General features: G+C 44.2%; 1 protein-coding gene across 2 annotated transcripts; it reads left to right on the top strand.

Moving 5' to 3' along the window:
* The first annotated feature begins 45,774 nt into the window (after nucleotides 1–45,774).
* On the top strand, nucleotides 45,775–70,932 carry CCNI2 (cyclin I family member 2). Of its 2 annotated transcripts, XM_044280821.1 has the most exons (7): nucleotides 45,775–46,050; nucleotides 54,280–54,442; nucleotides 55,409–55,543; nucleotides 56,031–56,105; nucleotides 62,841–62,981; nucleotides 64,312–64,542; nucleotides 67,954–70,932. In XM_044280821.1, the coding sequence occupies exons 2-7, from the start codon at nucleotides 54,329–54,331 to the stop codon at nucleotides 68,326–68,328; spliced, it is 1,071 nt and encodes a 356-aa protein (XP_044136756.1). In that variant the 5' UTR covers nucleotides 45,775–46,050; nucleotides 54,280–54,328; the 3' UTR covers nucleotides 68,329–70,932. The 2 variants fall into 2 exon arrangements, with proteins under 2 accessions (XP_044136756.1, XP_044136757.1); XM_044280822.1 differs by lacking the exon at nucleotides 55,409–55,543.
* Nucleotides 70,933–72,089: the final 1,157 nt, after the last annotated feature.

Genomic DNA, 72,089 nt, shown 5'->3' with positions numbered 1-72,089 from the left:
GCCATAATACAAATTCTAACAGTCTAATCAGTAGGACTATCAGCTGTGTATTCACCTGACTTCTGCACAACGCAACTGATGGTCCCAACCCCATTTATAAGGCAAGAAATCCCACTTATTAAACCTGACAGGGCACACCTGTGAAGTGAAACCATTTCAGGTGACTACCTCTTAAAGCTCATCAAGAGAATGCCAAGAGTGTGCAAAGCAGTAATCAAAACAAAAGGTGGCTACTTTGAAGAACCTAGAATATGACATATTTTCAGTTGTTTCACACTTTTTGTTATGTATATAATTCCACATGTGTTAATTCATAGTTTTGATGCCTTCAGTGTGAATCTACAATTTTCATAGTCATGAAAATAAAGAAAACTCTTTGAATGAGGTGTGTCCAAACTTTTGGTCTGTACTGTGTGTGTGTGTACATATATATATATATATATATATATATACCACACACACACACACATTTTAGAAGGCTCTGATCCCCACAGTTACGGACTGTGGAGATAAGAACCTTTCAGCCGGCACTAGGATCGTGTGATTGACTAGTCTGTACAGACTAGCCAATCAAGGAGATCGCCGGTAGGCAGACTGGACATGCACTGCTCTTAGGCAGATTAGGAAAAGCAGCGCATGGGCAGTTACAATAAAGGCATTGACTAGCTTTCTCTAAAGCTCCTCCATGTCGCATGCAGCCATGGACGAATTAGCTGCACGCAGAGCGGGGCTCAGGGGGCGTGGCTTACTATAAAAATATTACCAGACAGATTTTTTTAAATAAAGTATATTTGGAATCTCTTTTTTTCCCCTGCCTCCAACAATGTTGCTTAAAGTATTGATATAGTGGCCAACCCCTTTAACCGCTGTATACTGGAATGGTGTTCATCCCCCAGAGCAAAGCTGTCCCTTAGGCCTGTTTACATCATGATGGATAACAAGGAGACCTTGCTAAATCCTCACCCTTTATCTCCTGGGAGTTGGAAATGAACAACTCTTTCTCAGATGTCCAGTGAGCTGCAGCTTTACGAAATGCACTACACATTATGAATCTATAATGAAGACCATGCTACGGTGGTACTATACCCCAGAAAGACTATTCCACATGTTCCCAGGAACTTCACATCAATATTGGAGGAATTGTGGAGGCCAGGGTACATTAATGCACATCCTGTGGTCTTGTCCTAAGCTAGGGGGACTAAGGAGGGAAGTCTTTTTGATGGCTTTTGAACTCGCTGGTCATTTATTAGACCCTTCCCCTTCTTTAGCACTTTTATATCTGGACTTTGATGTCATCCCCAGCAGAAGTAGAGGTGTTATGGCACATTTATTTCTAGCAACAAAACTAGCAATAACCTCAAATTGGAAGAATGAAACTATTCCTTCAATATCTGATATAACACACATGCTTAATTCCACGTACACATATGAGAAAACACTTTCATACCTATGCAAATACCCTGAAGGGTCCTTAAAAATGTGGGGCCTTTGGTCCAAATCTAAATATTGTGCTCCTATCTAAAATACTGTATGTAAGATACGCACAAGCTGATACCTTACCAACATATAGCAGACATGTTACTGTACCTTTTACTATGTTTTCACATGTTTTGTTTATTTTTTGACTACATGAATATATGCCGATACTCAGTTACCGATAATGTACACTTGTTTTATTTGAAAATCCACAATAAAAACTATTGTTGAAAAAAAGTGTAAATAGTACCAACAAAACTGCCACCTTATACCATAATTTCCCAAATGGGGTCTTTTTTGGGGGAGTTTCTACGCTAGGGGTGCATCAGGGGGCTTCAAATGTGACATGGCAACTTATAATTATCCCAGTGATTTCTGCCTTCCAAAAACCATATGGTGTTCCTTTCCTTCTGCTCCCTGCCGTGTGCCCGTGCAGCAGTTTATGACCATATATGGGGTGTTTCTGTAAACTACAGAATCAGGATAATAAGTATTGAGTTTTGTTTGGCTGTTAACCGTTGCTTTGTTACTGGAAGAAAATGGATTAAAATGGAAAATCTTCCAAGTGAAATTCTGAAATTTCATCTACATTTTTCTTTAATTTTTGTGGAACACCTAAAGGGTTAACAAAGTTTGTAAAATCAGTTTTGAATACCTTGAGGGGTGTGGTTTCTAAAATGGGGTAATTTTGGGGTGGTGTCTATTATGTAAACCTCACAAGATGCCTTCAGACCTGAACTGGTCCTTTAAAAGTGGGTTTTGGAAATTTTCTGAAAAATTTCAAGATTTGCATCTAAGTCTTCTAACGTCCCCCAAAAATAAAATGGCATTCACAAAATGTTCCAAACATAAAGTAGACATATGGGAAATGTAAAGTAATAACTTTTATATGAGGTATCACTATCTGTTTTAAAAGCAGAGAAATTATAATTTGGAAAGTTGAGAATTTTTCCAATTTTTTTAAAATATTGATTGAAATTCACCACTATCATGAAGTACAATCTCAAAGGCTTGGATAAGTAAAAGCGTTCCAAAGTTATTACAACATAAATTGACACATGTCAGATTTCCAATAAATTGCCTGGTCCTTAAGGTGAAAAATGGCAGTGTTCTGTCCTCCTTATGTGTGAAGGTACATAGCTTGACAGACAGCTAAACCTTATCCCAGCAATGAATTGACAATGGAGTAACGTCCAACTTTATCTTTATTGTAAGTATGTAAATGTGCTGTAAAACTGGGCAACAGAAAAAACAATGCGCTTACTAATGGGGTCTGACAAATAGTAATGCATATAATACATTTCTGTGCATAGCAATGCACATACAAACACAGATGCATATCTAAACCAGAGCATGTTACCTATCTGCATAACAAGCATGGTCCTTAGCTGCTATTTATAAGCTGCTATAAAGGAGAGGAAAAGGATATGTAAAATACATATTAAAACAGGCTGTAATGTGGCTATGTGACATACCATCGATGCTACTGTGAGCTCAGATGTAGAGGATGACTCAAGAGACTTCCAAGCATGTGCTATCCTCAGGCAGTGATGACTGTGAATGAAGAAAATGGCTGCTATGTGCAGGGATGATGATGTTACTAAGATATGAAGCTGAAATAGACCAAACTTGCTGTGCTATGGGATCGCCAATCTCGCCTATTGTAGCGAACCTGTATATGGAGGAAGTAGAAAGGAAAGCCCTGACCACTTTCAAGGGAAGTCATTGGTTCAGATATGTGGATGACACTTGGGTTAAAATTCATAAACAAGAGTTACAGGCTTTCACCGACCACGTCAACTCAGTGGATCATAACTTCAATTTCACGCGGGAAGATATGCAGAACAACAAGGGAAGGAAGCTGGGAATAGAGGGCTATCGAAAACCAACACACACAGACCAGTACCTGCTATTTGATGCCCACCATCCTCTAGACCACAAACTGGGAGTCATCCAGACTCTACACCACCGGGCAGAGAAAATCCCCACCAGCACAGAGGCCAAGGAACTCAAACACCTCAGGGGGGCACTTAAAACTTGTGGGTATCCAGTTTGGGCCTTTGTCAAAACAGAAGGAAGGAGAAGAAAGAGCACCAAGACTACCAGTGTGGGCGAGAAGCATGACAGACGCAAGAATATGGTTATCCCATATGTAGCTGGGGTGTCTGAGAAACTCAAAAGGATTTTTAAAAAACATCACATTCCTGTTTGCTTTAAACCCAGCAACACACTGAGGCAACAACTGGTTCACCCCAAAGACCCAACGCCTAAATACAAGATGGACAACATTGTGTACGCAGTCCAGTGCAATGAGGAATGCTCAGAACTGTATATTGGCGAAACAAAACAACAACTACATCAGCGTATGGCTCAGCATAGAAGAGCCAAAACCTCTGGTCAAGATTCAGCCATGTACTTACATCTAAAAGGAACAGGTCACACCTTTGAAGACAGTCAAGTACGTGTTTTGGATAAGGAGGCCGATTGGTACAAACGAGGCGTGAAGGAGGCCATCTACGTAAAAATGGAGAAGCCAACCTTGAATAGAGGTGGAGGGGGTTAGACTCCTATTGTCTGCCACATACAATGCTGTCTTGACACCTTTTTCTGGGAAGTCTTTATCACCTACTGACTCCAATTAGGATAATGGAATCAACACCTTTGACCCAATGCTGGGTATAATTACCAGATGTTGATTCAGTTACATATTTATTCCCAGAATCTTTGTACAGTCACTCAGAATTGAGAAAGTTTGTTGGAAGAACGAGTGAAACGTTTTCAAGAAATCTACAGTACGTCCAGTTGACTTGATTTATTCTTTACAGATATACCATGACCTGGATAAATGAGAACCTTCACAGACAAACTTGTAGTGTAAATAACTGCAATTGTATGTAAAACAGCCTTTAGATGGTGCTGTTACACAATAAACAGAGAATGAAACAGAAAACATGTTAACTATGTATAAAAAGTTATGCATAAATTAACAATAAACTTGCTGAAGGCATGACACTCCTGCCTGGTATCTATAGTATACCACATTAATTCACTTCTGGTGATAGCAACTAAATCAGTTCAGTAATGGGTCTGAGGAAGAGTTTAGGCTCATGTTGCCTGCAGACTTTAACTTCCACCTTTCTGACTTTCCTATCTTCACTTGGGAACACCTTGGTTATCAGTCCCAAAGGCCACTCATTTCTTCTCAACTGAGGGTCTTTGACAAGGACAACAATACCAACTTCCATGTTAGGTTTGCTGGTTTGCCATTTATTCCGGGCATGTAGTGTAGAGAGGTATTGTTTCCTCCATTTATTCCAGAAGGCATCTGCTAGGGTTTACACTTGTCTCCATTGACATTTGTACAAGCAAGTCTTTAGACCTAAACTCACCAAGAGGAGCTTGGTGTTGTACCGACCTTTTGGGTGAGAAGAGTGGAAGGGGTGAGCAACAAAGGATCCTCTGCGTCATTGGATATTGAGGTCAAAGGTCTGGCGTTTTATGATCGCCACTACTTTGGCCATGAAGGTTGAGAGGGTCTCATGAGTGAGCTTTGAAGTTCCCAGCTCTAAAAAGACAGAATCAAGGATCCGGCGGACTAAGCCAATCATACACTTCCAAGAGCCTCCCATGTGGGAAGAGTGTGGGAGATTGAATGACCATTTGCAGTCTTGGTCAGCAAGATATCTCTCTACATGATCACTGTCAATGTTTGAGGGGATATACAGTTCTTTGCAGGCTCCAACGAAGTTGGTACCCCTATGAGAGCGGATACGTTTAACTGGGCTTCTAATGGAAATGAAACGTCTGAGAGCATTTATAAAGCTGGATGTATCCAAAGACTCAATAATTTCTATATGCACAGCCCTGATACTTATGCACATAAATATGACCACCCAGCGTTTACTGTTTGCATGGCTTCCTCTAGTGTGTCGTGTGGTGACAGACCAGGGGCCAAACACATCAAGTACATTCATTACTCTCAAGTTTTGCATTTTTAAATGTGTCCTCCTACTCTAAACAGTCCATTAGCATCTATAAAGGGGTCAAGTCTCCTGAGGGAACTGTCTTTAGGAACTCCCTTTTGATTTCGGATGAGTCCAAGTTCTTGAGCATAAACTTTGTGTTCGATAAAACGGATGGTAATGTCTCTTGCCTGTGTGAGCTCGTCCACTGTATGAGCCTTGTGACAGTAATGCCAACCTTTGCAGTGCTTTGATCCTGTAGGTGTGGTTCTGAAATATTTAGCTATGTGGATCAGGCTAGCTATAGCTCTGTTCAGTGATCGCCACTTAGAAAACTTGTTGAATTGTTTGGATCCAAGCTCTCTGTTAGAATCAATTGTGGTGAGTACAGAAACATGAGGACAAATCTCTGCATTAACATTTGGCTCCAGTAGTTCAAATTTGTCTTTCTGAAGAGTGCCAAGCCCAGGTTTGTAGAGGAATGGTGGTCCTGTGAGCCATGTGGTATCTTTAAGGTGGGCTGCAGGAACAGCTCTTGTAGCAATGTCTGCAGGGTTGAGGTCAATTGGTACATAGTGCCAATAGGTAGGCTGCGTAGACATCCTGATTCTTTGGACTCTGTTATGAACATAGACATAAAATCTCCTAGTCTCATTGTAAATGTAGCCCAACACTACTTTGATGTCCGTATAAAATATTGTACTATCAAGATTTACATTTATTTCAGACACAATAAGATCTGCTAGCGCTAGTGCTAGAACAGCAGCACAAAGTTCCAATCTTGGTATGGTAAGCTCAGGACTTGGTGGTAGCTTTGTTTTGCCCATTGTAAAGACAATTTGTACCTGGCCTTTAATGTTTATAGGTTTAAGGTAAACGACTGCAGCGATTGCTTTTACTGAGGCATCACAAAACACGCACCACTGTTTGGACTGAACCTCAGCAGGAGAGAAGTGGGCATAGCACGTTAGATAATGCCTTTAAAGAGTCTTTCCATGTTACCCATAGTGTCTCTTTCTCTGAGGGAAGTGGCAAATCCTAATCACATACAGTTGCAAGAAAAAGTATGTGAACCCTTTGGAATGATATGTATTTCTGCACAAATTGGTCATAAAATGTGATCTGATCTTCAGCTAAGTCACAACAATAGACAATCACAGTCTGCTTAAACTAATAACACACACAGAATTAAATGTTACCATGTTTTTATTGAACACACCATGTAAACATTCAGAATGCAGGTAGCAGTGGCGTACATACCAGGGTCGCAGGCGTCGCAGTTGCGACCGGGCCCAGCACTCTAGGGGGCCCGGCCGCCTGTGGAACCCCCCCCCAGGCCGATGGCAGGGCCCCCGCTGTACTCACATGTAATGGAGCGCTCTGATGGGGCCCGGCATGAAGTACAGTGGCAATTTTGGGCCCCATCAGAGCGCTCCATGTCACCATTACATGTATAATATGGGGGGGGGGGGGGCGGGAGGGTCAAGTAAGAGGAGGGGGGGGAGCGCGCACTCACTCACACCCGGCCAGGCAGTTCCGTTTCTATAGTGAAGCAGGGAAACCTCTCTCCTCCCTGCTTCACTGATCTGATCAGGAGCTCCCCCTGCTGGCCCCAGATCGCGCTGCTGGCTGTGGGATGAGACCTGAAAGCCCGGCAATCTGCCTCCTCTCATCAGGGAAAAAAGTAAGTATGTGTATTTTTTTTTCTAAAGCTGCAGACTGGGGGCAGAGGGGGAGGGGGGGTTTGATGGGAACAACTAGAGTGAGGGGGCACAAAAGTTGGCATCTCTACTGAAGGGAACCTAATCTGCCATAACTAATTTGAGGGGGCGCCTAATGTGGCATAACTACTGTGAGGGGGGCACATATAAAGGCATAACTATGAGGGGGCACATATGAAGGCATAACTACTGTGTCGGGGCTTGTAATCTGGCATAACCAATGTGAGGGGCACATATGTGGGCATATCTAATGTGAGGGGCAGATAATCTGGCATAACCACTCTGAGGGGACACATATCTGGGCATATTTACTTTGAGGGGGCACATTACCGGGCATAAATACTGTGAAGGGGCACATAATCTGGCATTATTACTGTGAGAGGACACATACTCTGGCATAACCACTCTGAGGGGGCACATATGTGGGCATATTTACTTTGAGGGGGCACATAACCGGGCATAAATACTGTGAAGGGGCACATAATCTGGAATTACTACTGTGAGGGGACACATAATCTGGCATATCTACTTTGAGGGGGCACATAACTGGGCATAAATACTGAGAGGGGCACATAATCTGGCATTACTACTGCAAGGGGTATATAATCTGGCGTTACTAGGTGAGGGGCACATAGTCTGGCATTACTACTGTGAGGGGGCACATAATCTGGCATTACTACTGTGAGGTGACACATAATCTGGCATAACCACTTTAAGGGGGCACATATCTGGGCATAACTACTGTAAGGGGACACATATTTGGCATACCTACCATGAGGGGGCACATATCTGGGCATAATTACTGTGACAGGAAGAAAGGTGGGCATAACTACTGTGAGGGTCCACAAGGTGGGCATTAGTACTGTGTGGTTGCACTTCGGGGAAATGTCCTAGATTACCCTGCTATACATTGGCATGGCTCAGTCTTACAGGCCAGCTGGTGATTTCACAGGGGCAGTCACCATCCCTTCCTTATGCGATTATTCTTTTTTCTCACCACAGGGACCTTGTTCTGGATCCAGCGGACATCACGCCGACGCCAGCGACACCCTGGATGAGGTAGGACCAGATTTTATTAGGACTGGGTGAGTGTAACCATGCATTGGGCTTAAGGATCTATCACACGAGCGGATTCTGTGCGTGGATCTGCTGCTTGAAAGAGAGCCAAGCCCCGTTCCGGACAGCAGAGACACGGAGCATTAACATGATTGGTAATGCTCTGTGCCTCTCTGTGATCTCTTTACTACAAAATCACAGAGACATAAAGTTGTCACCGTGATTTTGTAGTAAAAAGATCACAGTCAATCATGACACTGCTCCGTGTTTCTGCTGTCCAGAATGGGGCTTGGCACTCGAAAGCCCCATTCCGCACGGAAAGAGCCCTTAGTAAGAAAATCTGCCGGTTCTTTGTAAAAATGTTTGCACTGTGGCCCATTACACTATAGTTACAACACTAGTTGTAGGGGGCCCCATAGATCAGTTTCGCATCGGGGCCCCATGGATTGTGTGTACGCCACTGGTAAACTGTCACTTTTTTTTTTCACTGGTATTGACCGTTAGGTTTTAGGTATAGTTTAGGCCCCTTGGTTAGGTAGTTAGCGATCAGTTAGCGCCCAGCCCACCGCACTGCAGTCCGTTATTCGCTGATTAGCGTATCGCTAATCAGCATTTGTACTTTTATAGTATCTGGAAGTGATCAAAACTGATCACGGTCAGATCTATTTGTATTAGTGTCACTTTAGTTCGCCCTCCACCCAAAACGCAGTGTTTGCCCGATCAGGCCTGATCGGTCGCCCACACGTGCGTTCACCCACGCCCGCCCCACCGCAGTGACAAAAAAAAATTTTTTTGGGATCACTGCACGATCAGTTTACACGCACTGCGGCGATAAAAAAATCAGTTTTGATATTTTTTATCAACCGCAGCGGCCTCCGGTACTTCGCTAGCCTCCCCTTTGTAAGACAGGCTTGCTTTTTTTTTCTTGGGTAGTCTCAGGGAATACCCCTAAATTGAGTTGCCCAAAATGTCAAACAGGGGGTATTCCTCTGAAGAGGCCTACAGGCTTTTGACCCAGTCGGATGAGGAGTGGGAACCCTCATCTGATGAATCCAGCGGGTCAGAATACGAACCTGTAGAAAGCAGTGGCTCTCTGACCCAAAGTTCGGACGAGGAGGCTGAGGTCCCTGATACCACCAGGCGTACCCGGCCCTGTGTCGCTAGACCACAGGTTGCGCAGGATCCGCTTCAAGAGCAGCAGAGTGGGGCTGGTGCTGTCGGATTACGTGGTGAGGCATACACCAGCAGCCCAGCCCTCCCTGGACCTAGTACCAGCACTGCCGTACAACCTGGAGAAGTAGCGAGCACTAGAAGGGCAGTTGAAGCTGGTACGGTGGCACGTGCAGTAGTGACCCCGTCGCAGCCACCGCAAAGACGTGCCCGTAGAGCCCCTAGAATCCCTGAGGTGCTGGCAAACCCTGATTGGCAGTCCCCAACTTCAGCCGCACCTGTAGTTTTCCCTTTCACTGCCCAGTCTGGAGTTCGGGTTGAGACAGCTCAGATCGGTTCGACCCTGGGATTTTTTGAGCTGTTCTTGACTGCGGAGCTCTTAGACATAGTTGTGGCCGAAACAAACAGGTATGCCACACAATTTATCACCGCTAACCCGGGAAGCTTTTATGCCCAGCCTTTCCGGTGGAAACCAGTCCAAGTTTCCGAAATTAAAACTTTTCTGGGCCTCCTCCTCAACATGGGCCTGACAAAAAAGCATGAATTGCGGTCATATTGGTCCACAAACCCAATTCATCACATGCCCATGTTCTCTGCTGCTATGTCCAGGGCACGTTTTGAGGCCATCCTGCGTTTCCTGCACTTTAGTGACAACACCGCCTCCCGTCCCAGAGGCCATCCTGCTTTTGACCGGCTCCACAAAATTCGGCCCCTCATAGACCATTTCAACCTGAAATTTGCAGATTTGTATACCCCAGAGCAAAACATCTGCGTAGACGAGTCCCTGATACATTTTACCGGGCGCCTTGGCTTCAAACAATACATCCCAAGCAAGCGCGCCCGGTATGGGGTCAAATTGTATAAGCTCTGTGAAAGGGCCACAGGCTATACCCACAAATTTCGGATCTATGAGGGAAAAGATCAGACCCTGGAGCCAGTCGGTTGCCCTGACTACCTGGGGAGCAGTGGGAAGACAGTTTGGGACTTGGTGTCACCCTTATTCGGCAAGGGGTACCATCTTTATGTGGACAATTTTTACACAAGTGTGGCCCTCTTTAGGCATTTGTTTCTAGAACGGATTGGCACCTGTGGTACCGCGCGAACTAGTCGCGCGGGCTTCCCCCAACGGCTCGTTACCACCCGTCTTGCAAGGGGGCAGAGGGCCGCACTGTGTAACGAAGAACTGCTCTCGGTGAAATGGAGAGACAAGCGTGACGTTTACATGCTCTCCTCCATTTACGCAGACACGACAATACAAATTGAGCGAGCAGCCCGTGTCATTGAAAAGCCCCTCTCAGTCCACGACTATAACCTTCACATGGGAGGGGTGGACTTCAATGACCAGATGTTGTCTCCGTATTTAGTTTCCCGCAGAACCAGATGCTGGTATAAGAAGGTGTCTGTATATTTAATTCAATTGGCTCTGTATAATAGTTTTGTTCTCTACAGTAAGGCTGGGAGAACTGGATCCTTCCTCAAATTTCAGGAAGAGATCATCGAGAACCTCCTGTACCCAGGAGGTTCCGTGGCCCCATCCACCAGTGTAGTTAGCCGTCTACACGAGCGACATTTCCCCAATGTCGTTCCTGGTACCTCAACCCAACCGTCACCCCGAAAAAGATGTTGTGTCTGTAGCAGGAGTGGAATAAGGCGTGACACCCGCTATTTCTGTCCTGACTGTCCTGACCACCCTGCCCTATGCTTTGGAGAGTGTTTCCGGAAAGACCACTCACAGGTACACTATTAGCATAGGGATCATCTCACCAGGACAGGCACACAGGGCTATTAGGGCCCATTCACTCACACAGCTGCTGCAAACGTCTCCTTTCACATGGGACAAAGTGCATAACTCACTTCGCCACATCTTTGGGCGATTTGTGCTTTGCACATTGACCCATGGGGAAGGAGAGGTTTGTTCTATAAAAGGTAAAAAAAAAAAAAAAAAACACCAATAAGCAAAAAGGTTAATGTTCAGTTAAAAAAGTTAAAGTTTATATGTTCTGTTGCAAAGTTAATAAAATTATTGCGTTGCGGCCTGTTTTTTTTTTTTTCTTTTTTTACCTTCCAGGTGTAAAAAGCATTGCGCTGCTGTCAGATTACACGCAAGTCAGTGTATGCGGCGCTGCAAGACGAGATTTCTACTCTGCAGTAACAGATACGTTTGCCAAGGCATACGAGCTGAGGAGGAGGCGGCGTTCCTATGCTTTGGCAAACACTTTGTATATATATATATAAAAATAAATAAATAAATCCCGGCAATGATTTATTCATCCACATCGATTGATGTGAATGGAGAAATCTGGTTTCTCCATACAAGCTAAGTGGGTATGGATGTAGGGCGGAGCTCCTATGTCCTGGCAGACGCCTTTCCCCTCCATTTTTTTTTTTGGCAGAGATTTTTTCATCCACATTGATCGATGCGAATGAAGAAATCTGTGCCGTTCATTTTTTTCTTTCAGCCCAGAGGCTGAACGGAAAAAAAAAATCTCATTACCTGTATGCTCAATATAAGGAGAATAGCAGAAACTCCTAATGCTGGCCATACATGTAATGATTGCGGAGACCCTCAAATGCCAGGGCAGTACAAACACCCCACAACTGACCCCATTTTGGAAAGAAGACACCCCAAGGTATTTGCTGAGGGGCATATTGAGTCCATGAAAGATTTAAATTTTTGTCCTAAGTTAGCGGAAAGTGAGACTTTGTGAGAAAAAACAAAAAAAAAATCAATTTCCGCTAACTTATGCGAAAAAAAAAAATTCTATGAACTTGCCAGGCCCCTCATTTGATACCTTGGGGTGTCTTCTTTCCAAAGTGGGGTCACATGTGGGGTATTTATACTGCCCTGGCTTTTTAGGGGCCCTAAAGCGTGAGAAGAAGTCTGGGATCCAAATGTCTAAAAATGCCCTCCTAAAAGGAATTTGGGCACCTTTGCGCATCTAGGCTGCAAAAAAGTGTCACACATCTGGTATCGCCGTACTCAGGAGAAGTTGGGGAATGTGTTTTGGGGTGTCATTTTACATATACCCATGCTGGGTGAGATAAACATCTTGATCAAATGCCAACTTTGTATAAAAAAAATTGGAAAAGTTGTCTTTTGCCAGGATATTTCTCTCACCCAGCATGGGTATATGTAAAATGACACCCCAAAACACATTCCCCAACTTCTCCTGAGTACGGCGATACCAGATGTGTGACACTTTTTTGCAGCCAAGGTGGGCAAAGGGGCACATATTCCAAAGTGCACCTTTCGGATTTCGCAGGCCATTTTTTACACATTTTGATTGCAAAGTACTTCTCACACATTTGGGCCCCTAAATTGCCAGGGCAGTATAACTACGCCACAAGTGACCCCATTTTGGAAAGAAGACACCCCAAGGTATTCCGTGAGGGGCATGGCGAGTTCCTAGAATTTTTTATTTTTTGTCGCAAGTTAGTGGAATATGAGACTTTCTTAGGAAAAAAGAGAAAAAAAAAAATCATCATTTTCCGCTAACTTGTGACAAAAAAAATAAAATTCTAGGAACTCGCTGTGCCCCTCACGGAATACCTTGGGGTGTCTTCTTTCCAAAATGGGGTCACTTGTGGGGTAGTTATACTGCCCTGGCAATTTAGGGGACCATATGTGTGAGAAGTACTTTGCAATCAAAATGTGTAAAAAATGGCCTGCAAAATCCGAAAGGTGCACTTTGGAATATGTGCCCCTTTGCCCACCTTGGCAGCAAAAAAGTGTGACACATCTGGTATCGCCGTACTCAGGAGAAGTTGGGGAATGTGTTTTGGGGTGTCATTTTACATATACCCATGCTGGGTGAAAAAAATATCTTGGTCAAATGCCAACTTTGTATAAAAAAATTTGAAAAGTTGTCTTTTGCCAAGATATTTCTCTCACCCAGCATGGGTATATGTAAAATGACACCCCAAAACACATTCCCCAACTTCTCCTGAGTACGGCGATACCAGATGTGTGACACTTTTTTTATGCCAAGGTGGGCAAAGGGGCACATATTCCAAAGTGCACCTTTTGGATTTCACTGGTCATTTTTTACAGATTTTGATTGCAAAGTACTTCTCACACATATGGGCCCCTAAATTGCCAGGGCAGTATAACTACGCCACAAGTGACCCCATTTTGGAAAGAAGACACCCCAAGGTATTCCGTGAGGGGCATGGCGAGTTCCTAGAATGTTTTATTTTTTGTCGCAAGTTAGTGGAATATGAGACTTTGTAAGGAAAAAAGAGAAAAAAAAAATCATCATTTTCCGCTAACTTGTGACAAAAAAAAAAAAATTCTAGGAACTCGCAGTGCCCCTCACGGAATACCTTGGGGTGTCTTCTTTCCAAAATGGGGTCACTTGTGGCGTAGTTATACTGCCCTGGCAATTTAGGGGCCCAAATGTGCGAGAAGTACCTTGCAATCAAAATGTGTAAAAAATGGCCTGCGAAACCCGAAAGGTGCACTTTGGCATATGTGCCCCTTTGCCCACCTTGGCAGCAAAAAAGTGTGACACATCTGGTATCGCCGTACTCAGGAGAAGTTGGGGAATGTGTTTTGGGGTGTCATTTTACATATGCCCATGCTGGGTGAGAAAAATATCTTGGTCAAATGCCAACTTTGTATAAAAAAATGGGAAAAGTTGTCTTTTGCCAAGATATTTCTCTCACCCAGCATGGGTATATGTAAAATGACACCCCAAAACACATTCCCCAACTTCTCCTGAGTACGGCGATACCAGATGTGTAACACTTTTTTGCTGCCAAGGTGGGCAAAGGGGCACATATTCCAAAGTGCACCTTTCGGATTTCACCGGTCATTTTTTACACATTTTGATTGCAAAGTTCTTCTCACACATTTGGGCCCCTAAATTGCCAGGGCAGTATAACTACGCCACTAGTGACCCCATTTTGGAAAGAAGACACCCCAAGGTATTCTGTGAGGGGCATGGTGAGTTCCTAGAATTTTTTATTTTTTTGTCGCAAGTTAGTGGAATATGAGACTTTGTAAGAAAAAAATAAAAATAAAAATCATCATCATTTTCCGCTAACTTGTGACAAAAAATAAAAAGTTCTATGAACTCACTATGCCCATTAGCGAATACCTTAGGGTGTCTACTTTCCAAAATGGGGTCATTTGTGGGGTTTTTCTACTGTCTGGGCATTGTAGAACCTCAGGAATCATGACAGGTGCTCAGAAAGTCAGAGCTGCTTCAAAAAGCGGAAATTCACATTTTTGTACCATAGTGTGTAAACGCTATAACTTTTACCCAAACCATTTTTTTTTTTGCCCAAACATTTTTTTTTAATCAAAGACATGTAGAACAATAAATTTGGCGAAAAATTTATATATGGATGTCGTTTTTTTTGCAAAATTTTACAGCTGAAAGTGAAAAATGTCATTTTTTTGCAAAAAAATCGTTACATTTTGATTAATAACAAAAAAAGTTAAAATGTCAGCAGCAATAAAATACCACCAAATGAAAGCTCTATTAGTGAGAAGAAAAGGAGGTAAAATTCATTTGGGTGGTAAGTTGCATGACCGAGCGATAAACGGTGAAAGGAGTGTAGTGCCGAAGTGTAAAAAGTGCTCTGGTCATGAAGGGGGTTTCAGCTAGCGGGGCTGAAGTGGTTAAGAAGATGCAGACATATAGGAGGTGGGTATCACAATCCACTACTCCCAAAAGACAAAGCTTGGGACAGCATGGAATTTCCTCTGCAATTAGGGTAGATAAAGTATCCACCACCTTCTTCCAGAATGGTTGTATATAGCGACAGTCCTAGATAAGATGCCAAAAATCTGCGTTAATTTGAGCGCATCTGTGGCATCTCGTGTGGTCTAGTCTACCCATCTTGTCTAACCTGGTGGGTGTCAAATAGCTCCTATGAAGAATGAACAATTGAATAAGCCTGTTGTTAAGGGCAGGCGACACAGTAGATGGCACACTCATGGCTTCAGCCCATTCCACATCAGTAATCTGCGTCACCCTCTCTTTCCACCTAGGATTGGGACTGGACAGCATGTCGTAGCTGCAGAAATCTATAGAAGTGAAGCCGCAGAACTCCAAACTTCTCCTGTAACTGAGAGAAAGAATACAGAACGCCCTTCTCATACAAATCCCTCAGTGTGAGTATTCCATAGTTCATCCAAATAGTTCTCCCTTCACAATGCTGTAGGTGTGGGAACATGGGGTTATTCCATAACACTATCTCTTCAGGAAGGTCTCGGTATTGCTGGAGCTTCGCAGCTCCCCAAACCTGATGAGCTAGCCTATGTATGGGCAGTAGTCGACCCTCTATTATCTGTGGGTTATCCAGAACCGGCCACAAGGTTGACAGACCCAAATGACACTTCAGGTAATATTCAGAGTTTGGCAAAAGGGCCTGTGAAACCCATGTTGTTAAGAATCTGAGCTGTCCTGCCAAAAAATAAAGAAAGAAATCCGGCAAAGCCACGCCTCCTTGTTGCCAACCCCTCTGCAGGGTATCAAGGGCTAGCTTCCTTCTCTGCTTCCCCCACACAAACTTTGCTATAACAGAGTGAAGCCTCATAAAGAAGCTATTCGGAACTGGGATGCATGCATGTCCTAGTAGATATAATGCTTTGGGTAAGAGAATCATTTTGACAAGGTTCACTCTGCCCATTATAGATAAAGGCAACATGGTCCAGGACCTGAATTTGTCTACAGCATAAGACTCAATAGGGACAATGTTAAGTTGGTGTGGCATCGCAGTGTCCTTGGTGATAATAACTCCCAGGTACTTAAAATGCTCCACCACCATAAGATTGTGATATACAGGGGGCCAGCCCGGGGACCATAGGGGCATGAGAGCCGATTTGGACCAATTAATGCATAGGCCAGAAAAATCCCCAAATCTATTGATCAGGTCAATCGCCCGTGGCAAGGACAAATCTACTGAGTCCATAAACAGAATAAGATCGTCTGCATTCAGCCCCAGTCTATCCTCCCTGCCTCCCATTGACACCCCTTTAAAGATGTTATCCTGACGTATTCTAATGGCCAAATGTTCAATAGCTACTGCAAAGAGCAGCGGGGATAGGGGGCATCCCTGCCGGGTACCCCTGTGCAAAGGAAAAGTAGAGGACAGGGAGCCATTGACCATAATATTAGCAGTAGGTCGGTGATAGAGCACCCTTATCCATTTGACAAAGGTGGGTCCAAAGCATTCCAGGACATTCAATAGAAACTCCCACTCAATTGAATCGAATGCCTTGGCCGTGTCAAGAGATGCTAAGGCCCACTGTCTGCCGTCCAAGCATCCCACCTGCGCCACCACCTGGGCACGCCTAATGTTGCTTGATGTGGAACGACCCGGTATAAATCCAGATTGATCCTCATGAACAATTGAGCCAATCACCTTGTTCAATCTATTTGCAAAGATCTTAGTTAAGATTTTGTAATCTAGATTCAACAGTGATATCGGGCGATAAGACCCGCACTCCAAGGGGTTTTTATCTGGCTTTAGGAGGACCACAATAGAAGCGTCATATAACGTGTTTGGTAATTGGCCCCTTCCTAGAGAGGCGACATACATCTTACGCAGTTGAGGCCCCAAGATATCCTCATACTTGGCATATACCTCCAGGGGAATGCCGTCTGGGCCTGGGGACTTTCCCAAGTTTAAGCCTTTAATCGCAGCGGTTACTTCCTCTGGTGTAATCTCTTCGTCAAGAAGCCCCCTATCCAAGGGGGATAATTGAGGATGAGCCACCTCCCCTAGGTATGATCGTAGATCCGACAAAGCATACTGGTGTCTCGATGCATACAGATCACTATAAAATTCCTTAAACCTGGTTAATATTCCCCCAGGATCCTCCGCCACATTTCCATCCTCAGTCTGAATGCGAATGATCGGAGGAGCCATAGTGTTGCGCCTGACCACCTGTGCTAGGAGCTTCCCCGTCTTACTACCCTGCTCAAAAGCTTGTTGCTTAATAAAGAAAAGCCTGCGATCGCTCTTCTCTTGCAAATGCATCATATACTTCCTGCCTTTCTGCATCCATTCTAGTCTATTCGCCTCAGAGGGATCAGAGATGTATGCATTCTCAGCTGCCTTGCATAGCGCACCCAGCTCCTCCTCCTTAAGTCTCCCAGTTTTCTTGATGTATGATATGGATGACTTGATACATCCCCTCAAAAAGGCTTTCAGGGTATCCCACAGTATAAGAGCATCGCTATCTCCCTCTGAGTTAAGATCCAAGAACACCCTCAACTGGTCAGGTATACGGTCAGTTATGCCCATCAGGGACAGCCAAAATGGGTGTATGCGAAGACTGTGGCCGCGGGACCCCCCATCAGATGAGATCAATGTCCCCACAATGGGCGCATGATCAGACGGTCCCTGAGGCACATACCTGACATCTGAAACTGCGAGGCAAGCTTGTGCATCACAAAGCATATAATCTATGCGGGACAGCGCCCCCCTGGATGGCGTAAAACAGGAAAACTCTCTGACAGATGGGTTTCTCTCCCTCCACACATCCAACCATCCCAATTCAGATATAAAGCGTTTAAGTCGTGAGTCGCCCACACGTGCACCTTCTGCATGGGGACTGGTCCGGAACCTATCTAGTGACTCATCACCCACCAAATTAAGATCCCCCATACACAGCACCCCGGCCGATGGGAATTGAGCTGCAAAACCCGCCGCAGCTTGCAAAACAGAGAGACCAGCGGGGGGAGGTATATAAACACCAAGCACAACATAGGGCACACCATTCAAATGCGCAAACACAAAAACATACTGGCCATCAGGATCTATCACTTCCCCCGGTTTACCTCCCACCTAACCGACCGGTGAACCAGCAAGGACACACCCCTAGAGTATGACGTGTCAAATGCACTTCTAGCCCACTGCACCCATGTTTTTTTCAACCTGCCCTCAGTTTCCGCTGTGACATGAGTCTCCTGGAGGCACAGTATATGCGGAGAATATGTACGGACATGTGCAAATACCGCCATACGCTTCCTAGGACCTCCCAGACCACGCACATTCCAGGACATACACGTCACAGATGCCATTTGTTCTGTATAAAGATCATTAAGTAGAATGTACCAGGAATCCCATGATCATATGCAATAAACCCATCACAGCAGTGTATATCGTAGCGATACATAGAGCACCAATTGACATAAAAACAGTTAAACCGAAAACCAAACATTAAATCCCAGCGAACCGGGCAGTAAAGAAATCTAAAGCATGGAACATTTGTGACCATGATAGTGGGGGACCTACACAGTGTAGAGATGGTATATACAAGTGCAGGTGAAACAGCAAGCTCCCAGTATCAATTACAAGCATGGTCATACATTTATCACATTGCAAACTTAACCTGAGACACATGTTAGACATACCCACGAGTCTCTCACCCCCGTCGGCTGTCCTATATAATGCTTATGAGGTAGTCCAGTGGAATCCCCACCGCTCAAAATGGGGGAAAACAGATGGTGATCAAGTCCTGGACGGAATAAAAAAAACAAATACCACCACTCCCAATACAGCATCACCTCATCTTTGGGGCACATTCCGGGGCCTCACTAGGAGCCAGTCCTCGGCCTCCCTAGGGTTGTTAAAGAAGTGTGATCTCCCGCCATCTAGGACCCTCAAACGGGCCGGATAGGCCATGGAATATTGTAAATCCAGGTCCCGCAAATGCTTCTTTATCGATGTAAAGGTAGCCCTTTTCTTTTGTAGCTCTGCTGAGAAATCCGGATACAAGGATATGTTGGCAGATCCAAAGGTGATGGTTTGTTTGATTCTCGCTTTGGAGAGGATAAGATCACGATCCCACCAGTTAAGCATGCGGGCAAGGAGCGGTCTTGCGGGAGCCCCAGGTGGAGGCATCCGAGCAGGAACCCGGTGGGCTCTCTCCACCGCATAGGCCGCCGAGAATGATGCGTCCGGGAATGTCGATTTGATCCATCCTTCTATAAACTTGGCAGGATCGGATCCCTCAGACCGCTCAGGCATTCCCAATATACGTATGTTGTTTCTTCTGGAGCGGTTCTCCAGGTCATCGCATTTCTGGCGCCACAGTTCAACCGCTCCTTCCACAGCAGACATTCTAGCCGCCAAGGGTCTGGTTGTATCTTCCAGCTCAGACACCCTTTCCTCAGTGAGCCGAACCCGCTCTCTCAATTGCTGGACGTCATGGTGCAAGAGGCCTAGGTCCACTCTGACCTCCTCTATCTTGCCCGTAAGTGATGACTGGCAACCCATGATAGCCGCCATCAGCTGACTGTGAGAGGATTGCAGGGTGATTTCTGGTTCCTCCTCCGTCTCCGCCGCTGGGGCTTGTCCAGCTTGCTCCCTGGTTAGCGGTGCACGAGGAGAGGAGGTGGCGGCGGCGCCATGTTGTGACTCCTGGCGGGCAAATTCTTTCAAGCGATCCGCCGCTTGTTGTGCCTTGCTGGGACCCATGGCCAGGTTCTATTGTCTCCGGGGATTCCACAGCTCAGGTTAGACTGAAAATAGCTGTATTACCAGCTCAGGATTGCTCAGGATGGAGTTATGGAGCTGGAGCCGCTCTCAGATCCATCTGGCCATGTCGGCAGTTGGCCACGCCCCCTGTATCTTGAGGATTTTTCACCGCTGTATATTTGGTTTTGTGGAATAAAACATCGTTCAAGCACGAAAAATCGAGGTGCTGGATTTTTTTCCTTTCAAGTACATGTTTCTTATCTGTATAACAAGCATGGTCCCTAGCTGCTAACTATAAGCTGCTATAAAGGAGAGGAAAAGGATATGCAAAATACATATGAAAACAGGCTATAATGTGGCTATGTGACATACCAGTGATGCTACCGTGAGCTTAGATGTAAAGGATGACTCAAGAGACTTCCAAGCATGTGCTATCCTCAGGCAATGATGACTGTGAATGAAGATAATGGCTGCTATGTGCAGGGATGATGATGTCACTAAGATATGGAAGCTGAAGTAGACCAAACTTGTAGTGTAAATAACTGCAATTGTATGTAGAAAATGGCCACTAGATGGTGCTATTACACAATAAACAGAATGATACAGAAAACATATTAACTATGTGTTACGACACCCCAGGCATAAAAGGGGTTAAAACTGTTTAGGCGATCTTTCCCTTCCAGAGCTACAGGCACAGCTACTTACAGAACACCAAACTCCCGAACTGGAAACCATGAATGCTGCATACAGCTGAATAGGAAAAACCATATGAAAGGTTTACACCCCTAGCAGTCGAACTGACAGCACACAATCCCCCCCCCCCCCCCCCCCAAGAACGAGACCAAGCTCTGTGTTGAGGGTAAAGCAGTGGACAGCCAGAGCTGTGTGTTTATTGTTCTTATATACACATTAGTACCACCCACAGGGTTTTGTAAAACAACCAGTAAACATGTGCAATCCCACATTGCACATGTTTAACAATAGCTGTAACAATAGCTATGACAGGCAGGGGCGGATTAAGTGCATGATAGGCCCGAGGCTGTCTAACCAACTTGGGCCCCCCATTTTAGTTTTTTTTTTTTTTTGTATGAAGAGGCTGCGGTGCTTCATGAGCGCAACAGTCTTTTCTTAGGCCATATGACATCTTCAGACAAAAAAAATACCCCAAATTGGGTCCTAAACTGAAAAATGTGGTTGCCAAATTTAAAATACATATAATTATAATAAAAAAGACATGGAGGAGAATACAGCACCACATACCTCTTACATCCAGTGACATCTCCTGTCATGTAGACCTTCTCTTTCCTCTTCTCCTCCGTTTGACCCAGACCACCATGGCAAATTCTTTCAGCCGCATCTCGTCTCTACAGTTTGTAACACAGACTCGTTAGATTTCTAAATTTTTCCATCAATCTCCTCATCCTCCCCACAGTGTCATCCTGCTGCCACTCCCAAAACTGTGCCGTTTTGCTACCCAATGTCCAAGGTACTATACTGCTTAAAAAATAGTCACCCTAATAGACATAATTGGAGTCATTTATCAAACTGGTGTAAAGTAGAACTGGATTTCCAAAAGAGCTGTCAAATATGAATGGTGGAATCAGATTGGTTGCTATGGGCAACTAAGCCAGTTCTACTTTACACCAGTTTGATAAATTACCCCAAATGTTCCTATAGTGTCCACAGCAGTTATAATGTCCCCTAAAATGCCCCGAGTAATAATACCACCCTCTATTGTGCTCCAGGCAATAATCCCTGTATAGTGTCCCCAAAAATAATAGAATTGCCCCTACAGTGCCTCACCAATAGCAACACCCCCATATAGTAATTTCCACCAAACTGCCCCCACATAGTAATCCCCCATAGTAATTTGCCCCACACAGTAATTTCCCCAAAACTGCCCCCACACAGTAATTTCCCCTATATAGTAATTTCCACCACACTGCCCCCACATAGTAATTTCCACCACACTGCCCCCACATAGTAATTTCCCCCACATAGCAATTACCCCACACTGTCCCCACATAGAAATTACCCCACACTGCCGCCACATAGCAATTTCCCCCACATAGTAATTTGCCCCCACACTGTCCCCACATAGTAATTTGCCCCCACACTGCCCCATATAGCAATTACCCCACACTGCCCCCACACAATAGTTTCCCCCACATAGTAATTTGTCCCCACATAGCAATTTCCCACACACAATAGTTTCCCCCACACTGCCCCCACGTAGTAATTTCCACCACACTGTCCCCACATAGCAATTTCCCCACATAGAAATTACCCCACACTGCCCCCACACAATAGTTTCCCCCACATAGTCATTTGTCCCCACATAGCAATTTCCCCACACTGTCTCTACATAGAAATAACCCCACACTGTCCCCAAGTAGCAATTACCCCACACTGCCCCCACACAATAGTTTCCGCCACACTGCCCCATATAGTAATTTGCCCCCACATAGTAGTCCCTCCCATAATAATTTGGCCCTATACAGCCCCATATAGTAATTTGCCCCCACATAGTAGTCCCTCCCATAATAATTTGCCCCCACACTGCCCCAACATAGTAATTTGCCCCCACACTGCCCCATATAGTAATTTGCCCCCACATAGTAGTCCGGGTCCCTTCCATAATAATTTGCCCCCACACAGCCCCCATATAGTAATTTACCCCCACAATGTCACATATAATAATTTGCCCCCACATAAAATTCCCTCTCATAATAATTTGCCCCCCATAGTAATTTGCCCCCACATAGTAGTCCTTCCCAATGCCATAATAATTTAGCCCCACACAGCCCCCACATTCCCCCTCCCATGTACTCGAGGTCTCGACTCTTCCCTAATATGTCCTCCTCTGTGTGTCGTCCCCCACATGTCCCCCAGTAGGCACATGAAATAAAAATAAAAATATGAAAAAAAAATAATGAAAAGCTAAATACTTACCGTCCAGGGCCAGGCACTTGCTCGCAGACGAAGGTTCAAGGCTGGGATTTCACTACCGCATAGGCCTCAGGCCTACTAGGCCTGAAGCCTATGGCGGTGATAGGCGACGGGACAGGGAGCTATGCGCTCCCATGCCTTGCCGCAGTATGTGGGCGTTCGGGTCGGCATTGGGGCCCCCCAGCGGAGCGCCACTGATGACAGGTAACGTGATAAAAGCAGACATGGCGGATTCTCGAGGATGACACTGCTGTTTAGACTGAGGACACCATGATGACAGTATAAATAAGGAGGAATGTAAGTTTTCAGGCGTGTGCTTTAGTCATACGCTCGGCAGAGAATGATTAATAGGTGTGGACAAAGCTAATAACTAATAGGGAATTTCATCACAATGATGTCTGACATGTTATTCACTCCCACAGTACTGCTCTGATGGACTCTGTAGTCCTGAAAAAACTTCATTCCCATGCTGTAAAGAAGCTCTACTGAGCAGACAGGTAAGAGCTTCACTATGAGTCTGGTGCAATGTACACAGATTGTGTGCACTATATGGGCTTGTGTCTAATACATACATACATGGCTCATTAGTGGAACCCAGGGCATATTCAGATCCTAACTCTAGGGCCACAACCAGTCTCCATGCTGAGGGGAGTCAGCTTCTTGTATAATTCAGGATCTCATCTTAGACACTTACAACATATCCACAGCTCTTTCCACCATAAAAGTGAATGAAGAAAGCTGCACTTCTATGGGACTGATGGAAATTGCAAGCACTGCACTCGCCTGTCCCATAGCGGTAAATGGAGCAATGGTCATGCATGTACACGAACGCTCAATAGGTCATAAATGTTTATTGGAAAAAAAGCCTTTAATAGGTCAAAGATGTGTAGATATTTTTATATGAATGGGATTTTCTAAAGATGCATATGACTTTCTGAGGTTTCCGTGGAAAAATCATGGGATTACAGAGATCTTTGCAACTCTAGTCCCTATGGAATAAAGAGTAGAGAAACAGTGAGATTACAGTCTCCCAGTCCTTCGTGGATTTAGATGGAACCCACCCCTAACACAGCACACCAAAAATTACCCTGGTGCATGTTCTACATTTGGATCACAGTAGTCTAGCTGTTTGTTTTATTCAGAAAACAAGCAAATCCAGCTCATTTTTTGTTACGGCAGTTGTAGCATATTGTATAGATTACCACGAGGTGTGTACTGAATTTCTATGTGTATAGAAATATACACTAAGGGCCATATATATGACATACGACTTAATTACTGAATCGAGGTGTTTCTTTCAGCCCCGTTGTCACAGGTGTATAAAATCCAGCCCCTAGCCTGCATTTACTAACATTGGTGAAAGAATGGGCTGTTCACTGAATTCCGGTCTTGTGCTGTATAGGCTGTCATCTTTATAACAAGTCATATAGGCTAGGGCTATATGGCGACACTTAGGCTCCTTTCTCACAAGCGAGTTTTCCGCGCAGGTGCAATGCGTGACGTGAACGCCTTGCACCTGCACTGAATACTGTACATGAGCGTTGTTTTTCACGCATCATGTTCTATATTCAGCATTTTTCATGCAGCCCTGGCCCCATAGAAGTGAATGGGGCTGCGTGAAACACGCATTGCATCCGCAAGCAAGTGCAGATGAGATGCATTGTTCACTGATAGTTGCTAAGGGATTTTGTTTGTAAACATTCAGTTTATCACGCTTGTGAAAAACGCATCATAACGCATTTCACCAACGCGGAAAAAAACAGAACAAACTGAACGTAATTACAGACAAAACTAACTGAACCTGTTTGCGATATGGTGCGAGTTTCACTGAACCCATCCGGAACTAAGGCCCCTTTCACATGAGCAAGAATTCCGTGCGGGTGCAATGTGTGATGCGAACGCATTGCGCCCATTCATTTCTATGGGGCTGTGTACATGTGCATTGGTTTTCACGCATCACTTGTGCATTGCGTGAAAATCGCAGCATGTTCTATATTCAGAGATTTTCACGCAACGCAGGCCCCATAGAAGTGAATGGGGCTGTGTGAAAATCGCATAGCATCTGCAAGCAAGTGCGGATGCCATGCGTTTTTCATGGATGGTTGCTAAGAGATGTTGTTTGTAAACATTCAGTTTTTTTATTACGCACGTGCAAAACGCATTAAATCACATTGCACCCGCGCAATAAAAACTGAACCCAATCGCAAACAAAACTGACTTGTTTGTGAAATCGCACAGTTTTCACTGAACGCATCCGTACCTAATCCGGACATACTCATCTGCAAGGGGCCTTAGGGTACAATTACTCTGCAACATTTGTCGCACAAAATGAATGTTGCACCAATGCCGTGCAACATATTTCATAATGCTAGTCTATGGTGTCGCACTGCAACATGCTGCGACTGCGATACAACAATTGCACAAAAATCCATCTTGGATTGTTTTTTTACAAATGTCGTGTCGCAGTACGACACTGTAGATTAGCATTATAAAATATGTTGCGTGACAAATGTTGTCTTGTAGCTCTAGCCTTAGGGCTCGTTCACACGACCATTGGTGTCCCGTTCCCGTATTGCGGACCGCATTTGGGGATCCGCAATACACGGGCACCATTCCATTGTCATTCCGCATCACGGATGTGGACCCATTCATTTCAATGGGTCCGTAAATCTGGAGATGCGGAATGGAACACTACGGAAGCACTATGGAGTGCTTTCTGGGGTCTGCGATACCCATGCGCCTGCCCCACGGAAGGTGCCCGTGCATTGCGGACCGCAATTTGCAGTCCACGGCACGGGCTTCACACAACGAATGAGCCCGCAGGGTACTGTGGGGATTTGCTCTGGTAGACAGGCTAGCGGACGCAGTATAGAGGCAACCACAAAGTCTTTAACTTAAACAGTTCAGTGTTTTATTCACACATAAGGAAAAACAAAAAGTGACATTTTGCAGTCTAGGTAACATAGTAACTTAGTACATAAGGCCGAAAAAAGACATCTGTCCATCCGGTTCGGCCTGTTATCCTGCAAGTTGATCCAGAGGAAGGCAAAAAAAAAACTGTGAGGTAGAAGCCAAAAAAAAAATTCCTTCCCGACTCCAATCAGGCAATCAGAATAAATCCCTGGATCAACGATCTCTCTCTAGTAGCTATAGCCTGTAATATTATTACGCTCCAGAAATACATCCAGGCCCCTCTTGAATTCCTTTATTGTACTCACCATCACCACCTCCTCAGGCAGAGAGTTCCATAGTCTCACTGCTCTTACCGTAAAGAATCCTCTTCTATGTTTGTGTACAAACCTTCTTTCCTCCAGACGCAGAGGATGTCCCCTCGTCACAGTCACCGTCCTGGGGATAAACAGATGATGGGATAGATCTCTGTACTGACCCCTGATATATTTATACATAGTAATTAGATCTCCCCTCAGTCGTCTTTTTTCTAAAGTGAATAACCCTAATTTTGATAATCTTTCAGGGTACTGTAGTTGCCCCATTCCAGTTATTACTTTAGTTGCCCTCCTCTGGACCCTCTCCAGCTCTGTCTGCCTTGTTCATGGAGCCCAGAACTGTACACAGTACTCCATGTGTGGTCTGACTAGTGATTTGTAAAGTGGTAGGACTATGTTTTCATCACGGGAATCTACGGCCCTACTGATGCAACCCATTATCTTATTGGCCTTGGCAGCAGCTGCCTGACATTGGTTTCTGCAGCTTAGTTTGCTGTTTATTAAAATTCCTAGATCCTTTTCCATGTCAGTGTTACCAAGTGTTTTACCATTTAGTATGTACGGTTGACTTGCATTATTCCTTCCCATGTGCATAACTTTACATTTGTCAGTGTTAAACCTCATCTGCCACTTATCTGCCCAAGCCTCCAATCTATCCAGATCCCTCTGTAGTAGTATACTGTCCTCTTCAGTGTTAATTACTTTACACAGTTTAGTGTCATCAGCGAAAATTGATATTTTACTATGAAAGCCTTCTACAAGATCATTAATAAATATATTGAAGAGAATAGGGCCCAATACTGACCCCTGAGGTACCCCACTAGTGACAGTGACCCAATCTGAGTGTGTACCGTTAATAACCACCCTCTGTTTTCTATCATTGAGCCAGTTACTTACCCAGGTGTTTGCACCTTCAAAAGTCCACAAACCAAAAATCTTCACCTGGTTTGCAGTTTTTTCCCCTGTGGTCCACAGCAGGCTTTAGGTGGCCTGTTTCTCAGCATGCGGCTCCCAGCATTTTGCACATCACAAATTTTGAGATCCCAAAAAACACAGGGACTGCCAGTGCTCAACTGTCAAAGAGGAGTAATCCACACCCAGCTGAGACTGCTGGCTGGGTTTGATATAGGCCAGTAAAGACCCGGCCTGGAGCATGGGGAGCAGCCACCCACCCAGCAATTTGGCTACTCCCAGTAAGAGCCGGCCCGGATCAGCTTACAGCCATACTAAAATAGCAACGTGTCAACCACCACTAGTTGCCGCTGACACTTGAAAATACCGTCTCTTATTTCACCAAGGCCAGGAACCTCAGTGACACATACCTTCCGTCAACGACGGACCCTTGTGCCTTCCTACAGTACCTACACATAAATCTGCTCTATTTATCCCAGTTTTGGTGCAGATTTAGGGAAGATCACAATACATAAAGTGCAAAAATGCACAAATAACGGACATGCTGCAGATTTCTAAATCAGCGTAGCAGGTCAATTTTAACATTTAAGAAAAAAGCAAAGCTTACATGAGAAGAACATACATAAAGAAACGTACAAGGAAAAACTACACGTAATCCACAATGTGTGCAGGTATATCCACCAATTAAGAAAAACACCCACTGTCTCTTGTAAAAAATTTACATTTTATTTAATCCATCCTATTACAAAACACAATTGACACAATAAGTATTAGGGCTCGTTCACACAACCGTGACGTTTTTTTGCGGTCCTCAAATTGCAGATCCGCAAAAAACGGATGCCGTCCGTGTGCCTTCCGCAATTTGCGGAACGGAACAGGAGGCCCATTATAGAAATGCCTATTCTTGTCCGCAAAATGGACAAGACTATGACAGGTCTAATTTTTGCGTGGGCCATGGAACGGAGCAGCTGAACGCATCTTTTGCGGAAACCCGCAACCGTATGCGGAACGCAGAAAACATCCTGTATACAGAACGCTAAATACGTTTGTGTGAACGAGCCCTTAGACAGAGTACAACCACATAATATCTGGTATACCAAGTATGGTCTAATGCGCAAAAAAATTTATTGTAATATGTAATAATAAAATTGTAACAAAAATATATTGTAGGTATATATACCAATTAGGTGGAGTAACACCATAAATATATATAAGAATATAGCAGGATCACAATCATCTAGGTGAATGGCACAGTATTAGGGCTCATGCACAGGACCATATGTATTATCGGTACGCAAAAAACAGATCCGCAAAAAATGCAGATGACGTCTGTGTGCATTCCGTATTTTGCGGAACGGAACAGTTAGCCCCTAATAGAACAGTACTATCCTTGTCCATATAGCGGACAATAATAGGACATGTTCTATTTTTTGTGGAACGGAAAAACAGACATACGGAAACGGAATGCTCACGGAGTACCTTCCGTTTTTTTGCGGACCCATTGAACTGAATGGTTCAGCATACGGTCCGCAAAAAAAAGGAACGGACATGGAAAGAAAATATGTTTGTGTGCATGAGCCCTTAACCTGATAGTGACCAAGCGCCATATATGCTTTATGCCGGAGCACTGTATAACTACTGTTCTCTGATGGGGTGCTCTTAGTAACAGCTTGGCCCCGGCTGTAACCACTGGCATCAGTGAAAACTCTGATGCCGGCGGATTAATCCCACAGATACTGCAGTCAATGCTGACTGCCACATCTGCAGGGTTTACAGAGGATGGGATGTCCTTCTGTAGCCCATCTGACCCAGGCTATCAGAGGCCTCAGAGCCTGCCATGTACGGAAGCCCATGAGGCACAGCCCAGCATGGAAAAAAAATGCTCATGTATGCAGACCCATTAAAGTTAACGGGTCAGGATTCAGTGCGGGTGCTATGCGTTCATGTCACGCATTGCACCCGCACAGAAAACTCGCTTGTGTGAAAGGAGCCTAAAGCCTCTTTCACACGAGTGAGTTTTCCGTGCGGGTGCAATGCGTGACATGAACGCATAGCACCCGCATTGAATCCTGACTCATTAATTTCAATGGGTCTATGTACATCAGCGTTTTTTTTTCACGCATCAGTTCTGCGTTGCGTGAAAAACGCAGCATGTTCTACGCAGCCCTGGTCCCTGAGGAGGTACCATGTGGCAGCACATGCACGAACAATAAGACCTCATGCGTGCACCAATGTCTTATAAAAAAGACTATATTACAATACTTTGTCGTCCCCACTTTAGAAGACACAATTTTATATGTGCAGATGGTGAATATATACCATTAATTATAAAAGGAAGAGGAGAATATGACGAGACGCTTTAAACACAGCACCCAAGTGCACCTATAATGCTGGTGATAGTGATACTATATATTAACTCTAAAAACTCTGAATGCAACTACACCCAGCCACCGCCTGATTCTCACATATCATTAGCATGCTAGATATAGGCTGGCCATACATTTTAAGCACAGGGTGCTACCCTTATTGGGAAAGCACAGTGCTATTAATATCTGGTCATAAATTTATCGTAAACAGTTTTTTTATGTATAATTCTTTTTATGTTATGTTCTCATGGGAGAATTCAGTGACATCACCTGCTGTCAATAAATTGTATTTAGAAATGAATGAGTCGAAGGGATTTGCCCAGGAATAGCAGGCTAGTCAGCATGTAGGAGAAGATACTTATATATCCTAAGGGGTGGAATACCTAATGAATATCCATAAGCAATTATTGTGATCATATACTAGTAAATCACAAGAGTGTCATAATATGATGTTTTATTTACAGGGATATTAGCAATTTTCTGCAGCAATATACAGGTGAAACCCCAGAAATTAGAATATTGTGCAAAAGTTCATTTATTCAATAATGCAACTTAAAAGGTGAAACTAATATATGAGATAGACTCATTACATGCATAGTGAGATAGTTCAAGTCTTTATTTGTTATAATTTGGATGATTATGGCTTACAGCTTATGAAACCCCGAAGTCACAATTTCAGAAAATTAGAATTTTGTGAAAAGGTTCAATATTCTAGGCTCAAAGTGTCACACTCTAGTCAGCTAATTAGTCCATATCCCCTGAGCAAAGGGGACCTGAGCCTTTACCTCTTAAGACCAAGCCAGAGAGGGAAAAAAAAAAGGAGCATTTCAAATAAATAAGATGTCTATCTTTGCGTTGTCAGTAACATTTTGAATTCCTGAAAGTTTTGAAAAGTAATCCAGTGTAGCCATGTATTATGGAATTTGGCATCAGTACCTCTCAAAGAAGCTGTCAGATTCCCCATCCTCTTGATCTCATGTATTTTGTTAATCTACATTGTTATTGTGGGAGTAGATGTTTGCCTCCACATGCATGGGATACATGCTCTCGCAGCATTGATCAAATGTCGTACCACCGACCACTTATACGATACCATAGGTATCTCGCTATGATGGAGCAAGAAAAATGCAAGTGTTTTAGGTAAATCATAAGAGGTGAATTTAGACGTAATACGCCATACCTTACTCCAAAAGCCAGCAAGCACAGGACACTCCCAAAAAACATGCAACAACGACCCCTTAGCTCCTCGACATCGTCAACATAGTGGGGATACTGTGGGATAGATGGAGTGTAGTTTGGAGGGTACTCTGTACCATCTGGAAAAGACTTTGAATCCAGCTCCCTGTATGTAAATGTGTATATATACGTTCTTTCTGTTCTGGTGACAAAGTAAGACCCAGGTCTCTTTCCCAGTTGAGCATGTAGGTACAGTTGGTTAGACGGTGAGATAAGTAGGCCATATAGTCGAGATAATGTGTGTCAGATTACTCTCCTTGCCTTACAGATTTGTTCAGTTAGTTCTGTATCTTTTGTATATAACGGCTGGTGGTAGTGTGGAGAGGTAATGTTGTAATGGTTGGGATTGCCAACTCGTCAGGCCGAATGTATCTGAGGTGTCAGTGAATGACCGAGAAGAAAGCCATGAGTCAGATGCAAGGAAGTGATGTGCTCTAAACTTATTGTCCTTCAATAATCTCCTGAACGGTCATTGCTCTAGCCCCGATGGTAGGCAATAAAATCTGGCAAATCTAGACATCCTCGAAGTTTGGGGCGGAATAGAACTGAACGGGTTATTTGTGGGATTTTACCTGCCCATATGAAATGTGTAAGGGTAGACAATAAAGTATGAAAAAAGAATCTGGGGATGTGTATGGGTAACGTTTGTAAGAAATAAAGTATTCTAGGTAGAAAATCCAGACCTCGTATTCCACATGCGACGATGATTCAGCCTAATAGGATGGGGGGGATGGGGTTGCCGGATATGGCAGAATATTATAGGGCGATTCAAGGGAGGAGATGCTTGGAATGGATTAGAGGCCCGGAAAATAGACTTGACATCCTAGCAGAAGCAGGTGATAGGAAACTCCCTCTGAGATCATTTCTTCTCTTTCCCCCTAGAGATATGCCTCAGCAGATTAGAACACTTAGCCTCACGACAAAGAACACTTTGAACCTGTGGCGCTCCGATCTGTCGGGGGTGCTACTTTCAAGCCACGAGGTGTCGCCGGTGCTTCAGATTAGAGACATCCTATGGAGCTCTGGAGATCTATTTGGCTCTACTTTGCCAGGTGATCTTACGGACTTGTCATTTCAATTGGTTGACCTATTGGATCCGACAGGTCATTTAATAGAGGGTTGGGACAGCCATCCTAAATTACAAAAGTTATCATTTATTCACAAATTATACATTAAACAGTATTTGGGAAAAAAGAAAATTTCCGCGTCAGCCTCTACAACTCAATTTGAGCAAATGGTCCTCGCTAAGGTCCCTCCTTTGAAAAAAGTCTCGCGGCTATATGCTGTGTTGGTCTCCCAGATCAGACCTGACACATATGGTTTCATTAGCAAATGGGAGAAAGATCTAGATATACAGTTCTCAGATAGAGAGGTGAGACAGATATGCTCAATCACACCAAAGGTATCTAGATGTGTCAAATTGCAGGAGAACCTTTACAAGGTGATTACAAGATGGTACTTCACACCCCGTAGATTGCATCTTATATACCCAGAATGTGACTCCAGATGTTGGAGATGTCTTAACGCAGAAGGTTCGCTAGTGCATATATGGTGGACGTGTCCTGATATTGTCAAGTACTGGAAAAGGATATGTACTATATGTTCACAGATTAGTGGGATGCAGTTTTTACCTTCAGCTAAAGGGTGTCTGTTGGGGTTGATGGGTGACTTTAAAGGGAATAGACATATCATCGCTTTGCTGGGTCAACTATTAGCCGCTGCTAGGGTTCTCATAGCCTTTAACTGGAAGAGTAGCAGAGCCCCTTCTATCTCCCAGTGGACTGCGAAATGTGATGCGCTCTACAGATTGGAGCAAATTGCTGGGTGGGAAACCAAGAGATCACATGTGTTTGAAGCCACATGGTCCCCATGGAAAAAATTTAGAGGCTTTTCGTCCTAATAGTGCTTAGGGCTATACAGTAATTATATACAGTATTCGTATCTGGGTCGTAGGTTTTTCTTCCCCCCCCTACCCCTTCCCACTACTTACCTACCGTCTTACTTTTCCTTTCCCTCCCCCCTTCCTCCCCCCATATTGATGGTACTTAACTGTGTTTTCATTTTTGGCTGTATGGCAAGTACCCCAGTGTGGGGTTTATGTATCTTTTGTATTTTCTGCTCATGATTCAGAATAAAAATATTTTGAAACTCAAAAAAAAAAAAAATGAAATAAAGTATTCTAGGTAGGATATTCATTTTAAAAATGGAGATTCAACTGAACCAGATAAATGTGCCCTTATGCCAGTGGTCTAAGGCCTCTTTCACACTTGCGTTGTCCGGATCCGGCGTGTACTCCACTTGCCGGAATTACACGCCGGATCCGGAAAAACGCAAGTGTACTGAAAGCATTTGAAGACGGATCCGTCTTCAAAATGCTTTCAGTGTTACTATGGCAGCCAGGACGCTATTAAAGTCCTGGTTGCCATAGTAGGAGCGGGGAGCGGGGGAGCGGTATACTTACAGTCCGTGCGGCTCCCGGGGCGCTCCAGAATGACGTCAGAGCGCCCCATGCGCATGGATGACGTGCCATGTGATCACGTGATCCATGCGCTTGGGGCGCCCTGACGTCACTCTGAAGCGCCCCGGGAGCCGCACGGACTGTAAGTATACTGCTCCCCCGCTCCCCACTACACTTTACCATGGCTGCCAGGACTTTAGCATCCCGGCAGCCATGGTAACCATTCAGAAAAAGCTAAACGTCGTATCCAGCAATGCGCCGAAACAACGTTTAGCTTAAGGCCGGATCCGGATCAATGCCTTTCAATGGGCATTAATTCCGGATCCGGCCTTGCGGCAAGTCTTCAGGATTTTTGGCCGGAGCAAAAAGCGCAGCATGCTGCGGTATTTTCTCCAGCCAAAAAACGTTCTGTTCCGGAACTGAAGACATCCTGATGCATCCTGAACGGATTTCACTCCATTCAGAATGCATTAGGATAAAACTGATCAGGATTCTTCCGGCATAGAGCCCCGACGACGGAACTCTATGCCGGAAGAAAAGAACGCAAGTGTGAAAGAGTCCTCTTTTATTGCCTGCAGAAGAGGGGGGAAGTATTTATGTGAGGATCTCATCCATTTAAATGGGAAGTAATCCGCCATCTCTGCTGCCAGTTTCGAGGGGAGCGTAATGTTTAATGCTTCCGATTTTTTTAAGTTTATTTTGAAGTCCGATGGTTGTGAGTAATGTTTGAGATTTTTCAAGAGATTTGGTAGTGAACGCTTTGTTGGCGTCGGTTGAGTGGAGAAACATGAGAGTGTTGAACATAATCGCATGGTATATCATATTTATAGCCCCAGTAGTGTTATCTCGGGCCTCCCTCATGGGCATAAATCCAGTCTGATCTAAGTGAATGAGTTGTTGCAGGTGCGGGATGAGGCGAGCAGCCAAGATTTTGGAGAATAATTTTAAAACTACATTGATAAGGAAAATGGGTCAATAGCTTTGACATTGAGATGGGTCTTTTCCTTCCTTGGGAAAGACCATGATATGGGCCATGAGTGTGTCGGGTGGAGAGGTACGAGTTGAAGTGAGCGAGTTGAAAATGGACAGAAACTGTGGGAACAATATGTCAATTAAATTTTTATGGTATGGCAAGGGCAGGCCATCCGGGCACTTTGCATATTTGGGAATCCTTGATGGCCAATGCCAGTTCAGCAGCCGATAGGGGGGACTCTAGGGCGACGATTGCTTCCGTGGATATGCGGCCTAGGCTCGAAGAAGATAGATAGATACGTACAAATCGATTGTATGTTTGCTTCCGAGTTCTGAGCCTTGGGTGATTGTAAGTTATACAAGGATTGATAGTAGAGTGTGTTCTGTCCTTGCGCAATGCCCTTGCTAGGGTCCTTCCAGGTTTATTCTCATATTCATAGTAGTGTCGACGACATTTAACAAAGGTTGCTTTTGCTTTAGACATACACAAAAAATGAACCTGTTCCCTCAGTTGTGCAAGTTCAACTCCTGTTTGTATGTCCACTGTGGACTTATGTTGTCGTTCTAGATTGTGTATTCTGGATCTGAGATTAGTTAATACCACTGTTCTTTCTTTTTTGATTTGGGTCCCTAACTTGATAATCGGAACAGTTTTTATTTATTTATTTTAACAATGTTGACCTGAGGGGTTAGGTCATGTGACATTTTTATAGAGCAGATCATTACGGACGTGGCAATACCTAATATGTATACTTTTTCTTATTTATTTAAGTTTTACACAATAATAGAATTTTTTAAGCCCCAAAAAAATGTTTTAGTGTCTCCATAGTCTGAGAGCCATAGCTTTTTTATTTTTTAACTGATTGTCTTAGGTAGGGTCTCATTTTTTGTGGAATGAGGTGACGGCTTGATTGGTACTATTTTGGGGGGCATATGCCTCTTTGATCGCTTGGTGTTGCACTTTATGTGATGTTAGGTGACAAAAAATAGCTTTTTTGGCACTTTTTTTTTACAGTTTTTACAGTGTTCATCTGAGGGGTTAGGTCATGTGATATTTTTATAGAGTTGGTTGTTACAGACGTGGCGATACCTAATATGGATGCTTTTTCAAATTGATTTCACTTTAACACAATAATAGCATATTTGAAACAAAAAAATGATGTTTTAGTGTCTCCATATTCTGAGAGCTAAAGTTTTTGAGCGATTTTCTTATGTAGGGCCAAATTTTTTTGCAGGATGAGGTGTCGGTTTTATTGGTACCATTTTGTGGGACATACGCCTTTTTCATCGCTTGGTGTTGAACTTTTTGTGATGTAAGGTGACAAAAATGTCTTTTTTTGACAGTTTTATTTTTTATGGTGTTTATCGGACAGGGTGGATCATGTGATATATTTATAGAGTCGGTTGTTACGGACGCGGTGATACCTAATATGTGTAGTTTATTTATTCTTTTCATTTTTTTATCTCTTATAAATGAGTGGATATAGGAAAAAGCTATTTATTTTATTTTTTATGTACATTTTTATTTATTTATTTATTTTTTACTTTTGTTATATATTTTTTTTATCAAGTCCAACTTGGATCTTGAAGATCCAGTGGGGCTGATGGCTGTACTATACTTTCAAATGCTCTAGCGCAAGTATAGTACTATCAGTTTCCTGATAGATGGCAACACTGGACATCTTTGCAAAGCGTTCCATTGACATGGCAACCATCGGGCCGCTGCCATCGCAGCCCCCTCCCTCTATTAACCCCATGGATGGCGCTTCTGCGCCATCTAAGGGGTTATAGCAGAGTGCCAGCATACAGCTGACACTCGCTGCTGATGGCGGCGGCTCTAGAACTGAGTATTTGTTGTCAATGGGGACAAAATTGAACTGAACAGAACTGAATGCTCCAAAATGCATTCCATTTTGTTAAGGCTGAGTTCACACGAGCGTGACAGATTAGGTCCGGATGCGTTCAGGGTGCGTTCAGTTAAACTCGCACCATTTTGCAAGCAAGTTCAGTCAGTTTTGGCTGCAATTGCGTTTAGTTGTTCAGTTTTTTCCGCGCGGGTGCAATGCGTTTTGATGCTTTTTTCACGCGCGTGATAAAAAACTGAAGGTTTACAAACAACATCTCCTAGCAACCATCAGTGAAAATCGCATTGCATCCGCACTTGCTTGCAGATGCAATGCGTTATTAACGCAGCCCCATTCACTTCTATGGGGCCAGGGCTGCGTGAAAAACGCAGAATATAGAACATGCTGCGATTTTAAAGCATTGCAGAAGTGATGCATGAAAAAAAACGCTCATGTGCACAGCCCCATTGAAATGAATGGGTCAGGATTCAGTGCAGGTGCAATGCGTTCACCTACTGCATTGCACCCACGCGGAAATCTCGCCCGTGTGAACTCAGCCTAAGGCTACTTTCACACTCGCGTTTGGTGCGGATCCGTCATGTTTCTGCACAGACTGATCCGTTCAGATAATACATCCGTTTGATCCGTCTTGAACACAATTGAAAGTCAATGGAGGACGGATCCGTTTTCTGTTGTGCCAGATTGTGTCATAGAAAACGGATCCGTCCCCATTGACTTACATTGTGTGTCAGAACAGATCCGTTTGGCTCAGCAGCGTTTTGGTGTCCGCCTCCAAAGCGTAATAGAGACGAAATGGAGGGAAACTGGTGCATTCTGAGTGGATCCTTTTCCATTCAGAATGCATTAGAGCAAAACTGATCCATTTTGGACCGCTTGTGAGAGCCCTGAATGGATCTCACAAACGGAAAGTCAAAATGCCAGTGTGAAAGTAGCCTTAGTTGCGTTCCCAGACCGGAGAGCAAACAGCAGCATGCTGCGTTTTTCTTTCCGTCCTGGGATGCGAAGCAAGACAGATCTGGCATGACCCCCAATGCAAGTCAATGGGGACTGATCTGTTTTCTCTGACATAATCTGACACAATAGAAGACAGATCCATTCCCCATTGACTTTCATAGCTAGGTCTACACTATGACATTTGTCGCGCGACAGATAGGGCACAACTACACTGCAACATTTGTTGTACCACATTTTGTTGCACTAATGTTGCGTGACAATTTTTATAATAGCAGTCTATGGTGTCGCACTACAACATGCGACATGCTGTGACTGCGATGCAACAGTCACAGAAAAATCCATCTCGAATGGATTTTCTGCGACTTGCGTCGCAGCATGTTGCAGTGTGAAACCATAGACTGCCATCATAAAAATTGTCACGCGACATTGGTGTAACAAAATGTCGCTCGACTAATGTCGTCGTGTAGACCTAGCCTTAATGACGGATCTGTCCTTTCTATGTTAAAGGTATGTTAAAGATAATACAACCGGATCCGTTCATAACGGATGCAGACGGTTGTATTATCAGTAACGGAAGCGTTTTTGCTGAACCCTGCCGGATCCAGTAAAGATGCTATTGTGAAAGTGGTCTTGATCCTTTCCAGAAAGAAAAGAAAAAAGATTAGGCAGTTAAAAAAAATAGCAGTGCCAGCTGTTTTCTTAAAACTCAAAAATTGAATGTATAAACTGAAACAATTTTTGAGATTTCACATTACTTCGAATTACTGAACTAATATTTAATGGCATAACCACTTTTTATGAAAACTGCTTGATATCTGTGTTGCATTGAGTCAACCAACTTCTGGCACCTCTGAACAGATCAGAGCATTTGGACTACATTCCACAGTCCTTCTGTATTTTTGGGGTTTACCTCATAAACCAAATGTCACCCCACAAGTTCTTTATGAGATTGAGGTCAGGAGTAGGGATCGACCAATTATCGGTTTTACCGATATTATCGGCCGATATTCAGGATTTTGAACGTTATCGGTATTGGCATCTATCAGAGCGATCCGTGTTCCCTCAGCAGCACAGGGGAGAAGCAGTGTCTCCCTCCCGCCCTGTGCTGCTGCCGCCAATGAGAGAAGAGAGGAAAAGAGGAGGGGAGGGGCTGTGGCCACTGCGCCACCAATGAAGATAACTCATTAATTCACATACAGGAGGCGGGAGCTGGCTGCAGAATCACATAGCCGGCTCCCGACCTCCATGACAAGTAGCTGTGATCTGCCGTAGTTAACCCCTCAGGTGCCACACCTGAGGTGTTAACTGCCGTGGATCGCAGCTACCACTCATAGAGGTCGGGAGCCGGCTATGTGATTCTGCAGCCAGCTCCCGCCTCCTGTATGTGAATTAATGAGTTATCTTCATTGGTGGCGCAGTGTGCCCCCCCAAACCCCAGTATTAATAATTGGTGGCGCAGTGCGCCCCCCACCCCCCAAACCCCCCAGTATTAATCATTGGTGGCAGTGGCCACAGGGTCCCCCTCCCCCAACCCAAGTAAGGGACAGTGTGAGGTCCTATTCACCCTGATAGATCTCTATCAGCGTGAATAGGACAAGGGTTCTAGTCCCTAAGGGGGCTAATAGATAGTTAAAAAAAATATATAAGTATAAATGAAAAAGAAAGATTTACAAAAAAATAATACACATTAACAATAAACATATTCATTTTCAGCAGATTTGTGTAGGAATTTTTTTATTTTTTTTCAAAAATGAAAATTCACTGAATATCGGTATAAATTATCGACTATCGGCCTGAAAGTTCACAGATTATCGGTATCGGCTCTAAAAAATCCATATCGGTCGATCCCTAGTCAGGAGATTAGGCTGGCCACTCCATTACCTCAATCCTGTTTGTCTGTAACAAGATATTGTTTGCTTCTGGTGTTTTGGGTCATTTCAAGGTCATTTCTTCTTCGGAATATGGGAACATCATCTCGTCAAGTATTTTATATGCAAACTGATTCATAATCCCTTGTATGTGATAAATAGGCCCAAAACCTTGGTATGAGAAACATCCCCATATCACGATTTTCTTCACCACCATACTTTACTGTCTTCACTGTCTACTGTACCCTGAATTCAGTCCTCAGGGATCGTCTGACATAATGTCTGCAGTCACTAGACCAAAAAGAACAATTTCGCTTTCATCAGTCCACAAAATATTTTGCCATTTCTCTAGGGCAGTTAATGGGAGACAGTTATCAATAATTGTGGTGTTAAAAAGGTTGCAAATTATGGCGCACGCTATATGTACACCACAATTTGTAACACAGAAAATGGACACAACCGTAGTTCTGGTCCGCATCCGAGCTGCAGTTTTTGCGGCTCAGGGGCAGACCTATTCACTTCAATGGGGCCACAAAAGATGCTGCCCGCATCCGTTGCTCCGTTCCGAGGTCCCGCAAAAAAAATATAGCATGTCCTTTTCATGTCCGTTTTGCGGACAAGAATAGGCATGTCTGCAATGGGCCGTCTGTTCCTTTCCTCAAATTGCGGAAGGCACGTGTGCATGAGGCCTTAGCGGGAGGGGCGGGGCTTCATGCCACCAGCCAGATTTACTACAACTTTCACCAGAAAGCTGTGGATGTTATAGCTGATGCCAGCCTGTAGCTGGTGTAGACTTCAGTATCTGGCGCGCGGCAGGACAGAGATGCACCTCATTTATTAATAAATTAGGTGCATCTCATGCCTGTTCAGTGAGCTCAAGACTGGCGTATGGAGCAGTACTCCCTGGTAACTTCACATCTTCTTTGATCTTTCTGGAGGTGATCATTGGCTGAGCCTTTGCCATTTTGGTTATTCTTCGATCCAATCGAATAGTAGTTACTTTCCTACTGTGTCTTTCAGGTTTCGGTTGCAATTTCAAGGCAGTTAAGATTATTTTAGCTGAGCAGCATATAAATTGCAGCACTTCTCTGTTTTTCTCTCTTCAATCAACTTTTTAACCCGTTCAAGACCCTGCCATTTTTCACCTTAAGCACCAGGCCGTTTTGAGGATATTTGACGTGTCACTTTATGTGGTAATAACTTTGGAATGCTTTTACTTGTCTAAGGCATTTGAGATTTTTTGTGACACATTGTACTTCATGATAGTGGTAAATTTCAGTCAATATTTTTCATTTTTATTTAAAAAAAATACCAAATTTACAAAAAAAATTACAAATGTCAAAATTTACATTTCTCTGCTTTTAAAACAGATAGTAATACCTCATATAATAGTTATTACTTTACATTTCCCATATGTCTACTTTATGTTTGGAGCATTTTGTGAATGCCATTTTATTTTTTGAGGACGTTAAAAGGCTTAGAAGTTTAAAAGCAAATCTTGAAATTTTTCAGAAAATTTCCAAAACCCACTTTTTAAGGACCAGTTCTGGTCTGAAGTCACTTTGTGTGGCTTACATAATAGAAACCACCCAAATTACCCCATTTTAGAAACTACACCCCTCAAGGTATTCAAAACTGATTTGACAAACTTTGTTAACCCTTTAGGTGTTCCACAAGAATTAAAGGAAAATGGAGATGAAATTTCAGAATTTCACTTTTTTGGCAGATTTTCCATTTTAATCAATTTTTTTCAGTAACAAAGCAATGGTTAGCAGCCAAACAACACTCAGTATGTATTACCCTGATTCTGTAGTTTACAGAAACACACCATATCTGGTTGTAAACTACTGTACGGGCACATAGCAGGGTGCAAAAGGAAAGGAACGCCATATGGTTTTTGGAGAACAGATTTCACTGGGATAATTTTAAGTTGCCATGTCACATTTGAAGACCCCCTAGAGTAGAAACTCCAAAAAATGACCCCATTTTGGAAACTACGGGGTAAGGTGGCAGTTTTATTGGTACTATTTTAGGATACGTATGATTTTTGGTTGATCTATATTACACTTTTTGTGAGGCAAGGTAACAAAAAATAGCTGTTTTGGCACCGTTTTTATTTTTTGTTATTTATAACATTCATCTGACAGGTTAGATCCTGTAGTATTTTTATAGAGCAGTTACAGATGCGACAATACCAAATATGACTATTTTTATTGTTTGTCTGCTTCAATTTTACATAATAAAGCATTTTTTTTTAATTATTTCTTAGTGTCGCCATATTCTGAAAGCCATATTTTTATTTTATTTTTTTGGGGCGACTTTATGTAGGGGCTCATTTTTTTGTGCATGACTTTTTGATCGCTTGGTATTACACTTTTTGTTATGTAAGGTAACCAAAAATTGCTTTTTTGACACACTTTTTCTTTTTTTCACTATTTTATTTTATTTTTTTATTACTTTATTTTGGGAAAAGGACACTTTTTTTTTACTTGAAACTTTTAAATTTTTGTAAATATTGTTTTTTTTTTGTTTTTTCACTTTCTTTTTTGTCCCACTCTGGGACTTCAACTTCTGGGGGTCTGATCCCCTCTACAATGCATTACAATACTTCTGTATTGTAATGCATTAGCTGTAAGTGTATTACTCAATACACTTACAGAGAAGGATTTGGGTGCCCTTATGGATGGTAGATTAAATAACAGCATACAATGTCAATCAGCTGCTTCTAAGGCCACCAGGATATTGTCATGCATTTAACAAGGCATGGACTCACGGGGCAGGGATGTAATACTACCACTTTACAAAGCGCTGGTGCGGTCTTATCTGGAATATGCAGTTCAGTTCTGGGCACCAGTATATAGAAGGGATTCACTGCAGCTGGAAAAAGTACAGAGGAGAGCGACTAAAATGATAAGGGGCCTGGAGGGTCTTAGTGATGAAAAAATATTAAAAGAATTGAATTTATATAGTCTTGATAAGAGACGTCTAAAGGGGGACATGATTAACCTGTACAAGTATATAAATGGGCCATACAAAAAATACGGCGAAATGCTGTTCCATGTAAAATACGCTCAAAAGACAAGGGGGCACTGCCTCCGACTGAAGAAGAAAAAGTTCAGTTTCCAGAAGCGTCAAAGCTTCTTTACTGTGAATCTGTGGAATAGACTTCCTCAGGACATGGTCACAGCAGGAACAGTGGACAGTTTCAAAAAGGGTTTAGATGATTTATTAAAAGTAAAAAACATAAATGCTTATGAAAATGTGTAGAAATCTGAGTCTCGCTTCCTTCTGGGATTTGCGTCCCAACTTGACGGACGTTTGTCTTTTTTCAACCGTATTAACTATGTAACTATGTTACCAACAGTAGTTGGTAGTGCAGCTTGAGGGTAAGAATAAGATGAAATTGAAATGTCAGCAGATCACCAGGTTCACCCTATAAACATACAGGTGAAACTCAAAAAATTTGAATATCGTTCAAAAGTCCATTTAGTTCAGTAATGCAAATTAAAAAGAATTGCATGAATGCAGCTTAAAATTAGAATTCTCTAATCAAGTAATTATGGCAATCCATACCCCCTGAGCAAAGGGTACCTCAAAATGGAGACTTTGGGGTTTCATAAACTGTAAGCCATAATCATCAAAATTATAACAAATAAAGGCTTGAACTATCTCGCTTTGCCTGTAATGAGTCTGTCTCATATGTTAGTATCACCTTTTAAGTTGCTGTCACGAGGGTGTCAAGACCCACGCCTGACTCCGTTATACCCGGGGTCAGGAAGTCGCAGCGGTTGGCTGCGCACTCTATGTAAGATAGGGCTGTTTCCTTATGGTAGCTTTCTGGGTTTGCTTTGCAACCCTTTTTGGCTCACTCAGGGATCCGTAGCTCCTTCTCCTCAGCTGTTCCTTGTCCAGCACTCCCAACCTCCTTATATTCCCCTCTCACACTTCTCTGGTTGCCAGATCTAGAGCTTCCTGCCTGGACTTCTATACTGACCCACTGGAGCTGTGTTGCTGCGTTCTCTGGTTGTTGGTCCAGAACGTTTCCCTCCGGATCCCTGTTGGGCCTGTGTGGTCTGCTGTGGTCGCCCACCTGGGTTTATGTGTTTGTCTGTATTGTCTGTCCTCTCCCTGGTGTGTCTTAGTGTCAGTGGTGCGGACTAGCGATCCCACCGGCCAGTTCACTATCTAGGGCTCATTTTAGGGAAAGCCAGGGTTTAGGCATGTGATCGCCGCACGGGTGAGGAACCCGTCTAGGGACGTCAGGGCAGTCAGGTGCCAGCCGCAAGGTGAGTCAGGGGTCACCACCTTTCCCTCTCCCTTGGGCAGGGCTTTCCCTTTTCCCTCCCTGTGCGTGATGCCGGTCATTACAGTTGCATTACTGAAATAAATGAACTTTGCACAATATTCTAATTTTTCAAGTTTCGAATTGTACTTGTCAATTCTGGTTGGCAGGCAGGGCTTGATAGGAACTTCACTATACCTCCCAACCATCCCAAAGTCCCGGATATCCATGGTATTGATGAACAGTGTAGGCAATATTTGTATTCGCGATATATCCCAAATTTTTGGCCTAATATTTGCCATAAATTCGTAAATTCTAGAATTGGAAATCTCAAGTCATTATTTTCTGGATTGCAAAAATCGGCAATCGGAATATTTGCGATAACTATTCGCGATCAACACTAGTCACAACTTGAAAACACTAGCAGGTTATTATATTTGCAACTGGTGAGGTGGATTCACTAGTCTATGGTTGGAAAGAACAGGTTAACTGCAGCAAAATTCACTAATGCAAGAGGGCAGATGGACAGATGCAGCAGGATTGGGAAGTTGATCCTGGAGAATAATATAGCTAAGCTGGTGGCATAGCAGAAAAGATGATGTGGCAAAACTGTAGATCCAACAGAACTGGTAGTGTAACAGAGCCTATGATGCTGTAGAGCAGATACTATAGCAGAACTGCAGATGTAGCAGAAGTGGAGACATAGCAGGACCACTTCTGGTGCTGAGGATGATACAAAGTTGGTGGTATAGTCGAACTGATGATGTTGCAAAGTTGGTGGTATCGCAATGCTGAAGGTGATGCAGATTCAATGGTGAGTTAAGCGCTCTCCTCTGTATTGTCTACTAAACTATTTGGCACTGGTATCTATTCCTTCATGTACCTATATATACCTATCATCAGAACTGGACTATGAAGCCACAGAAGAAAGCAGCCTGGTCTGATAAATCAAGCTTTCTTTTACATCATGTGGATGAATATATGTTACTTATCGGTGAATGAGATCAGGTTGCATCAGAAGAAGGCAAGCTGGTAGAGAAAGTGTGGTGACCTGGGCAAAATTCTGTTATTCCTAGAATTTAAATGGAGGATACATTTACATATGACGGATGAGCTAGAAAAAAGTCCAATCTATAGAGGCCTCACTTTGGAAATTATGGGATTTAAATGATCTGCTGCAATTGAAGCATATTCGGCTTGAACCAAATTTGCTTCAATTGCCCTGAAAAGCTGTGGATGTGAATAGTGTTTTGAAAAGTTTGTGGATCTGCTGTGTTATTTGGTCAGGTGCTACTAAAGTCAGACAAAGATATTGCAGCCTTCTCCTTGGCCCACAAGCAAGAACCAGTGAGAGATCATGGGTACTGATGAAAAAAAATCTAGAATTTTCTTGATTAGATTATACGCAATCAACACTATTCCGTGGCTGTCCCGCGGCCCTGGGCTTATTATTATTCATTGTTGAAGCACCATTCATTCATGGCGCTGTACATATGAAAAGGGGTATACATACATAATGCAAAACAATTGCAATGGCTGGCTATGAGGTATGTCATGATTTCTGTTAACCCGGTGCCTGCGATTCTGTCCCTGGGCTTTCTCACTCCCTTCCGCTGCGGCGCGCCATGCTGACAGGTGCGGGCAGCGGGTTCTTAGCTGTGGTCTGTGCTCCTGCTGCTGGCATCCCAGTGGGTCCACTCCCAGGTCCCGATTCCCTCGTGTCCCAACCCCCTTGGATGTAGCACCTTGTATGCCCCTTGGGAAAGTCTATCCTCACAATCAGAGGGACTGTGAAGAACGAGGGGTGTACTAAGGCAGCGGTCCCCAACCACCGGGCCGTGGCCCAGGACCGGGCCCTGAAAGATTGTTTGCCGGGCCGCGGCAATCAGGGCAGTCTTTAACGCGGTAGTAATGAAGCGCTTCCATTATAGAAGCACTTCATTAGTACAGGAGGACCAGAAAGTGGTGAAGGATCTGTACTCAACGCTTCCTGGTCCTCGGCTCGACTATCGGCTGTGCAGGGCTGCGCACAGCGTGAGGTCGCTCTGTGACCTCACAATGTACGCCGCGATACACAGCCGACAGCAGGATGAAGAGGATCGCGATGGTGACCAGGAGAGGTACGTTTTTTTTTTTTTTGTTTGTTTGTTTTTTCTTGGTGGCTGACATAGGGGCTGATGGCTCACATATGGTTGATGGCTGACATAAGGGGTTGATGGCTGACATGGGGGGCTGGGGGCTGATATAAGGGGCTGATGGCTGACACCTGCTGGGCTATGTAGGAGCAGCGCACAGGCCAGGATCATTCACCAGCAGCAGGCGCGATGTGGTAACCTAATCACACCTGCTGGGCTATGTAGGAGCAGCGCACAGACCAGGATCATTCACCAGCAGCAGGCGCGGTGTGGTAACCTAATCACACCTGCTGGGCTAAAAAAAATTCTGTCAGCAGAAAAAAACAGAAACACCTAGTGGGGGAGAACTGTAGAACTGGTTTAGTTTCTCCTAGCAACCAATTAGATTCCACCTTTCATTTTCCAAAGGAGTGGTGAAAAATGTAAGAAGGAATCTGATTGGTTGTCAGGGAAAACTAAGCCAGTTCTACTTTACACCAGTTTGATAACTGATCCCCTTTAGTCACTGCCTTGGTATTCTAGTATATTGGACATGATGACCCCCTCATTAGTCCAGTGATGTAATAAAGGATGCAGGAGCACAGCTCCACCCCTAGGGGCGCAGTTGGTGACGTTTGGTAGACGTAGTGAGAAAGGGAGCCAGCTTCCGGGAAGCTTCAGTACAATACGGTGACGTTCTGCCGCGGCCCGCCCCCCTCGGACGTCACCACGGAGGCGCTGCCCCGGGAGTGGCTTGTGTCTTTCAAACACCCATAGCCTTACAACGGCAGTAAACAAAAAAGGTCCCCGGGCTTGTGTGCAGCGCCCCGGCTGTGTCTGATGAGCTCCCGCCTACGACTAAGCCCCTGCTATGTACCTGGGCTGCGGGGCAGCAGCAGTGCCGCACCTGGCCGTCCTGGAGGGGGCAGCCGTATACTGGACTGAATAGGATGGGCAGAGGTGGGAGCACCATGGGCTACGTGATCTGAGTCCTGCGCCCGCACCCAGCAGGTAGCCTTGGAGAGGTGAGAGGCTCATAGACCCCTATACACAGGGGGCTCCCCGCCCGCCCAAAAGGGAGGGGCAGGGGGCTCCCAAAGGCTCTCCAGCCCCTCTATAGATGTGCCCTGGTGCCAGTCATCTGCTGTGCCATAGATGACTGTAGTGGTATGTCCAGGGGGCATCCTAGGAATTCTATCCACCGCATTGGGGTGATGTGATAGCAGTATAGAGGGGCATACACCACAGTTGTACACACTATAAACAATTGGGTGTCTGTGCCTGCTTCATGCCAGGCCTGATCACTTTCTTCTGATATATTTGAATAGATAGTAGTGGATGTGTGTAATACCATAGATCATTAAAGGGGTTTTCCGCAGTTTTTTTTATCAAACAGTGCCACACCTATTCACAGGCTGGGGCTGGTACTGCAGCTGAGCAGCAATACCACACCCAACAAGTGATCAGGTGAGTCGCTTTATGTAGAAGACAGCAGTGATGTTTCATATCCTGTACAACCCCTTTAAATACTGATGACACATCCTCTGGATAGATCATCAGTATCTGATCGGTGGGTGTCCGACACCCAGGACCTCTGCCGATCAGTTTTAGAAGGCTTGGGTACTCGCAGTAGCACCGTGGCCTTCTCGCAGCTTTTCCTAGGCCAGTGGCACCATGTCCATCGGTCACGTAGCCTTGGAACAGCTCAGCCCCATTCAAATGAAATTGTGGACCCGCAAAACACAGATTGTGTGTGTGTGTTGCGCATTTTACGGAACGCCCTGCCCTCTTATGCGGGTGTGCTTTCTACAACTTTTGTGGCCCCATTGAAGTGAATGAGTCTGCATCTGACCTGGATGTGGACAAAAAAATACAATCCGGTGCATGAGCCCTAAGGCGTCATCCACGCAGTTGTGTCTGTGTTTGGTTTGGCTCCTGTAATTGGCATTGCGTCCTTACAGCTGCCATCCATTGTGGGTTCGTCATGCGGATGGAGTATGTTCTGTACTGCTGACTATATGCCCTACATAGCGTATGTGTTCTAGAAACTGTTCTTATACCAAGTGCTGCTGTTCCTGGGTTTCTGTTAGCGCTATGGTCCCCGCTGGAAGCCATGGCATGTGTTTGTCCGCAGTAACTGCCATTCCATTTGTGTAATGTATAGGGGCAGCGATACTGACCATTTTGTAATATACTTTAGTTAATGAAATTGTACATTTCTATGAGAAGAATAGCCCTAAAGTGGCCCATTTCGTGCCTTAGCTCTGTCTTCTGTTACATAAGGCTACTTTCACACTAGCGGCACGGACCTCCGGCAGGCTGTTCCGTCGGGTGTACAGCCTGTCGGATCCGTCCTGCCGCTCCACCCTGTTCAGTCTGTGGTTTCATTAGTAGGAGATATCTGAGAACTGGGAGGCTGAATCGGATCACGTTAGGTGGACATCTCCTTACACTTTGCTGCTGTGTCTAGTTCTAGGCAGCTATCACGTTAGACAGGTTTTCCTTAGAAGTGATAGGGTATTAAAATCCTGCTATCAAAATCTTCCGTGAGTGCCATGGCAAAAACCGCCACGATTGTTCACTTTGAATGCCAGGACCCTCTCACAGCGTAACTCCATTGATTTGGGCCAGACTGTGAGTGGTCCCACGCTGTCACTTGACGCAGTGTCTGTTCACACACCATGCCGAAAAGGGATACATCTACCGTGTGGACAGGCCCTTCAAAACAGCAAAAGTAATTCAGCCTAAATGAGTTTCTAATGCTAATATAAAGGGCACAATTGGCTGGAGGGCTTTACTCTCCATATTATATTTAGTGGGGCTTGCCTGGGGAGGTCACAGCATTACCTCGTCATTGTGTATGTGGATCTTCTCAGTGAATCTCGTCACTCTGTAAGGGTACTTTCACACTTGTGGCAGGACGGATCCGGCAGGCTGGTCTCCCTGTCGGATTAGTCCTTCCGCTGTTTTGCCGGACCGCCGCTCCGTCCCCATTGACTATAATGGGGGCGGAGCTCCGGTGCAGCACAGCAGTGCACGACGAAAGCCGCCGGACTAAAAAGTCCTGCATTTCCGACGGCTTTCGCCGGGCACCGCCGTGCTGCACAGGAGCTCCGCCCCCATTATAGTCAATGGGGACGGAGCGGCGGTCCGGGGAAACAGCGGAAGGACGGATCTGACAGGGAGACCAGCCTGCCGGATCCGTCCTGCCGCAAGTGTGAAAGTACCCTAAGATGGCCTAGTAACAAGCACATAGGGGGAGATTTATTAAGCTGGTGTAAAGTAGAACTAGCTTAGTTGTCCATAGCAACCAATCAGATTCCACATTTCATTGTTCACAGCTCCTTTGGAAAATGAAAGGTGGAATCTGATTGGTTGCTATGGTCAACTAAACCAGTTCTACTTTACACCAGTTTGATAAATCTCCCCCACAGTTTTCTGAAAAACTGGGAGATCCCAGTCCAAATAGAAAGGAAAACTTAAGTCTGTGCGTGTCCAGTATACAGGGGACTTTTTCTGTTCCTCCTCCATACCATACACGCAGCAGCTCTTTCATCATGCATGCCTCTAGTGGGGGCATTTCTTTGGCATATACATAGTATAGTATTAACATAGTCTTTATACTTCCACTCAAATGAAGTGCTGATGTGTACCATTTTGTACAGCACTTATGGCTGGCCATACTTATAAGCTGAGGGACATAGCCGGCTGCCAGGCACTTCTGACACTGACTATTTCTTCCAGTGCAGGAAAGGAGTGAGCATAATGAAATCAATATGCTCCGTCCATTTTTTTTTCCCCCCTAACACCTACTGTCAGTGTACTATTGGGAGGCCCTTCATACACACTGGATTGCCATTAAAGGGGTTGTCCGTGCTACAGATATTAATGACTGCAGGACACCAGCACTGGAAACTGCACAACGTATGGAGTCTTCTGCTTCCGCTCTGTACACAGTATAGTTTCCAGGCTTCAGAGTTGTTCGAAACGGCTGATTAGTGGAGATGTCAGACCTCCGTCCATCTGATATTGATGGCCTGTCCTGAGGATTGGTCATCAATATCTGTAACCCTGACAACCTCTTTAATCTAATGTGTATCTGCAGCTTTGGTCAGAGATGGACAGCTCTAACGAGCCAGGTCTCTAGTGTTTTATGCCACAGTTTTTCTGTGGATACCACTCTTGGCATTTATATATCTGCCACATAATTTTACTGTGCTTGGCTTCAGAAAAGTATGGAAGTGGCATAAGTAATGTGTTGTAACTGATTTCTAGAGTCTACAACAGAGGTAGGTAGCCTTAGAGTTGTAACATTGAAGGGTTCTGTGTCACGGCCTTTTGTTTGCACTGTGACAATGTTGCCACACTTGCGGTTGCCCGTGGCAGCGTGTTGCTGTGAGAGCATGCAGTGGCGGTGTCTTGGCCTTTTGGGTGATTGCCGTGACATGGTTGCCACGCATGCTGTTGCCGGTGGTAACATGTGGCTTAGTTTTCTTGTGTGTGCACTTCCCCTTTAAGTGGCTTCCTTCCTCTGTCTGGTTATGGAAGGGTTAACTCCCTTCCTAGTGTTTTGTCAACACTGGGTTTATGTGTTTGTGATTGTGGCTGCTTGGGCTATTTAGTCTCTGCTGGAAGCCTGTAGCTGAGTGTTCCTCCAGGCTTGGTGTGTGCTGGTGGTTCACTGCCCCTGGCTTTACCATCTGCCCAGTGAGGGCCACCCTTGTGGTCATAGATGTTCTATGTCATCCCGGTGTCTCCTTCGCTGCCTGTCCCTATTTGTATGGAGTGGGTTATATTCAGGGTGTTTTATGTCTAGCTTGGTGTTACATGTCTGGTGGTGTTTGGTGTCATGTTTACTAGACATTCCCCTGTCTCATGTTATTGCAGCTATGGTGTCCTGGGTTCCTGTATGGTTTGTTGTGTGTGTGTGTGTGCGCTGTGTCCTTTAATGTTGGTGTGGACAGCAGCGCTAGTGCACGGGTTCCAGTCAGTAAAACGGATACTAAGCTGTTAATAGTACCTTTATAGTGCTGCAGAGTAGTTTCCTAATGCACTTTTTGATTGTTTAACCGCATGTAGCCTCCTGGAGAAATCGATATTTTATTCAGCCGCTGCCCCCTGCTTCAAGTCAGGTTTGAAGTCAAGGGGGCAGTGGCCTAGGCGTCTCGAAACTGCTCTTCCCGCCTCCCGCCGCCTTTATTGACACGCCGGATCTCAGTGCCGGGACAGCACTCCCAGCCCGCATGCGCAGTAAAGGGCTGCTGTAGCGTGATCCCGGCTCCGGCTCGTACACTCAGCCGGCTTCAGTTTCTACTGCGCATGCACCCACCAGCCTTACATACTAGCGCAGTTACAGAAGATGCCGGGCGCATGCGCAGTAGCGAAACTGAAGCCGGCTGAGTGTACGAGCCGGGATCGTGCTACAGCAGCCCTTTACTGCGCATGCGGGCTGGGAGCGCGTTCCCGGCACTGAGATCCGGCGTGTCAATAAAGGCGGCGGGAGGCGGGGAGAGCAGCATTCGAGACGCCTAGGCCGCTGCCCCCTTGACTTCAAACCTGACTTGAAGCAGGGGGCAGCGGCTGAATAAAATATCGATTTCTCCAGGAGGCTACATGCGGTTAAACAATCAAAAGGTGCATTAGGAAACTACTCTGCAGCACTATAAGGTACTGTTAACAGTTTAGTAACCGTTTTTTTGGTGACAGGTGTCCTTTAAAGGGAACCTGTCACCGGGATTTTGGGTATAGAGCTGAGGATATGGGTTGCTAGATGGCCGCTAGCACATCCACAATACCCAGTCCCCATAGCTCTGTGCCTTAATTGTGTAAAAAAACTATTTAATACATATGCAAATTAACATAAGAGTCATATCTTACTTGTGTGACCAGAGAAGGCCTCATGCACACGGACGTTTTTTTTCACGGTCCGCAAAACGGGGTTCCGTTGGTCCGTGATCCGTGACCGTTTTTCCGTCCGTGGGTCTTCCTTGATTTTTGGAGGATCCACGGACATGAAAAAAAAAGTCATTTTGGTGTCCGCCTGGCCGTGCGGAGCCAAACGGATCCGTCCTGAATTACAATGCAAGTCAATGGGGACGGATCCGTTTGATGTTGACACAATATGGTGCCATTTCAAACGGATCCGTCCCCATTGACTTTCAATGTAAAGTCTGGAGTTCTGTTATACCATCGGATTGGATTTTTCTCCAATCCGATGGTATATTTTAACTTGTAGCGTCCCCATCACCATGGGAACGCCTCTATGTTAGAATATACTGTCGGATATGAGCTACATCGTGAAACTCATTTCCGACAGTATATTCTAACACAGAGGCGTTCCCATGGTGATGGAGACGCTTCAGGTTAGAATATACAAAAAAACTGTGTACATGACTGTCCCCTGCTGCCTGGCAGGTGCTGCCAGGCAGCAGGGGGCAGACCCCCCCCCCCCTGTTTTTAACTCATTGGTGGCCAGTGGGCCCCCCCTCCCCTGTTGTTAACTCGTTGGTGGCCAGTGTGCGCACCCCCCTCCCTCCCTCCCTCTATTGTAATAATAGCATTGGGGCCAGTGTGCGCGCCCCCCCAACCCCCCCCCCCCTCCCTCCCTCTATTGTAATAATAGCATTGGGGCCAGTGTGCCCCCCCCCCCCCCCCCGATCATCGGTGGCAGCGGAGTAGAAGATTCATACTTACCTGGCTGCTGGCTGCTGCGATCTCTGTGTCCGGCCGGGAGCTCCTCCTACTGGTAAGTGACAGGTCTGTGCGGCGCATTGCTGTCACTTACCAGTAGGAGGAGCTCCCGGCCGGACGCAGACATCGCAGCAGCCAGCAGCCAGGTAAGTATGAAAATCTTCTACTCCGCTGCCACCGATGATCACCGCTGCCACCGATTGGGGTGTGCGCACACTGGCCCCAATGCTATTATTACAATAGAGGGAGGGAGGGGGGGGGGGGGGGGTTGGGGGGGTGCGCACACTGGCCCCAATGTATTAAAACAATAGAGGGAGGGAGGGGGGGGGTTGGGGGGGCGCGCGCACACTGGCCCCAATGTATTAAAACAATAGAGGGAGGGAGGGAGGGGGGTGCGCACACTGGCCACCAACGAGTTAACAGGGGAGGGGGGGGCCGCACAATGATATTCAAACTGGGGAGGGGGGGGGGGGGTCTGCCCCCTGCTGCCTGGCAGCCCTGATCTCTTACAGGGGGATATGATAGTACAATTAACCCCTTCAGGTGCCGCACTATCATATCCCCCTGTAAGAGATCGGGTGCTGCCAGGCAGCAGGGGGCAGTCTTGTACACAGTTTGTAGTGTATTCTAACTAGAAGCGTCCCATCACCATGGGAACGCTTCTGTGTTAGAATATACTGTCGGATCTGAGTTTTCACGAAGTGAAAACTCAGCTCTGAAAAAGCTTTTATGCAGACGGATCTTCGGATCCGTCTGTATGAAACTAAAACCTACGGCCACGGATCACGGACACGGATGCCAATCTTGTGTGCATCCGTGTTCTTTCACGGACCCATTGACTTGAATGGGCCCGTGAACCGTTGGCCGTGAAAAAAATAGGACAGGTCATATTTTTTTCACGGCTAGGAAACACGGCTCACGGATGCGGCTGCCAAACGGTGCATTTTCCGATTTTTCCACGGACCCATTGAAAGTCAATGGGTCCGTGAAAAAAAACGGAAAACGGCACAACGGCCACGGATGCACACAACGGTCGTGTGCATGAGGCCGAAGAGTCATATTTTCAAGCTCTGACTCATCTCAGGTTAATTTGCATGTTAATGTATCAAATCGTTTTTTTTAAACAATAAAAGCACACAGAGCTATGGGGACTGGGTATTGCGGATGTGCTAGCGGCCATCTAGCAACCCATGTCCTCAGCTCTATACCCAAAATCCCGATGACAGGTTCCCTTTTAAGCTGTATGTGTTTCCTTTTCCCTGCTTCTAGGCCTTTAGAGACTCCTGTTCCTCCGTGTTGTGGAGGAACAGGTCGTCTCTCCCCTGCTCCTAAGTGAGGGATTTCCAGGGCGACTCAGGATATTGGGTATCCAGGGTATGAGCAGTCCCACTATCAGGGTCCGCTCATACGGTTAGGAGTTAGGGAGAGGATTAGGGATGCAATAGGACCCTGATCCCGGCGTCCTGGCCTAGTTGCTACAGTTATCCTTCTTACATTGTATGGTGGGGGGTTTCCATCGCTCCCCGCTGTGACATTCTGGCTTCTACTTGGCAGTGGGCACCTAGTTGTGACAGGACCATGAATGGATAATTCACCTCACAGAATTTGCCATACACATAGTGCCCGAAATACAGTAGTGCCGCATAGGCATTTTATAGATTTCCTTTTGGTGTACTTTATAATACAGCACCACCAATCTAGTTGAACAGATGTAAAAAATATGTTTCAGGACACCAGTGATCAATATTTCATTTTTATTTATTTTTTATATTTTTTTTGTCCCAATCGCAATTTCCTCTTTGTTTTCTCTCTAAGAACCTGACCTGCAAATCATGGGACGGTGAGTCATTTTGTACCAGTACAATTGAAGTTGAGAATCTGCCGTTCATCCTGGCTACCTAAAAGGCTTGGTCATATGTAAGAAATATGGCTGTAATTTCTCACTGTGATTATGTTATGTGACCACTTATCCCTGTGGTGCTCTACAGCGCACCTCTACATGGATAGTGCGGTCAAAGGGTTGTGGCCGATGGGCAAGAAGTTACAAGGATGAAGCCTCACTGTAAAGAGCAGGGGCAGAATCCTAACTGGGACTAAGTTTTTACCTGCTTTCTAGGAAAAAAAAATCTGTGTTCACACTGGGTTCGTGGATTCCATAGGGTAGAATTGGCAAAACTGGTGTAAAGTAGAACTGGCTTAGTTGCTCATAGCAGCCAATCAGCATTCGCCTTTCATTTTTCAGAGCTCCTGTAGAAAATTAAAGGTGGAATGTGATTGGTGGCTATGGGCAACTAAGTCAGTTCTATTTTACACCAGTTTGATAAATCTCCCCTTATGTTTTTACCGTCTTTCTAGGGAAAAAAAGAGTGTATGTTCACGGGTTCATGGATTCCATGTTTCTAGCATCCATGACTGATATGGTCCCATTGACTTAACATGGTTTGTGTCTTTGATCAGTCAGAATTGTTTAGCAAGCTATGTCAAGACCAATGAAGACCTAACAGAACTACGTTGTCCAAAGTCCACACATTAACATTTGAATGATTTTTGTTTCTGCTCTGTAGATATCTATGCTTGGTATAGAAACTGGATTTGTTGACACCAGTGCCAGAAATGAAGTGCACAGGGCTTTCAGAGAGCCAGCGCCTGGAAATACTGCTGGAGAATGCACTTCTCATAGAAGCTAGCAAGTGGAAAGTTCCATGCTTTTTAGATTCCACTATCAAGGTATGTACACGGCCGCTACGCTAATCCATTCTCATAATATCCAATATTCATGGAACTTGATTGTATTAGATTCTGGATATCCACACAAGGGTCGACTCCTTAAAGGTGTTGTCTCACTTCAGCAAGTGGCATTTATCATGTAGAGAAAGGTAATACAAGGCACTTACTAATGTATCGTGATTGTCCATATTGCCTCCTTTGCTGGCTGGATACATTTTTCAATCATATTATTCACTACTCGTTTCCATGGGTTATGACCACCCTGCAATCCATCAGCGATGGCTGTGCTTGTACAGCTTAGGAAAAAGCAGTGGCTTGTCTCCTGGCTGGGACCACAGGAGTGCGATGGAAGCAATATGGACAATCCCAATACGTTAGTAAGTGTCTGGTATTACGTTTTTTTTTTCCCAGGCTTTTCATATTGATGACCTATCCTCAGGATAGGTGATCAGTATTAGATTGGCGGGGGTCCGACACACTGCACCCCTGCCGATCAGCTGTATGAAGAGCAGGCACACGCAGTCTGTGCGTACCATCTTCTGTCTCTCTTTCTGTTCGCCACTGCATGAAGAGAGGCAGGGGATTTTCCTCATACATATTATCGCCAATCTGATATCGATGACCTATACTGAGGATATATGAAAAGCCTGGACAACCCCTTTAACTTTGTCTACATGATAAATAACATTCGCTGGAGGGAGACAACCTCTTTAAGTTCAAAGATGGGAATACCTATTTAATAGTAGCTTCTTTGCTGTGAGCAATAGCTAGTACCAGGTCCCCGATCCCACCCTCTGCTTCACTTCATTCACTTTCAGTAGTGTGGACATAACATCTGCCATCCTGAAGTATTCTTGCCACCACTGTGAGCTACCACAGCAACCCCATCTTTGAGTGTTGGCCACTAGGGCATTACTAAATCCTAAAATTTTTCCAAAATTTTCTAATTTGAATTTGTCCCTTCAGGGCACAGATATCTCTCCGACGCAATATGAACAGACTGTGATCCGGATGGAAGGATTAAAGCTGCGCTTTAAGTTCTACCCGGACACATTTGGCTTGGCAGTTAGCACCCTGAATCGCATTTTAGCATCAGTAAAGGTAAAGTAATGACCCTCATGTGCCCTGTACATTGATAGTGATAGTGGTGCAATCATCTGTGTCCATGTACTGTACTGCACATGCGCAGATGTAAGCAGTACACCCAATAGAGAGGAAGAGCAGCTTGTCCCTCTTCTCTTCAGGTTGTACTTCCTACATCATTAGCGCATGCGCAGTACAATTCATTGAGACTGGGCCAGGAGAGAGGGCTGGCTGGCCTTTGTGCAGTTACTAGATAATTTTATAAGGATTAAAAGATTCTTCATATTGAAGAACTGTATTTGGTAGGTAAAGTTGTGTATAATATGGGGAGCCTGCTCTACCAGGCATTGTGGGCAGTTTGAAAGTGCAGTTGGTGCTGGCTATCTGTCACTTGTAATAAGCTGCCTCAGCAGAAATAAGTTGTACTCTTCTGATGTTACTCTATAGCTTGTGTCTCTTCTAGCTTCACACAAAAACACTTTTCATTTATTTTATTTTTTTGTAGGTCCAGGGGAAGTATCTTCAGTGCATTGCCGTCACATGCCTATACCTTGCAGCTAAAACTAATGAAGAGGATGAGGTATGACTGTCAAGCCTGCTGATATCTTTGTTTCCTGATGACAATACTTGTACAGCGTGCATTTCTACTCTTATGTAATTGGTACTGTAACATCTTGTACGTTAAAGGGCTTCTGTCAGCCCACTAAACCGTTTTTTTTTTGTTTACTAATAATCCCTTTACTGCGAGCTCTGCATACATAAGTTAATCATTTTGATTCAGTAGAATTTGATAAAAAGCTATTTTTAAAATATGCAAATTACCTTGCTACCAGCAAGTAGGGCGGCTACTTGCTGGTAGCAGCCGCATCCTCCGATCCTAATGACGCCCCCTCCGCATTGAGATTGACAGGGCCAGGGAACGGAATCGTTCTCTGCTGGCCCTGCCTGTTTGCAATCAAAATCCGGCGCCTGCTCCATCCTCAATGCGCCTGCGACAATGATGTCACATCTATACCCGGCACAGGCGCATTGAGGATGGAGCGGCCGCCTCTCAGTGCGCCTGCGCAGATTGAAGATAGGGTACGGCCGCGGCGCAGGCGCAGGAGTTTGATTGCTAACAGGCAGGGCCAGCAGAGAACAATTCCGTTCCCTGGCCCTGTCAATCACAATGCGGAGGGGGCGTCATTAGGATCGGAGGATGCGGCTGCTACCAGCAAGTAGCCGCCCTACTTGCTGCTAGCAAGGTAATTTGCATATTTTAAAAATAGCTTTATATCAAATTCTACTGAATCAAAATGATTAACTTATGTGTGCAGAGCTCGCAGTAAAGGGATTATTAGTAAACAAAAAAAAAAAAAAAAAACGGTTTAGTAAAATAAAATAAAAAATAGATAGATCTATCTATCTATCTCACAGTGCTGCCCATAATTATTTATACCCCTGGCAAATTTTGACTTAAAGTTACTTATTCAACCAGCAAGTATTTTTTTGACATGGGTGTCTCCCAAAAGATAATAAGACTATGTACAAGAGGCATTATTGTGTGAAAAAAATAAATAAAAAAATTCTCACCTTTTATTTACATTTGAGCAAAAAGTGTCCAGTCCCAAATTATTCATACCCTTCACAAACTGTCACAGTCTGTAGGAAAATCAAAAGTTCTATACCATTCCAAATAGTCCAAGCTGTTCTAAAGCATCCTAATTACCCTGATTAATTGGAACAGCTGTTTTAACCGCCTCCGGACCGCCTAACGCAGGATCGCGGTCCGGAGGCGGCAGTCTGAGGCACAGTCATGCATATATGCGTCATCTCGCGAGATGCGAGATGACGCGCTCACCCGGCCCGCGCATGCACATCGCGGGCCGGCAAAAGTTAGAGGGGGTGTCACGTCATCAGCTTGCCAGCCAATGATCGTAGCTGGCAAGCTGATGATTTAAAAAACAAAAACAAATCAGAAGCCAGTTAACACATTATATTTATAAATATAATGTGTTAAATGGCTGCTGTGCTCCTCTGCTGGTCCTTTTCGTCTGTTAATCTCAGCAGAGAAGCACAGTTCACAGTGAGTACACACCAACAGCACACCTAGCCCCAGATCACCCCCCATCACCCCAATTAACCCCTTGATCACACCTTGATCGCCCCTGTCAATCGCCTAGTGAAAGGGAAAAAAGTGATCAGTGTAAACTGTCACTTTTTTTTTTTTTTCACTGGTATTGACTGTTAGGTTTTAGGATAGTTTAGGCCCCTTGGTTAGGTATTTAGCGACCAGCCCACCGCACCGCAGTCACCGATTAGCATATCGCTAATCAGCATTTGTACTTTATAGTATCTGTAAGTGATCAAAACTAATCACAGTCAGATCTATAATAGTATTAGTGTCACCTTAGCTCGCCCTCCTCCCAAAACGCAGTGTTTGTCCGATCAGGCCTACACGTGCGTTCACCCACGCCCGCCCCGCCGCAGTGACAAAAAAAATATATATTTTTTTTATCACTGCACAATCGCTTTACAAGCGCTGCGGCGATAAAATAAAATCAGTTTTGATATTTTTTTAATCAATCGCAGCGGCCTCCGGTACTTCGCTAGCCTCCCATTTGTAAGACAGGCTTGCTTTTTTTTCTTGGGCAGTCTCAGGGAATACCCCCTAAATTTAGTAGTCCAAATGTCAAACAAGGGGTATTCTTCTGAAGAGGCCTACAGGATTCTGACCCAGTGGGATGAGGAATGGGAACCCTCATCTGACGAATCTAGCGGGTCAGAATATGAACCTGTAGAAAGCAGTGGCAGTCTGACCCAAACTTCGGACGAGGAGTTTGAGGTCCGTGATACACCAGGCGTACTGGTACTGCTTCAAGGGCAGCAGAGTGGGGCTGGCGCTGTCGGATTACGTGGTGAGGCATACACCAGCAGCGCAGCCCTCCCTGGACCTAGTACCAGTACTGCCGTACAACATGGTGAAGTGGCGAGCACCAGAAGGGCAGTTGAAGCTGGTACGGCGGCACGTGCAATAGTTACCCCGTCGCAGCCACCGCACAGACAGGCCTGTAGACCCCCTAGAGTCCCTGAGGTGCTGGCAAACCCTGATTGGCAGTCCCCAACTTCAGCCGCACCATTAGTTCCCCCTTTCACCGCCCAGTCTGGAGTTCGGGTTGAGACAGATCGGTTCGGCCCTGGGATTTATTGAGCTGTTCTTGACTGCGGAGCTCTTGGACATAGTCGTGGCAGAAACAAACCGGTATGCCACTCAATTTATATCCCCCAACCCGGGAAGCTTTTATGCCCAGCCTTTCCGGTGGAAACCCGTCCAAGTTTCCGAATTAAACAAATTTCTGGGCCTGATGTGCATTCTGACAGAAGCATTGCGCTGCTGTGAGATTACACAAAAGTCGGTGTATGCGACGCAGCAAGACGAGATTTCTCCTCTGCAGTAAAAGATACGTTTGCCGAGGCATATGAGCTGAGGAGGCGGCGGTGTTCATATGCTTTGGTAAACACTTTGTGTGTGTATATATAAAAATATAAAAAAATCCCGGCAATGATTTATTCTTCCACATCGATTGATGTGAATGGAGAAATCGGGTTTCATACGAGCTAAGTGGGTATGCCTTTCCCCTCCTTTTTTTTTTGGGCAGAGATTTTTTCATCCACATTGATCGATACGAATAAAGAAATCTGTGCTGTTCATTTTTTCTTTCAGCCCAGAGGCTGAATGGAAAAAAAAAAAATCTCATTACCCGTATGCTCAATATAAGGAGAATAGCAGAAACTCCTAATGCTGGCCATACATGTAATGATTGCGGAGACCCTCAAATGCCAGGGCTGTACAAACACCCCACAAATGACCCCACTTTGGAAAGAAGACACCCCAAGGTATTCGCTGAGGGGCATATTGAGTCCATGAAAGATTGAAATTTTTGTCTCAAGTTAGCGGAAAGGGGGACTTGTGAGGAAAAAAAATAAATCAATTTCCGCTAACTTGTGCCCCCCCAATTTTTTTTCTATGAACTCTGCATGCCCCTCATTGAATACCTTGGGGTGTCTTCTTTCCAAAATGGGGTCACATGTGGGGTATTTATACTGCCCTGGCATTTTAGGGTCCCGAAAGCGTGAGAAGAAGTCTGGGATCCAAATGTCTAAAAATGCCCTCCTAAAAGGAATTTGGGCACCTTTGCGCATCTAGGCTGCAAAAAAGTGTCACATATGTGGTATCGCCGTACTCGGGAGAAGTTGGGCAATGTGTTTTGGGGTGTCATTTTACATATACCCATGCTGGGTGAGATAAATATCTTGGTCAAATGCCAACTTTGTATAAAAAAATTGGAAAAGTTGTCTTTTGCCGAGATATTTCTCTCACCCAGCATGGGTATATGTAAAAAGACACCCCAAAACACATTGCCCCACTTCTTCAGAGTACGGCGATACCAGATTTGTGACACTTTTTTGCAGCCTAGGTGGGCAAAGGGGCCCACATTCCAAAGAGAACCTTTTGGATTTCACAGGCCATTTTTTACACATTTTAATTTCAAACTACTTTGCATGCCTTTTGGGCCCCTAAAATGCCAGGGCAGTATAACTACCCCACAAGTGACCCCATTTTGGAAAGAAGTCACCCTTCATGATGGGCATAGTGAGTTCATGGAAGTTTTTATTTTTTGTCACAAGTTAGGGAAAAAAAATATAAAATCATCATTTTCCGCTAACTTGTGACAAAAAATAAAAAGTTCTATGAACTCACTATGCCCATCAGCGAATACCTTAGGGTGTCTACTTTCCGAAATGGGGTCATTTGTGGGGGTTTTCTACTGTCTGGGCATTGCAGAACCTCAGGAAACATGACAGGTGCTCAGAAAGCAGAGCTGCTTCAAAAAGCGGAAATTCACATTTTTGTACCGTAGTTTGTAAACTCTAACTTTTACCCAAACTTTTTTTTTTTTATCAAAGACATGTAGAACAATACATTTAGCGAAAAGTTTTATATATGGATGTTGATTTAAAAAAAAAAAAAATTACAACTGAAAGTGGAAAAATGTCATTTTTTGGGCAAAAATTTTGTTAAATTTCGATTAGTAACAAAAAAAAGTAAAAATGTCAGCAGCAATGAAATACCACCAAATGAAAGCTTTATTAGTGAGAAGAAAAGGAGGTAAAATTTATTTGGGTGGTAAGTTGCATGACCGAGCAATAAACGGTGAAAGTAGTGTAGTGCAGAATTGTAAAAAGTGGTCTGGTCATTAAGGGTGTTTAAGCTAGGGGGGCTGAGGTGGTTAATCAACTCAACAGGTGAAAAAAAGCAGCTCTGCGGCTGCGCATTGTGGCTGCTCACAAGTCAGGAAAGGGCTACAAGGCCATTTCTAAATGTTTTCAAGTTCCAGTGGCTACAGTGCAAAGTATTATTAAAAAATACAAGATGTTCCGCACTGTAGAAAATCTCAGAGGATGTGGTTGGAAGCCAAAAGTGACACCTGTGCTGGCCAGGAGGATAGTTAGAGAGGTGAAAAAGAATCCAAGGATCACCACCAAGGCCATCCTGGTGAATCTTGCCTCTGCTGGTGGCAATGTCTCAAAGCGGACAATCCAACGGACACTGCACACTGCTGGGTTCCACGGATGCAGACCAAGGAGGACGCCACTTCTCCAGATAAGGCACACAAAAGCTTGCTTGGCCTTTGCAAAAGCTCATCTGGACAAAGAAGAAGACGTCTGTTCTTCTGTGTTATGGTTAGATAAAGCAAAAATTGAATTGTTTGGTCACAATGATGTTTCCTTCATTTGGCGTAAAAAAGGAGAAGCCTTCAACCCAAAGAACACCATCCCCACTGTCAAACATGGTGGTGGGAACCTAATGCTTTGGGGGTGTTTTTCAGCCAATGGACCAGGGAACCTAATCACGGTAAACGGCACAATGAAAAAAGAGCAATACATGAGGATTCTCAACGACCTCATCAGGCAGTCTGCAGAGAAACTTGGCCTTGGGCACCAGTGGACATTTCAGCATGACAATGACCCAAAACACACAGCAAAAGTGGTGAAGAAATGGTTAGCAGACAACAACATTAACATTTTGGAGTGGCCCAGCCAGAGTCCAGACTTGAATCCAATTGAGAATCTGTGGAGGGAGCTAAAGATCAGGGTTATGGCAAGAAGACCCTCTAACCTGAAAGATTTGGAGCTCATTGCTAAAGATGAGTGGCCAAAAATAACTGTAGAGACATGCAAAAGCTGGTCTGCAATTATAGGAAGCATTGGATTGCTGTAATAGCCAATAAAGGCTTTTCTATTGATTATTGAGAAGGGTATGAATCATTTTGGACTGGACCCTTTTTTGCTCAAATGTAAATAAAAGCTGAGAATTTTTTTTTTTTTTTTTTTCCCCCTACAATAATGCCTCTTGTACATTGGTTTCTCCCAAAAGATAATAAGACTGTAATTTCCCGTCAAAAAATTACTTGCTGTTTTTTTGCCCCAGAAGTTATATTTTAAACCCATAAAATGTTTTACAAATCACTTATAATGGAGTAAAATACAAACTAAGCCCTGCAGCTGCTGTGCCGCCACCTCTGGTCTTTGATCGCTGGTTCTGGCGATAATGTGACGTCTTTGTGGCTGCTTAAACCATCCTCTAGTGTTTAGCTAGTGATTGAGCTGGGGGACCATGGAAGCATGTACAGGGGCTTGTTAAGGTGTTACTTATTTTTTTTACTTTATTGGAAAACTCCTTTAAAAACAAGATATTCTGTGTTAAACTGGAAATGTAGAGCACTAATCTATTGGCAGGGTGACGCTGATGGCAGTTTGAGATTTCTGGAGGACTATGCGATATAGCTGCACATACTGATATGGTGATAGGACTGAGAAGAAACCCAGCGGAAATAAAGGAGGAAGTGCTGATAAACCCTCAGACCAAGGAACATCCAGACACAACAAATGTTAATCTTCTTGCTTTCATATTGCAGCATTCGCACCATTCTCTGTAGTGTAGGCCCCATAACATCATTGTAGGTTTTTCTTTTCTCCAATGAAAACTGATCCCTCTCTGTAGTCTATGGGACTTCCAGAAATACCCAGCAGTCCCGTAAAGAATGAATGGAGTGGCAGGGTGCATGTATGACCTGCTGCTCCATCAGATCAGGGGAGCAGGACTCTCCTTCTTGTGATTGGTGGGGGTCCCAGCGATCGCTTAGTTATCCCCTGTCCTGTGGATAGAGAATAACTTGCAAACTTTTCACAACCCCTTTAAATCACTTCAATGTTTCTTTCAATAATGCAACACAAGAGTAAAAAGTTTTGTCTCAACTTATATTTATTGTAGGTAATACCATCAGTGAAGAAGCTTGCAGTGCAGAGTGGCTGCATGTACTCCTCTGCAGAGATCTTAAGGATGGAGAGGATCATACTAGATAAACTGCAGTGGGATCTGTACACATCCACACCCGTGGACTTCCTGAACATTGTAAGGATAGGTGACTGTATGATTGTACACGATATACACATGTATGCACAAATCTGCTACTCCAGTTCTATAGTAAAGAAGCTATTTGCAAGTCACTGACTTAGTTGGACAAAAATCACTTTCATTTTTTATTTTTTTTAATAAAAAAAAAAATCTATTCCACTTCGAATTTTCTACTCGATGAAATATTAACATCTTGCAAAAATATTTCTGACTCTGCTTTTCATTCGAATAACACTGTACATACAAAACTGTCTGGACACATTGTACGCCTGGAGCTTCAAGTATCCTTGAGGTGGCACTTGTAAGGTCCTGTGAATGTGTCTGTGACCTGTTCTCTGCTGGATGGTGACTCACATTCAAGCAGAAAAAATAGGTATTAAGGCAAAACTGTATCTAGAGGGATCAGGGCTTTCTCTTGGGAACAGGTTTTAGATTTGTTTATCTGGTGCTCTGAGTATGTATAGTTCTGAAGCTTGGCCTGGCATATAGTGGGAGAGTTCCCTGATGAAGATTATAGTTGTAAAGCTCTGATATGGTCCCAACTTTATAATCCCTGCATAATTCTAATACTGGAGGAATGGGAAATGTGTGACTTTTCTGATTGGCTAGAATGATGCAGTTCCTACTTCAATTTGTTAAGGATAAGAATAATTTGCCTTTAAAGGGTTTTTTCACCTTCAAGGGCCTTTCTGCAAGTCCTTCAGAGGGAAGCATACGTGCCTGCTCCAACTCTTTCGCTTCCCCGCTGCTTCTGCCTTGTTCCGGTCTGCTGGGTCACATGACACAAGGGGGACACTCATGGCCCCACAGTGGGCACATAACCCACATGAAACCAGAAGTTGACATGCAGAGAGTGAGGCGACGCAGGGGACTGAAGGTGATGGAACCCTGCAGTGTGGGAAGTTCTGACAGAAAGTTCCCCAAAGGTGAACAACCCCTATAAATTACGTCTATAGCAGAAGTTTACTCATGTAAAGGGACTTTTTGATAGGTAATAGTTGAAACATGGCGTATTCACATCATTTTCTGACCTGTAAATTGTTACTCATGGTAGCCCATGGATAACGTCACATTTGGTGAGTTAAATCGGAGCATAACCAAGGATTACGAATATAGCCAAGGAACAAAACACAATATTGGTTGTGTTCAGAGAACACTGTTACATTCAATAGAAGTGTAGTAGTCCAATGGGTAATGATGATGTATGAACACAAGACGTGGTCACATTTTCAGCCTTTTTGATGTGAGCTGCATTCAGCCATGTTTGGTCATCATAAGTGAAAAAAATGAAGACAGTCAACATAAACATTTGCTTTTCTTCCTACAGTTCCATGCCATGGTGATGTCCAACTGGCCTCATCTCTTTGGTGACTTCTCTCAGATGAATCCTTCTCTCCATGTTGCACTCTTGACTAAGCAGCTACAGCACTGCATGGCATGCCACCAGTTATTACAGTTCAGAGGCTCCACACTGGCCTTGGCAATTATCATCTTGGAGTTGGAGAGGATGACGCTCGACTGGTTCCCTGTTATGACCGAACTGCTGAAGAAAATAAAGGTAGGTAGAATATCTGTTATTTTCCTATAGATAATATTAGCGAGATTTGTAAAAGGAAAAGAAACTTGGCTGTCACCACTTATCTTCAAAGCTACCAGAGTCTTTATTTATCCATCCCCCTCATCCGTGGAGCACATAACATTTCTGAGAATAATCTTTGATCCTGACTATGCCAATTCATACAAAGACCCATACAGATTTTTGTGTTGCGTATCTACCCCAGTGTTTCTTCTGTTATGCTTTGTCTTTCTTTCCAGGATTATGCATTCTGGTTTATATTTTTCTCCTTGTTTTTCTGTTTGTATGTCTTCTGTTGTGATTTATGTCCTTGCGCTCCCCTCAGTCATCCCATCAAGGGATTGTGCCACGTTTTAAAACATTTCCACTATCCACAAGATGGGAAATACGTATCTGACAACTGAGACCCCCACCGATCATAAGAATGGGCATCCTATGTCTTCCCGCTGCCGCTCCATTCATCTCTATGGGACTGGCGGAGAGTACTGAGAGCTTCGATTCAGTAATCCCATAGAGACGGGAGTTGCAGCACACATACTTAACTGGGATAGAGGAGACATTTTAAAACCCTCTTAAAGGTGCCTCATTCAGCTTATTCCTTACTGCTGCCCTTGAATGACCTAATTATTTGTTGGCTGAAAAAATAAAGACGAGATGTTTTGAAGAAAACGCCTTAAGCTGGCTATAGACATGAGATTTCAACCATATGATTGAACACTTTGTATTACTTTTGGCTAATATCGCTTCAAACATTTACTGCCCTGCAGTCATAGATCAGCAGATGAAACGGATAGGAGAACAAAACAAAACTTCAATAACGTCTGAGCAAATCTTTAACTCATGGATAGTTGGTGCTTGGATCATGTAGCACAATGCATCAAAATTTTTGACCGATTGTGTGTTACCAGTGCATGAAAGACCATAATTTATAAATGAGTTGCAAGCACTGGGGTCCTAGGTTCGAAGGACAACATCTGCATGGAGTTTGTATGTTCTCCCCGTGTTTGCGTGGGTTTCCTCCCACACTCCAAAGACATACCGATTGTGAGCCCCATTGGTGACAGGGTAATGCTAATGTCTGTAAAGTGCTGCGGAATATAGTAGCGCTATCTATAGAAGTACATAAAATAATACAGGCCATTTCTGTCAACATTTATCCCATGTCTACGGTTTGCTTTGGTGTTGGAGCATGCGCATGTCCTTCAGCAATTTAAGAAACTGTGAATTTTGGGGGGAAAAGAATCACTGCAGTTACTGAAAAATCCAAGCTGACTGCACTTTGCAGTTTCAGCAACTCCTGTAGCAGTGAATGGGAGCTAAGCAAACAGCATAGCACAGCAGGCCACCATTTCCATTTCGGGAGTTATGAAATGGCGTAGCCCTACGTGCTATGCTGCTTGTGCAGCTAACATTCACTACTAAGGGAGTTATGGAAACACTGAGCCTACAACAGACACTCAGCCTTCTATGGCCAAGAATGGAATAACCTAAGGGGGGAATAACCCCTCAAACTTCCGTAGAGGTGTATAAGTTGTATTGTATGTAGCTAAATTTGTCTTTTATGACTGCTCACTGCATGCACTACAGACTGTTCATGGCATTGATGGTTGCCCTTACCTTAGCGCAGTTTCCTGCTGCCAACACATACTATAGTGCTGTACAGAGTATTTTGAGGCGTTCCCATGTCTTCAGCTTTGTTGCACTCTGCTGCATTACTTATTATTCAGTGGAAAATAAGGAGGACGTAGGAGGTTCCTCAACATTTGCAAGCGAGGAAAAGTGGACTAGGGTCGCTGGAGGGTGAGGAATGTCACTTTCCTCCTAAAGTACTACATACTCATATGTACTACCTACTATGCAAAAAAATAAAAATACAATTTTGGTGCCTTTTATATTATATTGAGGCGATTCGGTTATACTAGGCGAAGACTTGTATTTTGCCTGGCAGTGGTTATCTTCTCCCTGGCTGTTAGCGCATCTAATCAGAGCGCCCCACTCTTAGCCAGGAGAATGAGCTCAAGGATGTCTACACGCTCAAGTTCTCGTGAGAACTTGCTCATTCTCCCTAGCTAAGAGCAGGGCGCTCTGATTGGATGCGCTAACAGCCAGGGAGAAGATAACCGCTCCCAGGGAAAATACAAGTCTCCGCCTAGCATAACAGAGTCGCCAAAATATATGGGGCCAACAGTGGACGAACAGGGGGTTCTGTAGGAAAAAAAAAAAAAGTGCCATGGCATCAGTGGGGAGGGGCTGCCCTATAAGGCAGGATAATAATTAGACTAGAGCTAGCCTGATGAAAGGTCCTCTTAAGGAAGTGATGACGTTTTGTGGCTACTTTAGGACTGGAGTTGAGGGATACTGCTTTAAGGTACATTCACACGACCGTATGTGTTGTGCGGAACGCACAAGGCCAGCCATATGATAGAAATGCCTTTTTGCGGACAATAATAGAACATGCTCTATTTTTGGAGGGTGCGGCAGAATGTAGGTATGGGTGCGGACAGCACGTGGTGTGCTGTCGCATCTTTTGCAACCCCATTGAAATGAATGGGTCCTCATCCATTCAACAAAATTGCAGAATGGATGCAGAATCATAAATACGGTTGTGTGACTGTACCTTTTTAGGCAGCTATCAAAAACCTCGGATGTGAAAGGCTGCTTAATTTACATGATTGCACAAACTGACAAGTTGGCAAGTAATTTTGTTTCTGGATTGTCCTTTGTCTTAACCAGACATAGGATTTCTGAGGCTCTATTCTCATTGGCATTGTTGTGTGCATTTTATACCAAATTGTGACAACCTCATTTACTTTGATATAGACTGCACAATTCTTGCTGTTAATTATGTCAAAGCCAGACAGAATCCCCCAGCAGAGCAAGCGAGAACTGTAGCTTAAAGGGGGTGTTACAAGTTAAATAAAAGCTTCCCCAGTAGAAGTAAATGTGATAAAATAGTCATACTCGCCAATCTTCTACCCTGTAGCGCCAGCAACATGCACTGCTTCTGCAGTGCTAATGTCCTCTTCCTGGCTGCAGTGGTGATTATCCCTGCACACAGGTCACTGTGTGGCCAATCATTGGCCTCCGCAGTATATGACACATGACTGTGGAGGCCAGTGATTGGCTGCAGCAGTGACCTGTGTGCACAGAACATCTCTGCAGCCAGGAAAACCAACATTGATGGGAGGACTGGAGTATGGTATAGGAAGCAGCAGGGGAGAAAAGGGGTGAGTATCACTTCCTTTATTTTATTACATTTATAGTATTATTTTAACTTGGACAATTCCAACCCCATTATCCCTCACAATAATGTACTATCTGTATTAAACATTTTTTGTATATAACCATATGAAATTCTGAAACTTGAGCCTAATCTCTGTATGTTTTCTACAGGTTGACAATGCTGAGTTCATTCACTGTAAAGAGCTGGTTGATCGACGCCTTGAGACGCCATCCAATCCTCTGTACATTTTCATTTCTGCCAACCAAGACATTCAGACATGTATCAAGGATCAAGCCTCTTATTGTCTTCCTTCAGTAACATGTTCTACAGTCAAAAGGAACCAGACTCTCACACAAGATTTCAAGTCCGCTCAGGAAGCCACTCTTGCAATGGAAACTGAGTTTTATGATGGGTTTCAACATCTGTACAATGAAGACCATGTGGAGATGAATGAAACTCACAAAAAGTCACAGCTAGTGGCAGCAGAGAGTAGGCTATGTCCTCCACTGACAGTGCCCACATCTAGATTAGAAGAAAGCTTATAGAATGAATCTCTGGCAAAAGTCGCCACAATTTGCTGGTGCCAAAGCAACCCTGCGAGTATATGGGGTGCACGTGTGCCTCTAGATTTTGCTTTTGCTTTAAACCAGGCACGCTGTCAACAAGTATTGCCAAACATGCTGCCACAATTGCACTGCAAGTGTTCCTCCATCCATGGTCATTACATGAGGTATAAGTATGTAAAGGGAACCTGTCAGGAGATTCATGCTGCCCAAATCAAGACCGGCTCCCAGGTTACTGCAGTGATTTAGAGGAAACATAGGGGGTCATTTATCAAACTGGTGTAAAGTAGAACTGGCTTAGTTTCCCATAGCAACCATACAGATTCCACCTTTCATTTTCCAAAGGAGCTGTGAAAAATGGATTCTGGTTGGTTGCTATGGGCAACTTAAGCCAGTTCTACTTTACACCAGTGTAAAAAATGACCCTTGGAGGATAATCATCTGGGGGCTCCTTTCATTGACATGTCTTTTGCCATTTGGTTAGAGAGAGACTTGTCCATCAAGTGTGATAGGGAGTAGCTGTCCCTATGAATATTCTCCTAGTTAGCACATTGTAAACTATATGTCAATATAAAACATTGCTGTTTGTAACCAAGGAGCCTCTTGAGATTCTGCTTGTTGCTTGGACAATATGAACCTCCTGACCGATTCCCTTTCAAATATATGTGTGCCTATTTACATAAGTATTCAAGGGCCAAGGGATTTATTTGATGTTCTCATATAATTTTAGTAGGAATCTATTGTGTAGAGAGTTTTGTGTTTCTTAGTTTTCCCCTGGTAATTTAATTTCATGGGGAGTGACCTGAACTGATCCATATGGTGGATTAATCCACACACATTCATATAGAAAATGTGGGCTAGTCTAAAAGGTGGCTCCTTAAAATAAAAACATCCATCCATTTATATTAAGGTTGTCCAGCCTTCAGTGGGAGCAGTGCTGAACTGTCCACTACAATGTTGATGCTGCTGTGTAGTTTTAGCAATGGATCTACACCCAAACAGCTGATGAGCAGGGATACGGGGTGTCGGACCTCTGCCGATCAGCCAGTGATGGCCTATCCTGAGAGAATGGACCATCACTTAAAAAAAAGCCTGGACACTGCCTTTTCAATAGCGGGGGAGGGGTTTTGCGTTTTAAGAAACAGGTGTAGAATCCCTTTAAAAAAAAAAAAAGGCATATGTGAATAGAAAACCATTTTGTTCATGGCTGGGCAGTCTGCCAGAACAGTATCTGCTTCTAGTGGGCCTCTTCTCTGTTTTACGGTTGCCTGAACAGGCCCCCCCCCCCCCCTCAGTGATGCCTAATGAGGCATATAAATAGGGATTTCCTTCAGACTGATACCATTTACAGTACTTGCATCAAGGTGTCTCACATTGGATATTACACATGTGCTAGTATGACTATTTCTCAAATACTACTACACTCAGGGATTTCTTGTCTAGGAGCAAGATGATTCATACAATGATGGGGATATAACAAAAATGGAGCATAGACAATTTGGAGTAGTTACCCATGGCTGACTTAGCAACCAGTTAGTTTGCTGCTTTCATTTAGCAAAGGACCTTTGAAAAACAGGCAGTATCTGTTTGCCACGGACAACTATTCCACATTCTTTTGCACCACTATTATGCATCTCCCTTAAATCTTTCAGTACCAGCCTGTTCTACTTTAATGGTTTAGCCCATCAATGGTCCTGGTTTGTCCTTATTCTGGGAATAAACTCAACTCAGAAGCATTTTTCTCGGTTCAATATGACCAAGTTTGTACCCTTTCCTCATTTTATGTATTTTATTATAAGTTCATCTAAAGGCTCTCATACATGTATGGTAAATTGTTTTAACAAAGGCAGTGTTGCCGGCCAGGTTTGAAAATTAATAATCTGATCAGCTATTATGGGCAATACTTACTGTCTTGCTTAGAATAGTTGTTCTACATGAGGCCAGGCGTGTCTTTGCTTATTTGTAATACGTTACTTTTATATTATTTTATTGTAACAGATTAAGTACTTTTTATTATACTGTGCTAAAGAAGTATACATGTCACATTAATTGCACCTTTTTATTTCTTTGAACAGTGGGCAGCTAGTTGTTTTACCCTTATGTGTTTGTGCATAAATAATGTGATCTTGGCTTTTATTTTACTTTTATGTTGTGTAAAAAAAAAAAAAAAATCCAGAAAGAAAATGGTTACAAAGTTACCTGTATGTTTTGAGTATTGTTAAAGGCGCAGAAGAAAAGCACCATCTTATGTTTAAATGTTTTTTTTGGCTTTAAGACTTTCATTACAATTTCTTCCACAAGGAGTGCCAAGGCTGATGTTTAGTACAGCCCAGGACAGAGGGTGCAGGGTCTTCTCATGTACAGTATCATTGTTTCTTTACAGTGGTTAATGGAAAAGATAACATCCTTTTATATTCATGGTGAGTTGTAGGTTACATTGTATTTATTTCATTATTATTATTTTTTTTTATAAACCTGAAACTGTGAGTTGCCTGATGACTGTAAGGTAAATCCTGATATACTAATTTCAGTCATGTTGGCTATATTGTCTTATTTCATTAAATCTGGTGCCTATAACACACAAAACATTTTTTATTTATTGCATTGTAATGTAGTACTAGATTACTACAAGGTATGTCTTTTAACCCTTTCACTGCCAAAGTGCACTGAAATTTGCACTTGGCATGACTGGTCTGTAAGAACTCTATATATAACGTATGTTCCATGATCACTCAAAAACGCAACCATTGATTTCAACGAAACTTGGTATACACATCCCTTGCTACTGGAAAGAAATCTTCTGGGTGGGGGTGTCACAGCTCTCTAGGACGTACCGTTCCTGAGATTTTCCTAAAAAAAATTACCTGCATTAGCCAATACAAGCCTGCAAGTCTTTCTCTTCATATCCCAACTGCTATACACACAGTCACATGTCCCTTATCAGCCAATAGAAGCTAGCAGGCCCTTAGTCTCCACATACAGTTTTACACCAGGTTTCCATAACAATCAAGCCATTTTTCTTCACTGCTCAGCTTTAAAGGGGCTGGGTGTTGTGGATGACACTTAAGGGAGCGGAGTGACAACCCAGTCATTTTTTTTTCACTGCTGTAGTTCAGCTTTAGGCTAGGGCTACACGATGACATGTGTTGTGAGACAATATGTCGCACGACACAAAGGGCACGGCTACATTGTCGTGCAACAATTTTTATAATGATGGTCTAAAGCAGGCATGCTCAGCCTGCAGCCCTCCAGCTGTTGCAAAACTACAACTCCCATCATTCCCTGACTGCCTACAGCTATCATTCTACAGAAGGGCATCGTGGGAGTCTTAGTTTTACAACAGCTGGAGGGCCACAGGTTGAGCATCCCTGGTCTAAAGTGTTGCACTGCGACATGCCGCCAGTCGCAGAAAAATCCATCTTGGATGGACTTTTTGCAACTGTTGTTGCATGTCACGTGTCGTCTTGTAGCACTAGCAGCAGGGTACTGTAGAGGTCACTTAAGGAGGCAGGCCCCTGAGGAGGTCACAGTCAAAGGAGTGGGGTGCTGTGAAACTCACTGTTAAAGGGGCAGGCTGCTGTGAAGGTCAAAGTTGGGGGGGGGGGGGGGGGCGCTGCTATGGAGGTCCCATTTAGTAAGTGTGTGTGGGGGGGGGGGGGGTCGTCGGTGTTAAGGGATGAGGCACTGTGGAGTTCACTGTTAAAGGAGTTATCCTGGGTTCAGAGCTGAACCCGGACATGCCC

The sequence above is a fragment of the Bufo gargarizans genome, chromosome 2 (genome assembly GCF_014858855.1).
Source record: "Bufo gargarizans isolate SCDJY-AF-19 chromosome 2, ASM1485885v1, whole genome shotgun sequence".
NCBI lineage: Eukaryota > Metazoa > Chordata > Amphibia > Anura > Bufonidae > Bufo > Bufo gargarizans.
This window is presented reverse-complemented; position numbering and strand designations above follow the sequence as displayed.

Bases quoted from the DNA above. Each gene is read 5' to 3' on its own strand.
- CCNI2 (XM_044280821.1), top strand. From the start codon at position 54,329: ATGAAGTGCACAGGGCTTTCAGAGAGCCAGCGCCTGGAAATACTGCTG. The intron at 55,544-56,030 runs GTAAAGTAATGA...ATTTTTTTGTAG, and splicing joins GCATTTTAGCATCAGTAAAG to GTCCAGGGGAAGTATCTTCA. The intron at 56,106-62,840 runs GTATGACTGTCA...TATTTATTGTAG, and splicing joins AAACTAATGAAGAGGATGAG to GTAATACCATCAGTGAAGAA.